Consider the following 72089-nt stretch of genomic DNA (forward strand, 5'->3'; position numbering starts at 1 on the left):
AGATACAAATCCTGCATTACATCACAGACTGTGTTTAGAACACAGAGTTATTTTGGGTTAATTGTCTTTCTTGAGAACAGTTGAACACATAGAAAGGAACCTGCTGTAACACCTTAGCTTCCAAAAAATGTAAATGATGGGATTTTTTTCCCATTTAAAACAGAATTACTGTCTAAGGTCAATCAGGTACTTTATATTCTAAGATATTCTTTGAATAATGTGAATGTTAAAAAAATCTAATCAGTTTACCCCCCACTAGCAGACTTTCTTTTACTGTTTCAGAGTGAAAATATTTTTTGAGCAAGATGTTTTGTTTCTGTCATATTGTAGAAACAAAGTCTGAACCTGAAATATTCCTACATTCATGAAGGTTATAATGTTCTGTTGTGTTCACACGGTTTAACAAGGAGGATCTTGGAGGATGTAGTTTTTCATGCTGTTGAACTGTATTGTGTTATAATGAGGTGTTTCGTGTTTAGTCTACCCTCATTGATGTAAATCAATGATGATTGATGTTAATTATCTGTACAACTTATCCTGTTCAGGGTCCGGGGTGGGGCTGGAGTCTATCCCAGCTGTCACTGGACGAGAGGCGGGGTACACCCTGGACTGATTGCCAGTCAATCACAGGGCTGACACATAGAGACAGACAACCTTTCACGCTTATGGGAAATTTAGAGTCACCAATTAACCTCATCAGCATGTCTTTGGACTGTGGGAGGAAGCCGGAGGGAACTCTAGCATGCACAGGGAGAACATGCAAACTCCACACAGAAAGGCCCACTTCATCCGAATCGGGGTTCGAACTTAGAGTCTTCCAGTTGTGAGGCAACAGCGCTAACCACTGCCTCACCGTACAGCCCTGATGTGAACATATGGGACAAAATATAAGTCTTCACACAGCTCACAACACAATTCTTCAACAACTATACAGCTCGTACGGCTGAGTGATCGCCTCTCTAAAACAGATGTTGGTAGGATTGATTACAGGACTGTAGGTATGACCTTAAGCTCTGTCCAATATCATACAACATAGTAACTGTAAACAGCATGTAGGTCAAATCTTTAGGGTATAATGTTTTTGCATTTAAAGCACAAGGAATCGGTATACTGATTTATACCGACAATAATGTTTAGCTTGGAGGAGCTCCTCTACTTTTGTGCAGTGCATTGTGGGGAATAAATCAACAGCTCACTAGGTCAAACCCTCGTATGTGGCTGACCGCATCAGGTCAATGTGCGCTTACAAGGACCGTCACTTATGAGGTCGATGACAACGTGTATAAAAGCAGGTGCGCGCTGCGGACATAGGTGAGGACAGCAGACGAGCAGCGGAGGAGCAGCCCCGCCTACTCACCGAACAAAGTATCCAGAGCCGTATAGACAGAGAGTCGCGTCAGTGAAGGTCCAATATGCTCCATGATCCGCCATTGCGATGTCTCAACTCTCTCTCTCTACGGCTCTGAAAGCACCGTCACTCAGTCAGACAGTCAGTCAGTCAGTTACTCAGTCAGTCTGTGTTTGACCGCTGGGGTCAGCCCTACAGCCCAAAAAATAAAGGATTTTAATAAAGGCAGTACATCCAACCGCAGACCACGTGTAACCACACCAGCCCAGGACCTCCACATCCAGCATCTTCACCTCCAAGATCGTCTGAGACCAGCCACCCAGACAGCTGCTGCAACAATCGGTTTGCATAACCAAAGAATTTCTGCACAAACTGTCAGAAACCGTCTCAGGGAAGCTCATCTGCATGCTCGTCGTCCTCATCGGCGTCTTGACCTGACTGCAGTTCAACTTGAGGTCACCCATTGAGCATGTTTGGGATGCTCTGGATCGGTGTATACAACAGCGTGTTCCAGTTCCTGCCAATATCCAGCAGCTTGGCACAGCCATTGAAGAGGAGTGGACCAACATTCCACAGGCCACAATCAACAACCTGATCAAGTAAATGGCGGTCACACCAGATACTGACTGGTTTTCTGACCCCCCCGGACCCCCCCATTACAGTAAAACTGCACCTTTTAGAGTGGCCTTTTATTGTGGCCAGCCTAAGGCACACCTGTGCAATAATCATGCTGTCTAATCAGCATCTTGATATGCCACACCTGTGAGGTGGATGGATTATCTCGGCAAAGGAGTAGTGCTCACTAACACAGATTTAGACAAATTTGTGAACAATATTTGAGAGAAATAGGCCTTTTGTGTACATAGAAAAAGTCTTAGATCTTTGAGTCCAGCTCATGAAAAATGGGAGCAAAAACAAAAGTTATATTACATTTATATTTTTGTTCAGTGTATGCCACTTTTTCAGTGTAAACACACATACTGTAATCTGCTGTGAGGCCGAGTACTGAGGCTACCACAGTACCCTCGGTTCTACACAGGGTGGCAGTAGAGTTTCAGGTTTGCTGAGAGCTCATGAACTCAGCTTTGGTTTGTGGTGAAAGTCATGAAAAAAAAGGAAAATGCTGGAACCTGACTGCACAGACCGTTTAAAACTGCAGAATATCAATTCCTGCCAGGAAGAAGCTCTAAGTTTTGTTCAAAGTGAGGCATTGATCCGTCCCTGCATCAGGGTGTCAAAAGGTTAAACAGACTGACTCTCCAGAGGTCTGAGTCAGCACAGAAAGATTTACATTCAGGAGCAGAGCAAGTGAGAATTAACGACCTCTTTGGAAGAAATCAAGCATAAAATACTGTGAACCTGTTTGTTTGTGTACAAGGAGCCTATTCAATTAGAGTGTGTCTAGTTAATAATGAAAGAAGCAGACTTTAATGCCATTATAAACATTTGTTAACTTCAACTAAACTCAATGTTTACATTACAAACAAAACTTCTCGGCCTTCGTGACAACATAAACATGGTCGAAACACAAGCTGCAGCGTGCAGAATCTTGGCAGCTGATTACAGGGACTTCATAATCCTCGTCTCCTGTGGCTTTATGCTAATGCTATTACTAAAGATAAACTTAAAATCAATGTCTCATCACTGAAAAATCAAAACGCAATTAACCTAAAGGCACGAGCGTCTACGGCTCAGCATGCGTCTTTTTTAACACCGAACACGAGCCGCTCCGACACAAACAAAGGATGAGGTCAGACTGCAATAAAACAAAGCAGAGGCCTCGAGTCACGCTGCTCCCTTAAACACATTAATTGTAGAGGTACTGGGAGATGAAGCGCTGCAGTTTCTGCCTGTTTTCCGACAACTGGAACAAAGGACTGATACCCAGGAAGACGCCTCCTTCCTGACGCTCCTCGGAAAGGACCTGAAGTGAACGTAAACACAGCGCTGTCAGGACGCCCGCTGCCACAATGCTTTTTATTCAGTAACCTTCATTTAAACATTGTGAGCGCGGAGCCTTTCTTATCTTTAGAGCTGTACTTTTTGCACAAGGGCAAAAAACCCCCACTGAAGTAATAAAAGAGATAAAAACACAACCTTTCAAAACAAGAACCCTTCAGAAATGAAAAAACAAAGCGTTAGATGCAACACAGAGAGGGCTACATAATGAGGCGCTTAACTTCAGGCTGTGCTTTCCTTCTTTTTTTTACAGTTACATAAACACTGGCAGCTCATTTCCTCTTTGTTTTGAACTGTAAATCTTAAATCAAGCTGCCTTGATTCCAGTTTAATTATCCGTCAAATTCCTCAGACAAGCTCGATAATGACCGTTCCTGCCTGATACCCTTGATAAGAAAGCTAATAATTGCCTCGTGAGATCTTTGCAGATAAATAGGTCAACGATGCTCTATTTTTAAGAGGCAGTGATTCCCAACCCACAGGCTGATGAGGAGACTGATGGGTGCCGACACTGTCTACTTTACTGAGTCCAAAAGGATGGTAATAAACTGAGAGCAGGAAATTTGTTCCCAAACACTGATTTATAGTATTACAGATTTAATAGACTTAATCCGAGTTAAGAACAAACCACCATTTCCTCCATTTTTCAGACCAGAACAGACTTGTTTTTCTCCCGTTCTTTGACTTGAGGTAAAAAAAACCAACAGCTTTTCTTATTCCTGCTTTTGTTTGCAGTTTAATAATCTGTCAGAATAAACATTTATTTGTTCCTATCAAAGTTCCTGTTTAATTCTGGGTTCATTAAGCCTGTAGGAAGATCACCCAAACATTTTCTCTGCCATAAAAATTTAAATCTATGCACTAAAATTTTATAAGCAAGATATATATATTTATATATATATCGTGTACTCTAGACCCCTGGTTCTCAACTGGTGGGTTGGAACCCAAAAGGGGGTCGCAGAGCTGTTTTCAGTGGGTCGCAGATATGAGCTTGAAAAAAAGTATTTGTAGCAAAAAGTCGATGCTGTGCTTTTATTTTGAAGAACATGGGTATCCTTTGACGTGCGTGCACTAGTAGTGTAGTTTATTCATACTCCATGTATGCACTGATAATCAAGCTACATGATTGAAACTTGATAAGCCCTAATGTAGTTACATTTATGATGCACTTTTGCAGTTTGTTTCAGGTGAAAAAAGGCTGTTAATTGAATGAATTGTAGACGCAATATGTTCTTATGCACTGACACCTGCTTGTCAATTTGGCTAACTATTGTACTGTTGTGTTTTGTGATGTTGACATACTGGGATGTTTTGTTCTGTCTCAGCTCCACATATTTTAATTTAATTAATTTGACTTGTTAAAAAACTTTGCGTCGTGATTCGTCACTAAGGAGGTGGTGGTGGGTCCTGAGGCTAGACCAGTTGAAAACCACTGCTCTAGACTACACCACACTATACTGTGCCTGAATGCGTCCTATGTAGAGAGAGGGAGCACTGAAGCTGCTGCTCTGCTGTGTACACTTGGTTAAAAGTAGTAGAAAATGAAGGTACCAAAGTAAAGTACATGGGTCATCATACATCACTGATCCCAACTATGTTTTAGCGATGCCTCTGTGATGCTGCACAGCAAATAAGCTTCAATAATTCAAAGAGGATATGAACACTAGTAGGATTAAAGGTCTGTGGGACAGCAGTTTTTGTCTCTTTAAGGGCCAAAATGTGAAATGTAAATGACTCTGGCATGGTTAATAAGACTTAGACTGTGTGTTGCTTGTGCCACATTTTCCCAAATTTGTAATTTAAAATCACCGGTGTCCTTGCTCCAGTGAATTCCCTTTAAAGATTGACATTTCTGCCTCAATCATGATTGGATATGGCTGGCTCAGTTTCTGTTGTTGCATCTAAATCAGGTTGGATCCCTGCTCATGCTGAGCCCGGGGCTCTAAGTAATTGTTGAAAAACGCTGCCAGCAGGTTTCAGTTTATGAGTGACTCTGGGATTTCGGTTGAATTCAGGCTGACCTGAGAACAGATTTATGTTAACACTGAACTTTTTGGGAGTTGGACCTCATCAAACTTTTGGTCCTGAGCTGTAATTCTCCGATGACAGACAGATTTAGAAACACACACACACACACACACACACACACACACACACACACACACACACACACACACACATACACACACTCACATACAGGCTGTCACTCACCCCCAGGTCTATTAGTGTTCTAACTGCCGTGTGTGCAGCCTCTTCTGAGCAGCTCTCTGTGAGATACGGCACAAAGGCACACATGAATCAAAAGAACAGACAGATATCCAATATAGAAAACCAGGTCGGGATAACAGAACAAAGCCAGTACTGGTGGGATTAATGGAAATTTCATACTGTGTAGTATTGAAGTTTGTCATTCGGGTAGTTTTTGATTGTCTTATGTGTTTTTTAAGAAGAGACGAGCAGGTGATGCGAGTGTGGAGCTGCTCTGTGTCTCTGCTGACTTGTTACAACATGAGCCGAATCAGTGGGAAAAGGCAAAGTGACAAGCTTTTCAAGTTTTTAACTAAAAGAAATGAAAAACCTTTGTGAGATGTGTGTGTTTTCAGGAGGGTTCATGTCAGGTTGAGCTCACCGTAGTTCTGTCTCTTCTTCTTTGCTGTGTCACACAGATAGGCGTGTACCTGAGCCACAAACTCTGCCTCTGCAGCAGGAAGGACGTGAAAATACAGTCAATTATTGCAACCAAAGCAAAGGGAGGACAGTCTGCTGAGATAGTATATGGAGGTTTCATGGTTCACTGACATGCTAGGATAGTGTGTATTTATGACTGGATGTTGGCAGCTCAGTGGGTCACCACAAATCGCTTACAGTGAAACATAAATATCAAAGAAATGTAGAATATCACCAGCATTCATTTTGACTTACTGTGGCACGCATGTCTGAGCTGTTCTGGTTCTTAACTTTAAAAAAGGGCATGTTTTGTGTATGCTTTTACTTAACTATCAAATAAAAAGGTTAATACATGTAAAGCAAGTTTAAAATGAGGCCTATTATGCACATTTCAACTCTATATTCTTATTCTAGGACTCCCTTTAAGTAGCTTTGCATGAATCCTCTTTTATCGTATGCCGACCCTAAAGGCAGCCCTTTAGCTCATCCTCTGTTTCAAATAAGCCCTCTACTATTAAAGAACACCTTTTTCTGATTGGCCAGCCTACACCGTTGAGCAACGCTTCATCCTCTTGCCCGTTACAAAACCAAAATGCAAAGTGACACCCACTAACAATATAGTTTCTGGAAATGGCAACTAGTTGGAGCCATTGGTAAATGTTAAAGCCAAAATCCAATTAGGGATCTGAGAGTGGACAGCACAGCACGAAGACAAACAGCAACAAATACTCCAGCAGGACCTCTCTGTTTGGTAGATATCGCTCTCATATCCTGCGTATTGTGTGTCATAATGATGGCTTTCTTCTTTCAATCACAAGCTGGGTACAGAAGAACAAGACCTTGGTTTGACAGGCTTTTGGTTTTGATCTAACATTTGAAAGGCGTATAATCAGAGTAGTCTGAAACCTGATATGTTAACCTCATTATTAAAGCTTTAACCACCTTTAAAGAGTAACTGCACACTTAAACATGTTTTTTGAGCTGTAATCTAAGTTATATTGCTGTACTGTGATGAAACGCATCAATGCTGGTGTTCATATTGACAATTCTAACCAAATGTATAAAAAACACGCCATCTACTGTTTTAAATCAGCCCTGAACCTTGCCAGCCGATGGTGACCGTTTAGGACAAAGCTACGTCATGAAATGTATATAAAAAAAGAATGTTAACGCATGTCAATCACAAACTCCCACTGCTGTGGCGTGCGAGCCGCCCGATTGGCTGCTGTCCTCTTCCTTGCTGCTTCCCCAGGCCAGCCCCGCCCTGACTGCCTGCGCAGTGCTGCTGAGCACGGGACAAGAGGAGAGAGGACAGAGAGCAACTCGGAGCTGTAGGCAGAGGAGCCGTGAACTGCGATTACTCTGTGCATTATACATGGGAATTAATTACAATACGATATGTTTCACTGGTCTGAAAAAGTCACAAAATTTGTCGCTAGTCTTTATTTAGAAATAAACTCGCCAAGAGGGTCTGAAAAGTTCTAATGTACTAATCTAAAAAATCGCTTAATTGGCAACACTGGGGGAGGGGATGTCACCGAGCTGCCAGACACACCCACCCCCCCTCTCAGCCCCTTGCCCACTTTGAGCCTTTTTCAAAGTTGTGCAGTGGATGGAGTTATGGTCAGACCTGGTGGTGAAGTTACTCTTTAATATGAACATTGTCACATATACAGTAGATACATTACTGAAAGTAAGGAGAAGTAATTAAATAGTCCCCTTTAAGTAACTAGAAGCTGCTCTTGCCAATAAGCACAGACCCGAGATGAACACGGTCTCTTAAACATACAGAAAACATACCTGGTAGAGGGGTCTGTAGATAGTCCAGCCCGGTGGTGGTCCAGCACAGCGCCCTCAGGTGACCAGCGAGCATACTGCACAGGAAGAAGAGCATCTCTGGACACCGACTTGGCTGGCTTATCTAAAAGCAGACGGAGACCAAAGAGGTCAGACAGGACTAAATGATGAGAGAAGGAGGAAGACAAAGCATTACAAGCTACAATGAGAGAAAAGTGGCTTCAGATGGTCTTCCATTTCCCAGAAAGTAATACGGCTGCAGAGTACAGAGGTAAAAATAAAAAAGGTTAAATTGTCCCAGGTTCAAATCCCAGTGTTGGCAAAGTTTTTTCATTTATTTCCTGCATAAAAGTACTCATGTGAACCTGTAAGTAAAAGACACACCTAAACACACACATAATCTGCCATCATGTACAGTCGTACCAAGAGCGTTCTCTCTTCGTTGTTAATGTTTTTCTTGAAGATTATATGGTTTTATAATGTTCTTATCAATGCATTTATTTTATGCTTATATTATATATACTTTTGTACTTACTTATTTTTGCTATTTCCTGAAATCAGTGGTGGTTGAAGAGGACGGGCGCTCTGACGAATGAATTTAATCTTGCACACTGTGGCAACTGCAAATTCCTCCATAAAGAAATCCTTCATCAGTTTTGAAACATACTTTTTCTTCAACATTTTCTGTTGCATATAATCCTCAAACTTGGTTAAAGAGCAGCCAGAACTCCCACTTTGAGAATGACTTCATGCTTGCCTTGTCTGTTCTTATTTGCTTGACTTTTCCTCTGTTTGTCAGACTGTGTCCCTTCTTGTTCTCCCCTTCGTCTCCTGTTATGTAATGTGTTTTATGTTGACGTGATTTAACTGCCTGTGCTGTTTATCTGAGTAACATTGTTTCCTATTAATTGCCTGCATTGTGCATGTCCTACTTTGCATGATGCTGCATGAGCTTTTTAATCCTCTACAGCTGCTCCATGTTTTTCTTTCTCCTGTTCTAATTATACATAATGTGGTTTTTAATGGCTAATTTCACATGTCCAAGGGACAGCAGTGGAAATGAGCTCTAGTAGCATTAACACTGGTACTTTTACAGTAATGTTGATCAATGAGTTCTGTTCCTGAGAATAAGTGTCGTATCAAAATGTTATTATAATAGTTTAACGCATGGGGCCATTATAATCATGTATTATGTATGGGACTGAGTTTATACATTAGAATGCAGCTGTTCCTCTAAAATTGCCTTGTATTTCTCAGTCATAACCCAGCCATACAAAAACATGATGAAACATAAAGTCTCTCCAGGGATAGATGCTCACACCAGCTCAGCAGACAGGACAGGCTGCAGCAGATGAAGTGTTTGGAGTTTGTTCTGCAGCTGAGCTCATGTTTAAAACCAGTCCACAAAATGTAGATATGAATTCATGCCAACAATTAAGTGATATTTCAGTCAGTGTGACATTTTAAAAAGAGCTCATCCTTTTGTCAATGACTGGCAGCCATTTGGTCCATTAGGCTAATTCAATCCATGTTTTAACAGTCATTACATGAATGAGCAGCACCTCATTACACAGCAGAACTTGAAATAAAAAATACAGTGGATGAAAAGCAAAGTTAAGTACGTACGCTGATTACAATTTTTAAAACGACAGTTTGGTTTGTGGCAACGGTTAGAATAATTAACAGTGTGAGGACGGCTCACGTCGAATCCTTTGTTTCAACACTCTCTCACAAGAAAAAGGGTACACCAATGGTTAACCATGTTCGTCGTGCTGTCGATCACTCTCCTTTTTTTGTGTTTTAAACCTTCCTTCGAACGTCAGGTTTCTTTTTAATCCGAAACTTTTCATGGAAACTTTTTGGTTTTTCCCCCTAATTACGAGTTGCTGTATCCTAGGGGTGGGAATCGCAGGGTAACTCATGATGTGATACGTGACCCATGATAACGATAATATCACGGCACAGCGATTATATTGCAAGAAAATACTTTTAATGATACATCTGATAAAGGTGAAGTGCAGAATTAATGTATATATTTATTGCAATTTGGTGCCAGTTTCACAGAATTTGACACAAATTCAGATGAAACAAGGATGTGGTGATGCTGTGGGTCAAATGTGCAGGGAAATCTGTTGAGAGCGCTCTTTTTTTTTTTTTTTTTAATTAAAACATCGATATTTCGCACAGCCTATCGATAATTGTATTACACCAGTCAGGACGACGATATATTGCTGTATTGCTATTTTGTACCACCCCTACCGCATCCTCCTGCCTTCAGCTCTGGCAAACCAATCATTGCTGTGGACGTAGAAGACATCACGACTGGTGCACCAGCGCAGTAATGTTGCTGCACACACCAGATTAAATTCTAGCACACTGAAACATAATGAGAGATTCCCCTGGAAGTGATTGGCTTTCTGTGAACTCATTAGCAAAGAGCATAAATTAAACAGACAATCAATTATATGTAAAAGTGTTCCACTCCACCATAAAACATTAGGGTTAATCATCCTCAACATCCTTGCTATCTTAAGCAATTTACCTTGCAAAGGATCAATATCAATAAATAATTCAAATACTGATAAACAAGTAAAAAAATGTAAGTGCCTTTGGAAAAACAAAGTTCTACATGTCAGCGAAAAAACTCAAGCTTTCTAAACTTCAAACCTCACAAGAGCAGGATCCTTTCTGAGGATTAGCACCTACAGCAAATTAACTTGGACTCCTGCCAGACCTTTTTTGTGAGACCACCTGAAGTGAGCTTAGTCAGGCTAACTGAAAACAAGCAGTGGAGGAGGAGGTATGGGAATATTTTCTAGTGTTTGGTACGGAGGTGTTTGCTGTCCCCATTCGGCACCAGAGTTGAGGGTGTCGGAGCAGAAGCACCGGGAGAAAAGGAGTGAGTACAATGGATGAAGAGCATTAAAAGAGAAGAGTTTAAAAAGGTGTAAAAACAATGCTGAGGCTCTTTGGACAAAGCTGATGCCTGCGAGAGGATTTTATACCAGTGCGGAGGTTGCTGTGGTTTTATTGGACTGGTAAGTCAACTTGCTTGTGGCATAGACTATCATAATAAGGTTCTTGTAAGTATTCTGTACAGTGTACTGAAGCTTTTTAAGTATTCCTTGAATTTCCTGATGGAAATGGGTGTAAGATGAAGGCTGTAGCCAAGGTGAGTTGTTGTTTAAGGGCAAAGAACAAGAGCGGCATTTAAAAGAAAAACAAAAGTAGTCCTTACACTTCATTTTTTGAAGTGAGGTGCCCACTTGATAACCATGTTGACATGCTGGCTCTCGCTGCTAATCTAACTAAGTTTGAGTTGTGGGGGCCGTTCAAAGCCATGTGGAAGGGTAGGGCTTTCTAACACACCTCTCTCTAAAAACGCCTCTCTATTTGTCTCTTTTGTGTTTAATTCAAAAACACTATATCGGCGTATCTGCATTGTCAATACCTGAAGCTTGCATGACAGAGCCTGGGTCTTTTGAAGTTGGCACTGCTGCTTTGGTCATGGTGACCACTAAGGGTCATGTGGTAGGTTAAGTATAAGTATTGGGATGAGGGCACATGGAGAGGGGTTTCTTCACTGAGTGCTTATCCTTATCATTAGGGCACAAGTATCTTGTGTTTAATTCAAAATGGACATAAAAACACCAAATACACAAGATGTCAGAGAAACTGCACATATCTAACGTTGGTTCAATTCAAATAGAATTTAATATAAATGTCTGCTTATCCTTCAACAAACTTCAAGACAACTACATGCTTCTATTTCACGCAGTACATCATTTTGGGATGATGGGAGTATCATGTGATCTCCTGATTTTAGGTGCAGCAGTTTCGGTTTTGTCAGTATATGTATCCTGCTTTGGATGTTTGCCCTGAAAGACCTTTTTTCATCATTAAAGCCCATGTTTACAAAAGCAGTTCTCCGTCATGAAGAGCAAACATACGGGACACGCTGCACGCCTGAGAATAATGATCGTAATGTGCTGCTCTTTGTGTTTATTTGTCAACTTCAGTCACAACACTCATGTTTAGGGAGCATGTGACTATAAAATGACATCTGTGTTTGGAGCAGGCTCCATTAACAGCCTCAAAGTGATAGAAAATAAAAAGTGATAAACAAATAAAAATAGATATCTAATACATTCAGGGCTTTGTTTTCTGATGCAACAGCTTGCCAACACACATGCAGCTCTCAACATGTCTGTTAAACCTCAAGGACACGCAGTGTTTGAGTGAGAAACATTTAGTATCAGCACTGCTGTTTGTTTTAAGCAAATCCTCCTCAGATAAACTGTAAATGTAACATTTTTTTTATTGCATTCTGAGACATTGACGCTGGTGATGGTGATTGACTTTGAGCTGTGTTTGTCTATCCCTCTCTCTTGATGCAGTTTAAGTTTAACATGTATTGTCAGGACTCTGGAGGCCTCAAAGTCACTTTGCAGTGTTTGTGACTGATAGACTTTGAGCCCTGGCTGTCTGGTCCCTTTGGAAGTATGTAAGCTGCCTTTTGTTGCCTTGACAAATCACATATAACATTCATGACAGTGAGGGCTTCTTTTAAAGCCGACACTTGCTGCTAATTGGCATTCGAGTAACGTGACTCAACTGTGTAGGTGCTTTTGTAATGGAGATTTAGTTACTTCAAAGATCTTTTTCATGTGGTGTTTCTGGTATTTATGTACGTGCCCTGTAGGCAAGCATCTAGGGCGCCATGTTTTGGAGGTCAGACAGCATGGAACATTGTGCCCTTCACATAACCTCTGACGCCTCTGGTGGTGAGGAAGTTAGAGAGGTGCAGCAGTGCTCTACTGTACCTTGTAGGAGCGCAGGTCCTGCTCCTCACAGTCAGAGTCGCTGTGATAAGGGTCGTCAGTGGTGGTCCAGGCCAGAGCACCCTCCTTCTTCCAGAAATCACAGACGGGGACGTCCCGGGGAATCTGCACCAGAGGGAGGGTAGAGCATGCAGCAGAATGTCAGACTACATCACACTTGAAGTTATACACATGAAACTTAAATGTCATAACACCAACATAATTTCGGTCATCAAGCAGAGACATTAAACATTCACTTTTTAGGCTTCTGAAAATGTGAGAATTTCCCTCTTTTATACACCTTTAAATTGCATATCCGGGTTTGGGACTGTTAGTCGGAAAGAAAAAGAATATGAAGATCTCAATGTTACTATGAAATCAAAACAAATATAAATCTTCTATATGAAGAGATGAAGGTTTGTGCAGATAAAAGGCAGATCAGATGCTTTAGATTCTTAAATAATGATATGTACCGGAGGCAAAACAGTTTTCAAAACAGCGTGGTGTTAAATAATGCAACGTCTCAGAGAAGAGCCTTTAAAAAAATGTGTAAACTTCTCTCACTTCTTCCATGATCAGGATTCCACAGTGCACCAGGCTGTCAACTGCATCCAGAGCGAAGCTTTGGGATGACTGACAGGGCTGGAGAGAGGGAGACAGAGCACGGAGGGGAGAGAGAGAAAGAATGCAAGAAAGAGAGAGCATTGACAAGATAGACAGAGAGAAAGAAAGAGCAAGAGAGAATGAATACCAGAATGAGAGCAAAGAAATGGGACCATTAGAGAGACAGGGAGATAGTGAGATAGTGAGAGAGAGAGAGAGAGAGAGAGAGAGAGCATGAATGCAAGAAAGAAAGCAAAGAGAGGAACATTTATAAGAGATAGAGAGAAGGACCAATAAAGAAAGAAAGAGAGAGAGAGAGAGAGAGAGAGAGAGAGAGAGAGAGAGAGAGAGAAGTCAGGGTGCATTATTAGCTGCTAAATATGTTAGCTGCTGTCACACGCTCACAGACTCAGGTTCTGTAAATGAGTAATTACATCTGTAGTATTACAGCTCCCCGCATAATTGATTGCTATTTATTGCCTTCATTATATTGTATCTGCTAATATATTGCTTCAATGTAATCTGCTAAGCATTAGGTCAATGTTAAATCATTTCTGCACTGCTGTCAACATGGGTTTCTGATCCGTCATGCCAAGAAAGGATTTGAACTTGAAAGAAAGAGAGTAAGAAATGAAGACAGAAAGAAAGAGCATTAAATAAACAGAGGCTTACATAACACACAGGTGCATAAATACTTTATACACCACACTATATAAGAAGGACAGCAGGTACATCCACATTAATACACACATGCCTATACACCTAGCACCTACACATATGGCAGTTACTGGGTTGTCTTGTTGAGTGATGCTATTGCAGAGGGGACTTAAACTGCCATAGAGGAGCCGTTTCCAGACCAGGATCTGTATCTACGACCAGAGTAAGGAAAGGCTCAGGGGGCGTCTGAGGTCATGTGCTATCTATGGTGTGTGCTCTGTGGTGTGGCTCTGCTGTTGAGGTCTGAGAGGAAGGGCGTACAGTATGTGCAGAGTACCAGCTTGTTCCTACTGTAGATGTTAAAATGGGGAAGAGACAGGGGGAACAATAGAGGAGAATTGGTTGGATTCGACTTTTGTAGAGCAGCAACAGAAAGTGGTTTGAGTCTGAGGATGAGAGAGAAACAAAGAAAGGAAGAGAGAGGAAGAGAGCTGAATGATGAAGCAAGGTTAGAGGCACAAACTGCTCCGGCCCATCACATATCTGAGAAGACAGCTGACAGAGAACATAAGGTGTGTAGTAGAGATGTGGCGGAGATCAGAGGAGGAGAAAGAGAGATGGCTGGCAGGAGGGTGAGAAACTAATGCAAACAGAGGAGACAAGAAAGAGCAGCTGCCGAAATGAAAGGTGGGCAAACAGAGAAAGGAATAGTATTTCTGGCTCTGATACGGACCCCTTAAAGTCAGCCTGATGGAGCACGTTCACAAACACACACACAGACACACAAATACACACACACAATTTGAAACCGCTTTCTGCCAGAGATAGAGGCAGCAGAGCAGGATGAATGGCTGTTCAGCTCCATTAAACATCCATTGAACGAGACACTGTGTGTGTGTGTGTGTGTGTGTGTGTGATATGAATTCAGACTCACTGGCATGAAGCCCGGAGGCAGGAGATGGCAGAGCTGCAGGGCTCTCTCCGTCAGCTCGGACTGGCAGAGCGCCACATCAAACTCCATGTCACCTTTTACCTCCTCTCCGTCCACGCCGCTGCTCCTCACCCTGCTGCTGACGCCACTGTGGGCCACCTCGCACAGCATGGCTGACACAGCACATGCTAGGGACAACAACACACACATGAAGGTGTTTTCTCTCGTTCGTCATGCACGTGCACGTGGTGTTTGGTTTTATATTTCAAAATGGACACAGTCTTTGCTCAAGGATAAGCTCAAATCTTATCTCTTTATTTATCCTTTTTTTCCCGATCATCCTGCTTTCATGTGGTGGTGGGAAGGTCCTGACTTCCGGGTTGTTTGTGTCCTTAAACAGCCTTGCCTTCACACTCCATTTAATCACTAAATCAAACCCGGGGGACAAACACTTAACTCAGGTTTAAGTGTCCTTAAATTCTGTTATATAATTGTGTCCAAAGATTTGCTGCAATATTTGGCATCACATGTCAGTCAGATCGGTATACACAGTATCTATTGTGTGTCCTTGGACAGGGATCCTTTCTCTGTTGCTCTTCCTGAGGCTTCTCCAATTTCTCGCCCGGTTAAAGGTTTCGTTTGGGTCGTTTTTACTTACCGGAATCACGGGTCTAAGTATAGACGTTGTTTAATGCTGTTAAACAGACAGTAAAGCGCTCTGCAGCAAATGTTTGATTTGTGATTGTGGACTTTACAAAAAAATACAGCTGTTTGAATCCATCTTCACCACTTGAGGCTCGCAGGCCTGTATGAATCTATTACCCAGAGGCTGTACACAGCCCACTGGTCTCCAGCTTTACTTCCTATACAACCAAAACAAGTCATGATGCAATAATGAATCATGCAGGCAAAGTAGCTTCCTGTACTTCAAAAGGCCAACATTATTTTTACCTCCACAAGAGAAGCTATTATTGGGCTACAGTATCCATGGTGTTACCCCAGTCTGCCTGTTAGCATGACATCCAGAAACAACACAGCACACATCAATTCATTTTTTTAGGGGATAAAGAATTGGGGAATACTTTGGTGAGGGTTTTAAATCAAGGCTTTTTGTCATTAGATGGTTACCATATATCAACACCATGATAATTGCATTGGGTAGCTGGTTTTCAGTTTGTCTATGCTGTATCTGTCCCTACCAAAAAAGCAGAATAAATAAATAAGCAACCTATTTTAAATTAAAGCATCACAACATAATTAAGACACAAAGCAGCCGTCTCTCTTGCACACAGACACTTTAAATAAAACAAACAAATTAAATTAAGATATCAGCAAGTAGAACTTTAAAGTCCCTCAGAGGGAAAAGTGTCTCTAAGATTAATTGGTTTTGCATCTCATTCCAGCAGTGTGTTGCATAGTGTTGGAAACCAGCCTTCCCCAGTCCAGAATTGGCATAAGGAAGTTTTAAGACCTTTTTCCCTGCTCGGGATGTTATATGTCTTGGCAACTTAGAAAGCATGGCTTTGTATATTAAAACGCGGGTATGCTGCTTGTCAGTGATTACTGAATGACCTTTTCATCTGACTCTCAGTGGTGACTGCAATTAGTTGTTGAATCAAATGGCAATGTGGCAAACTGCAGCATGCAGCATGGACCGGAGTAGGAATATCAGAGGTTTTGTGCCATAGACTGTATAAAAAGATGGACGACATGACAGCTCCCTAAAAGTGAAGCCAAAACATTTTGAGCGCCCCCTGCTGACTGGCTACCGTATAGGTCATAGTTTATTTTTAATTAGTTATTTGATGCTGTCAAAAGGATGATTGACAGCTCTGTTGACCAATTCGGCTCCTGCAGCCAATCAGTTCCGGATTAGCAGAGTGGAGGAGAAACGATGAGAGGAGACGTAACTAAAACAATTACTACAGTCATTAAAGTTTACATATCTGTGAACGTTAAACTCAGACCAACACAAAGAAGCTGTTCTGCTGTTAAACATGCCGGCGAGCTGGATCCTTGCTGTTACGTGTGTGTTTTGGTTAGCAGAAGTGGCTACGGCTGCTTCACCCGCAGATCTCTACTGCGCAGACTCTGGCTCCGAATGACGTCACCATCGCAAGATGGCAGCGCCTATCACAGGGGGCCTCTGGGGACAGCAGTGACCATGTCGGGCATAAAGCCAACGGTTAGCAATAAAAGACTTCCAGTCAAGACTTCCTTTTCTGCGTGCTGCATTGTTTACAGAAAAAGAAACCGTTTTTCTTGTGATTGACTTTAATTAACAGGTCTTACCTTTGTCAAAATTTAAACATCATGATGCAGATTAGTAAAAAGTCAAAATGAAGCTTCGTCAGGTCTTTCCTCGAGAGGAGAAGAAAACTACTTTTAGGGTTAGGGTTAATGATCGTTTGTTGAACGGAGGTCGGATCGATCTGATGCATTCGTGGAAGTCGGGGAATCTAAATGCTGAACGGCTTTTACAACACAGCGTCAAGGGAATTTATCTCAATTGAATTGAATTGAATTTTAGATCTAGAACGGATTGTTAGCAGAACTTGCTGCAGGTGTCTTATTACAGAGATTAATAAGAAGCTTAATCATCGTCAGATAGCCGCTGATGGGAGCCGGGATGTCATTACGGCAGATTACGTCCCATCTGCTTTTTCTCTCCACACGGACTGTTTTTCCTGCATATGCCGCAGCCTGCTGATAGGTGATTGGTCAATATTACTAGGACTACGAGCACACTGCGAATGGAAAGCACCCTTAAAATCCACGTCCCTGCCTACAGATTCTACATAGAAATGTAAATACAGATTACAGCTCTTCTATCTGTACTAATAATAATAATACCAATCACCTAGCTTGGAAGGGCTGTTTAGGGTATATCTGAGTGACTGATTTCTGTGGATTAATCTCGTTTTTCAGGGGCAGCACTTGATTTATCATCTCTACACCTCACAACTGCGAACACATTAGAACTCAAGGGACAATAACATACAATAGGTGACAGGAGAAACAGTTGAAACCAGCTGAATGGCTGCTCTGCCACCGATGACCTTTCATCACATCATTTCTTTTTTGTGTTTAGGGGAGAAAATCTGCTGCTGCCTGTACAGACCCTAACACTGCTCAAAGCTTTGCATGACTGAAACACTTAAAATGTCACGTCTCAAACTGATTTTCTAAACTGACATGCCAACAGCCGGAGCTCCAGCCAAGGCCTCCTACGGAAAATGAGGTCTCTCTAGAACACAGGGTCTCAAAATGATATTTAAGCTTAAATGTTACAGGGAAGATTCTGTCAGCTTCACAAAATACAAGCTTTCAAAGTCACTCACCACCAACAGCTTCCAAAACAAAGGTGTGTGTGACAATCTGGGCCTGGACGGTGAGGTGAAGTGTGGCAGCAAGAGAAGGACGGGGCACAATGAAAGGGTCTGTCCTAAAATGAGAGGAGGGAGACATGGACCAAAGGAAGGAAAGGGCAGTAATGGAAGTTTCACTGAAAGGGAAATTGGATTTTTGATAAGGAGCACAGTTTTGCTGCATAGAGCTTATCAGTGTACTTTGTTTTTCTTTTGACAGACAGAAAACAAACCTAGACGGCACCGCAGCAATGATGATATGAGGGGAGAGCAGAGAGAGGGAGTAGTGGACAACCTCGACTAAACTCCCCCCGAAACCGACGTCTTTGTTCCTGAACAACAGTTCCTCTGTGAGCCAGGCCACGTCACGACACAGCAGAGATAAACTCACGCCCTGCGGAGGAGCAGGATGGAGAAGTTCTGTTCCCAATTCAGACGTGAGCATTAACCATCTGGTGACGTTAGTTAGAGACTGGTGGGTATGACTCAGGAAATCACTGTCAGGCTCTAATAACCTAGCACGAAAAACAATTCTGTTTATGAGCTTGTTGGAGAATCAATGGATCTTTAAAGGGGCTGGGACGGATTTTAACACTGAGGGGGGAAATGTCTGAGCCAACACACAAATGCCAGGATGATGCATGTACCTCGCGGTGTCTGTACAGCAGAAGACTGGACACAAGGCTGGTGGACATCACGGCCATGCAGGAGGTTGTGGCTACAAATAGAGACAACATCGCACACATGTATATTGTACAGAGATGATGCAGAACAATTTGCAAACAAGAACCACAACAACTTAAAGAGACTGCTTCCACAGGGGCACATAACCCTGGACCTACAGAAGATGAGGTGGAGGATGATGGCGATGCTGAGGTCTCTCTCTGGATGAGCTGGCCCTTTGTGTTCAGAAGGCAGGAGCCATGACATCCTCCTACGCCCAAACATAATGTTCGTCCTAAAGGGAAAGAATGACATGGAGAAAGAAGATTGTCAGGTTGTATCTATAGAACCTTTATTTTAAGTCCTTTCTACTGAATCGAGCTTGTTAAAGTTGTATTCTTTAGGATTTTCAGGAAATTAGATCATGTTTAACAAACAGATGATTTGATTTGATGATTAATGGTCGGAATTCTTTTCTGCTGAGTCATTTTTTACTTTACTGGATATTGAAAGCTGTAGAAAGAGAGAGAGAGAGAGAGATGTGGGGAAGAAGAGAGGTGAGGACATGATGATCACATTCTTTGATTATTTCTCTATTGGCTCCAGCCCCCAACGACCCCCCAGGACAAGCAGGTATAGCAAATGGATGGATGGATTGATGTATGACCTCGTCTTTATGAAGCCGATCCGAAGCCCCTGCTAGATTGAAGTTGCCTCCACATGCATGAGGGATTCAAAGTAAATGCTGATTGAATGTAATCCAGCAGAACTATTTGTCATTGTGAGCAGCCTCACTGTTTACCTTTAGCTCCTTTAATATAACATCAGAGCTCTGTAGGTTAATACTGATCAGAGACAATGAAAGATGCTTTGTGCAAAGAGTCTACTGCATGAGTCTAAATGAGTCTGTATAAGGTTTTAAACTGTATGAGTCTGTCTGACACTGACTGAACTACATTTACTCTTTAAACATTTATCCCAGACCTCATCTTTTAGCCCTACATTCGGCTTGGCTGTCTCCCCTGTTTAAATTCTGATGTGTTCAACAGAGCTCTGTATAAAGGATCTAATAAATAAAAACAGACCGTCCTTTGAGGAAAATTTTTACAGGATGTTTTTACAGCATTTTTGGGGGCGACTAGGGCTCAGTGGTAAGAGTCGGTGGTCTCTCAATCGGAAGGTTGGGGGTTCGATCCCTGACTGCAACACTCACATGTTGAAGTGTCCTTGGGCAAGACACTGAAACCCAAATTGCTTAGGGCATAGCCATTGGGTATGAATGGGCATAGACATGTAGTGTAAAGCAACTTTGAGTGGTCGCAAGGCTAGAAAAGCTCTACATAAGTATAGTCCATTTACCATTTAGAGCCTATTTGTTTGAAAGACCAGCTCCAGTCATGTTTTAAGACACATAAAATGCTCTGCTTGAAATAATACATTTTGTCTGATATGTATTTTCTGCAAAATACGTACCTTGTAAAAACCCTCCCAAGGCATCTCCTCCTTCTCCCTCATTAAAAATTCCTCAATCTGCATAGGCCCCGCCCACTATGCACATTTCCAGCCACCCCTCCGTCGCAAAAACAAAACACGTCTCTGCCATCGTTTAGTGGCAACTTGAAACTTAGCTAGCTTGAAATGTAGTAATCAGTAGTAGTAACGTTAACGTTAGTAGTCAGTAGTGAGTTTGCAAAAATTACGATGACGGTTACAGCTGGCTCGCACATCGCTGAAGTGGTTGCCATAGGTTACACAAACTGAAATGCATAGCGTCACCCCGTCCATTAACAGGATTGGCTCCTTAGGTTTGTGACGTCTCAAACCTGCCAATCTGAAAACGTGTTGTTCAGCCTGTCCTTGGTACACTGCAGTTTAAAAGCAGACAGGCCCAGCCATGGAGATGACTGCTGATGTCGTCCCTGATATGTCTTGTAGCACATGAAGAACACCACATGGAGATGTTTACAAGGTTAAACACTTGATTTTCACCAGAGGGGGTCTTTAAATATTGCTTGGAGTATTGGAAGAAGCGGGAGCTGCCACAGTGAGCTGTTAAATGAAGAGTTTCAGGCAATAGATTGCATTCCTTAACTACAACTCATCAGCAAGATAACCAACTCTAATGTATCCTGCAGTTGTGCTGAACACTACGCCTCATGCCAGGCATTAAATTAGAATGTGATTACTGAAAGAATGATGGAAAAGATGCTACTTATTGAATCACAGTATAACTTGCAGTAAAGCTGCACTATAAATAGATATATAGCTGCTCTTCTGTTGGATTTCTGACAAAGTTAATGCTCACTGAGCGTTGCTAATACCAAGGTAATCACAGTTGTTGCTAAATCAACCAGAGCAGAAATCTTAAGGATTACAACCATAAAGACGGATAAGGCAGTCTGTAAAGGAGAATAAAAGGTCTGCTGTTGGTGTTATGTCATCAGAATGTGTTACAGTAGATTGCATTCATTGTCAAAGGAGTTGCATAACAAATCATGTGAATTTCAGTATAAAATAAACATATTTATAAACCCAAGTGGAAAAAAATAGAATGGCTTAATTTGATTAAATTACATGGAATTTTCAATAATAACGACTTCAATCTTATTGTATAATTTGTACAGGAAATTGAGAGAACTGAGAGTAGATAAAAACAACTCTTAATGGCCTTTATGAGAGTAGAATAGTAGAATAGTAGAATAAGTCGGCTCTTAAGGTGCACACAAGGCTAATAAATAGACGCTATCACTCAAATTGAGGTGTGTTGAGGTGCTTATCAGAGGCTACGCTGAAGTGACGATAGTGTTATGTATTTGTCTTGGCTGTGCATGTGTCAGGGAGATATACGCAGAAGTGAATCAGAGAGAGCAGTCATATCTGGCTCTGTTAATACCCCAGAGACATTGTTTATCTCAAAGGAGGCTGACTAAACTGTGAGTATGTGCACTTCTGGAAAATAAGATTTTTGAAAATAACAATTTTTAATTTTCATTACCGGGGCCCTCATATTCGATGTGATCATTACACAGGAAAACAAAGTTTTAAAGTATTGTAACTTCAGCAGGCAGCGACTAACAGAATGACGTAGCATGGCGGGGACACAGTGTTAAGTACTGGAGCATGTAAATAATAGAAATGCACAAAGAAGTAAAACTGCTCACATGCTGACAACAATCCAATCCAACGATCCCCCCCTTTTCTCTTTTATCCATCACTTGCCATCTCTTTCACTCATGCTGGTTTCTTCTGCATCTTTTCTCTCAGAAGAATTAAACACACGGAGGGAGAAACCACTTTGCTCGTCAGAAGCCAAGCAGAGATGGAGCGAGGATGTTATTTTCTTTCTGTTATCTTTTTCACTGGCAGACTGCGTAATGCTGATGGTAATTGGAGCGAGTCTAAGAGGATGAAAACTCTCATCAGAGCTTGCATGGTATCCGTGCCAGATTCTAGGTTTAGAGAGGGAGTTTATCTTCAAAGTTTAAGACAAAGTAACTTTTCAATTTCACAGATGTTAGATGAAACCAAATCCCATTGTGGTTTGTTCAATTACAGTGTAAACACTTACTCGAGCATGCATGTATGCACACAGGTGGTTTTGATTACCTGTTGTTGAGGATAACAGGCAGCAACAGGTCCTGTAGAGGGAGCCATTCATCAACGGTGCACCTCCCCGACTCGCACATCTCCTACACACATACATTTGGAAGGACACAAACACTCCCACTCTTTTAAAAGTGTTCTCAAACTAGGTGAAGAAAATAAGACAACGTGTGCATTAAAACATTCTAATGCATTCCTTTACTTTACTTTTGACGTCATATAAACTTCAGTTACACTAAATTTGTTTGTAGTTTGTAGATCTCTGTCAATAGGAGAAATAACAAATACATAAAGGCAGTAAATATTTAGGTCAAGAAATACAAATGTGTGATTCTTTGGGAAGTTAGGGTCAAACTGATCATGTTCCTGCTGAGAAAATGACAGAACATCTAGAGATTGCTTCAATTTCAGGGTTACAGGACACCTCTGTCAGTGATAAGCAGGACGATGATGATCTGCTCTTTCTGCCGTGTACCTTGAGAGAAAAGGGCTGACCGAAGTGGATCCTCACACTTCCTCCTGGTCTCCTCCAGAGAAGAGCCCACAGCCACTGTAACACAGAGCTCAGGCCAACCTGTGAGGGTATGTCAAACACACACACATGCACGCACACACACACACATAGTAATATGTATGCTACATACAGCAAGATTATATCTTAATAAGGCCTTGCCTTTTGAAAGGACATCACAGCAACAATACCCCTAATGAGCAGGATCTTTCATGCACACAAAGATAAATAGCAAGTCCGAGAGTTTGTGTATGAATAGTAGAACTGCATGCACAGTAATTTATTTGCACTGTGTGAATGACAGAACTAAATGATGAGGCGAGGACCTTATTATGGCAATAACCCCAAAGCAGCTCCCACTCTCTTGTATCGTCCCAAAGTGCAGATAACAGAGAGCGAGACTAATGAAGACTAATAGCAATCACTGTTGCTCCCAGAAAATTAAATGCAAACCTCAACTAATCGAACTACGCAGGCCAGTGAGAAATACAGCAGCAACGTTGTGGAACAAGACTCACATTGTTTTACTCATTTTGTGCCATTGTTTTCCTCTCTGAACTAGAAGTTCAGGCAACCCTTTAGATACAAATTAAAACGACACCCACAAGAGAGTCCTGGGCCTCGATTAATAAAAAAAATATTGACAGTGCAACATTAAATAAGTTAATAATAATGTAGTTACTCCTAATATTATTTAACCATCCTAACCATGCTTTAAGTATTGTAACTACATTTCCCATAATGCTGTTGGGTATGTTAACAGGACGTATGATGTTGCTATGTATTCTTTGAGCTATTAGTTATCTTAGAAGACAGTATAAAGAGACTTCATAATATGTAGGCTCCCAGCACAGGAGCAACCTTGAGTGATGAGCCAAAGCAAGGCAAGCATCCGCATCTTCAGAAACTTGTGTAACAGCTCTTAACAAGAGCCTTAAAAATGGACCGACGTGAAGTCTAAATATACATCATTATGTAACCCATGACTTACAACAAACACACAGCCCCAACAACAGCTTCCTCCATTGTTGCGGTTGAAGTATGTGGCATTGCTAGACCAGCTGAGTAGCGGCTTAAGACACCTCAGCAAATAAGGTAAAAAACAAGGTGAAGGTGCAAAAAACACCTTATTGGTATCATGTCTGGGGGTTCAGATTTGAGTGGGGGTTTGTTACAAAGATTGGGACACTTAAGAACCTTACTTTATTCCATAAACTGTGTGCTATAGCTACTTCTGCATTCACAACTGTGAAACATTTTGATATGCAGGACAAATCAGAGGGTCAAACTAACTAACATCCGGCTGTTTTTAAAACACCTGCATGCATCTGTCCCTTTGACCTCATGCAGTATCTTCGCCTCCCTCTGCGCCCGCCTGAGGAGCTAAACTTCACAGTTTGAAAACCTCTGCTCGACACCAAACCTGTTCAGTAGCTCCTCAGGACATTACAGATGGCTTTTATTAAGTTTGTGTGTGCTTGCAAGTGCGTGTTTACACCCATCCACCTGTACGGTCGTCTTGGGCAAACAGTCGTAGGAAATGCCCACAGGGACCAGACTGACATCGGGGACAGATCCCTCTTTGATGAGCTGTCTGATGCAAGCCAGCCACTGGCCGCCTTGGCCAGACTCCGCTGACACGCCAACACTTAAAGCCTGGCCCTCATGTAGCAGCTCACGTACCAGCTGAGGAGAAAGGAAAGAGACAGAGGCAGAGACAAAGAGCTGAAAAGTCTTGGTAGCAGGTAAACAAGTAACATAAAATACCTGCAAAGCATTTTTAAAATATACATGAGTAATAAACCAGACCTTGGGGTCGAATATACAGAGAAAGGAAAACAAAGTATGGAGGGCAGCGGGGAGGAGAAGTCAAAACACAGAGAGCAGGCAGGATAAAGAGCAGAAATAATACAGGAGTGTGGGGGACACTTCATGACATTCAGCGGCACTTCTCCTGCCCCAAGTGCGTTTTTTGTCTTACAGACAAGGAAAATTCAATTAGTATTGAACAGCTGCTAAGCAGGCCTACACTCAATAAACAATAAAGGTCTATTAACATTGAAATACAACCAATAAACAAGCCGGCTTTCTCATACACAGCCAAAATGCTTACTCACATAAATGGTCATGGAAAAAAAACCCGACTCACTGTGTCGTTCATAAACAACCTGTTAATGTTCCACTGAGGCTGTACTCTTACAGATTAATGTCAGACTCAGCAGTCTTATCGAGCCGTATAGCACAATATTGATCTTAATAAAGCCAGCAACTCCTCAAAATGAGTTATGTCTTAAGGTAAACTGATAAAAAGCATGCAGAGTTTCCCTGGATAGATAGAAAGATGAACATGTGTTGATTACTAATACATATCACAGCATCAGACAAAGGCTTTTTTTTTTAGAAGAAAGTGTTTTATATGCAAAGGAGGAGAGAGGGGAGGATGTCATTAATACGGGCCACATGAATCTCTAAAATAAGCCAAAAACATACATTACCTCCTCATGAAAATAGAAACCTGCCCAGACCTGCCAAGCTCACACAATCACACTAACAACCATTCTTCTCGTTTCTCCTCCCTCTTCTCATTGCTTTGTCACTCCTGCCAACTCAAAAGCAGCAATCTCTGTAGCAAAAACTCAAGCCCGCTGGTAATTTTGACAATGAATAGAGAGTGGGATGAGGCTAGGGAATGAGGGAGAGGGGGAAAAGACAGGTTGTACGCTGATTGAGGAGCTGTCTGTGATAACACTCCACCGTGGAGTGCAATGAAAAATGTGTATGTGAGAGGGTATGAATTGAACCGACAGCACATACACTAAACAGCCCAATTACGAGGACAGGTATCTTCCGCTTACCCTGCAATTTTATATAATTACCGGCTGTCTATGAAGGTTTTTTTTTTTCAGCGAAATGCATTTGCAACATGTTTACTGATTTGTGGGCCAGTGCCTCTTTCCCATCCAGGAGTAAACAGACTGTTTTTGGTTTCACACATGCAGCTAATGAGGACCTGAAATGTCAGGCTGAAATGGTTTGTGCCAAGAGGGTGTTTTCATGGTTGAGGACACTGAGGAAAGGGTACACAAAACCTGAATTAGCTTTTGACAGTTGAACGGGAAGTATGTGAAAGTAGTTTGTAATTTCAGGATTTTTTAACTGTGGGTGGAGAATACAAATTTAAACTGAATGTCCATCTTTAGGTGGCCGTTAGTGGGAATGATCACGATCCATAAGCTATGTTAGCTTCATATATTCGCCGTTTTTGAACAGAAGGCGGTTGCTGACAGGAGGAACTTTACTTTTAAGACCAATGGGAAGACCCTGCCTCGATTATAGTTCTTATAACACTGGTCAGATGGGACTTTTTTAGCTCCTAATTCAGAGAAGGTTTTTTCTGAGAAAAAGAGGAACCTTGAGGGAACGTACGCTGATTGGTCCGGACATGACGCTTGAGGCAATGCCGCATAAGCAAAGGCCATCCTTTTTTTTAAAAATTTTTTTATAAAAATTCTTTTTTTGGCTTTTGCCTTAAGCACAGCTGAAGATAGACGTGGAATGTGGGGAGGAGAGAGTGGGGGATGACATGCACTGAATGATCGGCAGAACGGGAGTCAAGCCTGCGATCAGTGCGTCGAGGACAGTAGCCTCTATACATGGAGCGCCTGCTCTGAGCTAAACCCGAGCCCCAGCAAAGGCCATCCCTAAAAACCTATGTTAAGAGCTAGCAAAGGTAACCTTCCAAAATGAACCAAAACAAATGGAGTGAGAGTGAAGACCTAATTTGCAAATATCCTACTCAACACCTGTGACACAAAAAGCACACAGCATCAGCTGCAGCCCCTTTCATCTTGCTGTTGTTGTTTTACGTGGTGTTACTGTGTCAGCTGCTTGCTGGCTTATGTCTCGGGAGTTTTTCTTAAAACAGTATAAATTCAAACAGGAAAAAAAGCCCTTGAAGGTTTGTAGTTGTCAGGGGGCGTCCCTAGTGGGTAGTTCCTCTCAGAGGGTCCCCAGAGATGTTTGGTCCTAAAACACCTAATGAATTGTCCTCACTCCACTGAAGAGCAAAGCTTTTCATGGCCAAAATCAGAAGTTAACAATAATATCAAAACTCAATAAATTACAACCTCTACAAATACTACCACATCCTACCTCATCTCAAGCCCAAACTGTGAAAACATCAGACTTACAGAGGTCCTGACAGATGAGTACAGACCGTCCGTCTCAGCTTCCTGTTCAGTCAGTACAGAGGAAGGCAGGGGGACGACACCCACCTTCTGCAGGATGGATCTAAAGGATAAACAGATGACACTGCAAATGTAACATATGTAGTTTAATCAAAGAAACTTGCAGGGATTCAAAATAAAGTTGATTGCTGTTAAATATCGTGCTGTGGATAAAGGTGATAAATTCAGCCTCTTATTTCTGGCAAATGGTATTTGTGGGGGAAGAAAACGCATGTTTTGTATTCAAGTATATATAGACTGCATACTTGTTATCTCGTCGAAACTCGTCTGGTAGCTCATATGTGGGTGTGTAGGCATATTATTATACCTCAGGAAGCAGCTGTTAATCTGGAGCGGGCAAACAGTGTAGGGGACTCTCAGGTTGCGGCAGAAGAGCACCAGAGGGATGAGAGCACAGTCCATGATGCTCTGACGCACATGCACATAAACCAGCGGAGATCCCTGAATTACAGAACAAAAGCAGCTTTAGAGAAACAGGATTCTTCACATTGTGAGAGGTGGCAGCGTGTTTCTGTGGGCTTATATTCTATCAGTTTTACAATCATGCCTCACAAGCTTCAGATAGCAGCAGCAGAGCGTTATGTTGAGAAAGTACATTTTTAATTTTGGATGTAAAGTTGTTATTTTATTGTCTTTTTTTACACTCAGTTAAAATGGAGACAGAGATTGAATGACTGTATGTACTATAGACTCTGACAGCATACAGTGAGGGGTTTTTTTTAAGGTCACCAGCTGCTCTATTATTATGTATGGGGCCCTTTGTGTTTTGAGTAGCATTTGATGTGTTTTCATAAGAGACATGGAAATAAAGAGCTACTATCTCAAACTCAAGTACATGTCGAGTGAAGTCAAAGCAGAGACATAGCACATGTTTTTCCTCTGTGGATATGATAGTGTCACCACAGTTATGAGGGTAATGCTGTTTGCAATAAAAGTGCTGCGATACTAAAACAAAATAAGTAGCCAGGTCATGACTAGGTGCTTTGAAGCAGTGGTGAAAACATGTTCATTTCTTCATCTTAAAGCTATCTGGCAAACCTGTCCATAAAATCATAAGAAGTCATGGGTTACATGACTCACAATATATTAAATTACCAGTGACAATGAAGTCATTTGTTGTTAGTGGGCATCAGGAGATGCAGTTCAGGCTCTATGTCGTATGTGTGCATGTCAGTAGTGAAATGAAGAAGAAACAATATACAGGATACACTATCAAGGTTTAACCACAACGGTCTCGTTTTGAATGGGAGCCTCTGCAGATTGAATCCATAAACTACAGGACTTGTTACGACTCATTTTAGGCACAAGATGAATAAATCTTTAGCCCCTATCCTTCTTTTATGTAGAATGCACGGAGGCGGAATGGTGGGGCGAAGTTGTCTCGCCTCTGAGCTGGCATCGGAGGTAGTAATAGAGCTGTAACAGAGGCGAAACGGCGCCCGTGTAAACAGCAGAGCCGGCAGGGTGAAACAGCGCTGTGTGTGTATTTGAAGCAGGCGCTGTTTGTTTACACCTTGCGCACATTTTGCTTCCGCAAGGCCGGAACCCTATGTAAAAACACACACCGGGGCAGCTTTACACACACCTGGTCACCCTTAATAAACATGTCAGCACCAGTGTCTGGTCACACTTGAAGCTGTTTGTTGTTGTATTGGCACTTATTGACTTGGTTCCCTCCTGTCTTGCTCTTGCTTGTGTTGTATTAACTCTCAGATGTACGTCACTTTGGACAAAAACGTCTGCTAAATGGAATTTATGCCGGCGTTGCTTGGTCCAATGTAAAATGGCAAAGGCCGCATGACGGCGGAGTTTTGTTACGGCGCTGAGGCGGAACCGCATTGTAAAAAGGGCTTTTGCCACTGTCATGACTGTGAAGGAGCTGGACCAGCAGTGTATTGAGGTCTGTACTCTGCCCCATATTGGTGCCCTCTGTGGTTTGGGTTAGAGTCTGCCAACACTAATGTGACCACGACGTACCTTTCCATAGCTTTAACAAGATTGCCTGTGGTGACGCAGTTGTTCACTTGTGGCCTCTGATGCCCAGTTAAAAGGAGTGAGGAGTCAGCAGTCAGTGAATGTATAAAACATCTATAGAATGTGAACTTTAATGATTGGCCCAAAGAAGTCTTTGAGCACACAGGCATAAATTTGAACATAAAAGGCCAATGGGTCCAGTAGTAAGCTGGATTAGCAGACACACAGACCACATGGTCCCCTTCAGGCATGGGGGATATAATAAAACAGTAATATAGATTAAGACGTGTGCGTCATGATGAGGGCCACAAGCCTTCAGACGATGAAAAATGTCCTTTGTTATGTTCCAATTTTAGATCAAAGGGAAAAATCATCCCCAACAGACTAAATCAAGTCAATCACCTAACCTATTTTCTTTTTACACAGTTCATGTATTTCCTGGTTTCAAAAACTCACGTGGACACATTATAAGTGAAAAAGAGGAAACTATTCATGAAGTGTAATAAAGCGTGAATAGGCCGTGACAACCAGCTGACAACAATAGAAACATTTCCTGCTGGTCCTGCCTTCCTTTGTGTAATTGAATCCATTTCATTGAGATCTAAGCTGAGGACATAGTTCACTGAATTCCTTCATGCCCATCTCGAACCTCTACAACAGCAGCCTGACTCAGATTTATTTTCTTGTATTTACTTAGTCAAGCATGTAATTAGAGCTGTGTAGTCTTTAGGAAAATAACAGAAAATAATTGAGTGTAAAAGAAAAGAAACCTTTAAGTATTTTGGATTTCTTTCAGAAGTAATCCTTTGATACCCTTCTTCACTGAAAAATGTTTTGTTGTTGTTGTTGTTTACCTTGAAATGTTCTGTAGTGGGTGTGTACAAGCAGGGCTGTAGCTGCGTACCAGCTCATTAGACGGCTGAGCACAGCCTTGTTTCACACCTGAGTGGCTGTTTTGAGCCAAAACATCAAAGTAGCTGTGTTCAAATATAACATAGGCTTTCTATGTTCTGCAGGAAGAGGTGAAACCCTTTGGGGAAGCAGTTATGGGCAAATTTAATGATCTGTTATAAAAAAAGTAATCACATTTTGTCTGTATCTGTATGTATGTGTGTGCATGTGTGTGCATGTGTGTGCATGTGTGTGCGTGTGTGCGTTTATAGATACTTGCACCTCTTGTGAGGCTCTTTGCAAAGCCGACAGATGGTTGAGGTTAACTTGGACACGGTCAAACACAGAGGGAAACACTTTCAGCATCAACCATCCCATGAATCTAGAGAGGAGAGGATAGTAGGTGGAGAGATGTAAAGAAAGAGGGAAGAAAGAAGAGGGTCAAACTTAATGGCAGGAGATAAGGAGGAGAGAAGGACAATATACACAAAGGAATAAAAGACATACGGGTGAAGCGGAAAAGGAAAAGCAGCACAATAACGAGATATCGAGCACAAGGGAGCTTTAGCAAAGAAAGAGAGGATGAAGTTAAGTGTGACAACATGTAAATTAGATGGATGGGGGGTGAGAAAAAGTGGTGAGAAGAGGGATAAGGATAAGAAAGAAACTGATGATATGCAGAAAAGGCGACACCGGAAAGCGATAAAGAGGGGTGTGTAAGGTTGACAGCTGTGGATGGGGACGAAGGCCAGGGCTGTAAATGAGGGAGAAAGAAGGAGAGAAGAAGAAAGACAGAGAAGCGACGATTTTGAAGAGAGATTGAAACGAACCCAGAAAAGTTTCTTTAGCAAAAAAAAAAAGAAAAGAGAAGAAGAAGTTTCCACTTCAATTCACCAGACGTTTACAGAAATCTAATGCTGTCCGTGGCTACAGGAACAGGCTCTTAAGACCTGCCAGAGTCATAACACCCAACTTCAATTTAAAATACAACACGCATCTTTTCGCCGGGAGCGATCGAAGTGTGTTACATTTCCTCCACTGCCCATGGACAAGTTTATAACTCATCAACTGTCAGTCATCTTGATGACTGCCTCAAGCACCAGCAGGCAGTTACATATAAACCATTTTCAATCTGACTAACAACATACATGTACACTGTATAAAAAGTTGTCTTTCTTTCTTTCTTCCTTTATGTCATTCTTGTTTTTTTTCTGTTCTGTCATAGAAAAGCCAAAAGGAAGTATTTAATTCTGGCATCTAGGGTCCAAATCAAAATGTCATCTCTCACACAGTGTTAGATTAGTGCCATTTGGAGCACGTCGGTAGGCATTAAAACTTCCATCAGTGTAATCTTCAGTAAAAATCATGAGCAACTGTGTTGGAAAACATTTTGTTTTTGATAAAAAAATTCAAAGATACAATCCCATGCACACAGAACTGGAACATTTTCTACAGAAGGAAAATCTAATTACTGCGCCTCGTATTCGGTTGTTCAGCAGCAGTAAGCAGCAGCCAAAGATTGCACTTTCAGAAAACTTATGACAAATATATTAAGTGCTATTCATATTCTCAGTCTATTTTGGATGAATCTGGGAACTATAATGCACTCTTGTGTTTCTAATTTCACTATGAATAATTTCAGGATTTGCTATGGCTATTATTCCCGCTCATCCAAAGCAGTGGCATCTGAAGCTATGGCAGTACTTAAAAGATAAGGCTGGCAGTATTCTCTACATTTTGTTGTTATGGTCAACAAATCCCCTGAAAAGATAAAGGCCATGATTCTGTTGCTTCCAGCCCCAAGCCCATTTGTTATTACTGAGAAGGTCAGTGTTTAAAAGTATGTCATCAACATTAACTTCGATGGATAAAAGGATGAATCATTTTCTAAAAGGGGCACACACATTAATCAAACAGGCCCTTTATGGACGGAGTTCTGAGCTGCAGATTTTGTCTTGAATAAACTCAGAATAAAGTACGATGAATGTAACACTGTGGCTTATTGATGCCTTTTAACAGTTTTTGGACAAACCATGGAGGTGTATGCCACAGGTGAAAGAACTCTTTCAGGCTTTGGCTACACAGTCGATACATTTAAGTTGGATCAATTAGTAATTTCGGATTAGGGGAAAAAAACACAACAAGTTGCAATACTCTAAACTGCTACTAATGTTTTTATTTTGAGGACGATGGAAGAAAATCATTTAATGGAAGCTTTCAAAACTAGTAGCTTGTTGCACTTCACAACTCTGATTTCTTCATTTTCACAAGCTGAGGTTACATCGTTTTGATTAAAATCATTCAGATTGAAGATTTAATCAGTGTGGTGTTAACATGCACCACAGCATTTAATTGGAACATCTGTGTGATATGCACAAAAAAGGGATGAATACATCTTGCATTCCTCTTCCTCAGGCGGATATTTATTCATGTTTACAACCGCATATTTGTCCAATAATGTTAACTTCTATAAGAGTTCAAGTTGGTAGCTGACATTTTTTGGTAATGGAGAAACATAGGGAGTGTGCATAAAGAACAGAGCCAGAAAATAGTCTTAGGTTAAATCTTTAAATGGTAAATTTGCTGTTGAATGGTTTATGAAAGGTTTTAAGCTCCCGCTCTGCAACCTTTTTATTCAAGCATTTCTTTTCTGTTTGGCCTTTAAACTGATAACAAATGGAATAAAAGCTTCCATATAAACGGAGCTATTAAAACTGTACCATATATCCCTTTTCAATTCTTGCTACTTCTAAGTGAAAAGGTTAATTTTTATAAATAAAAGATGAACAATCTTTGAACCTCACCCTTTGCCCATTTGCCCACACACAGAAACAAACACGCACCGTAAGACGCCAGGGGAGATGCAGGTGTTAATGAGAGGGAAGAATGGGGAGAGGAGGCTGCTCTGCCCTTGGCTGTCTGCCCCCTCAGGTGCTTTATGCTCTGCTGTGAGCGTCTCCTTCACCCTGAAACACATGGTCACAGGACAGCAGGGTTAGCACAGCACAAAGCCTTTTCTGTGCTACACGCAGACAAACACCCTCCTTCCAGTAAGACAACAACTACATCCTTGAGTAAAGAGGTTACATAAAGGTTGAATTCAATTACAGCGAAGGAGAGACAACAACAACTACAAACTGAAGTCTCTGGCAGAGATAGGGATAGTGTGATGTCGTTTCAAAGTTATCCTCTTTCATTCACTCTGCACAGACCAAATGATAGCGTTCATTTTCTCTATCTTTGTTTTTGCCTCTTATCTGCTCCCCTCCTTTCTCTGTTTTTCACCCTGAATAGAACCGGTTTCATTTTCGATATCTCTGCCTATCTTTTCTTTACTCTCCTCCGGCATCACTTGTCTTCTCCCGCCTCCTCCTTGTTCCCCTCTGGTACCTGTTGCTCTGACAGACTCTCTCCAGTCTGTTGCTAACTGGGCTGGTGTAAACCTTGCACCCACTCACAAACAGCACGCAGCACACCCTCCGCACCAGCCAGCCTCGATACCTAGGAAAGAAAACACCCATGGAAGAGGCAGAAAGTGTTTATGAGTGAGTGTGTTGGGACTGAAGTTTCTAAAACCTTGAAAACTGCAGATATTTTCAATACCTGGTGTGTGTCTCATTGACACTCAGCAGGTTGTGGAAGCCAAGTGAAGAGTTTTGTCCAAGTTTCTTGCTCTAAAACGTGACAGAGAAGCAGACACAGACAGATGACTTGGGTGGTAACAGAATGAGCTCTATTGGACACAATCAAGTTAATTACACAGTACACTGAACAACAATCAATACTTTTGTTTATGCTCTCATTCCTCATGAGTTAAAATAAAAAGATCTCAGACTTTCTCTGTGCAAACAAAAGGCTCATTTCCCCCTAATTTTGTTCACAAATGTTCCTAAATCTGTGTTTATGAGCACTTATTTGCTTAGATCATCCATCCACCTGTCCTGTGTGCCATATTAAGAAGCTGATTACACAGCATGATAATTACACAGGTGTGCCCTGGGCTGGTCATAATGAAAGGCTCCTTATAATGTGCAATTGTATCACAGCTGTTGGGGTTGTTGGTCTCAGATGATCTTACAGGGGAAGATGCTGGATGTGGAGGTCATGGGCTGGTGGTTTAAATCTCAGTCAACAGACATTCCTGTGGTAACGCAGGCTAAAAAACTTGGGACATCTGTGGCGTCGTGCGATAAAGCTGCACATTGTATGAGTCATGCATGTGTCAGGCAAGGTCAGTATGGAATACTCGGTTTCCTGGAAGCAAACCTCCAGCACAAATTAGATTTGTTTACAGCTATCAACATACAGCCGTCCCCTCTCATTTCATTAGTCTCATTTCAACCTTAACTCTCCTCTGCTTCCTCTCCTTTAACCTTCTCCTCCCATTCCTGCAGCACACTCACCAGACTGTCTGGGGTGCACTGGTGGCAGCACTGGCCTACAGTGGGTCTGAACTTTCCCAGACAGGGAGGCACCGTCCTCACTTTTTTCTTGATCTTCGATCCCCATGACAACTAAAAGGAAAGGAAAAACATTTAAACAAGGTGTCACATCTGCATGTTTTTGTAACCAAATTGACTCAGTTGCCAGTTTATGAGGTAAACCTAGCTAAAATAACTTTAAGTTAGTCTTGTTTCTGTAATTGCCGTAGAAAATAAGAGAAACACAATTTCCCAGAATTCCTCCTGGAGAAAGCTGGTTTCTTGGACACATCAATCTCAGGGTTTCTATTAGGCATGCACGATATTATCGGCACGTTATCGGTATCGGCCGATATTGGCTTAAAAATGAACTATCGGATATCTACCAACACGCCGATAATTAACCGATAAAATAATGGGCTGCTGCATACTTGATTAAATGCCCGACCTCGGCGCAATGTCCCCGGCGCGAAGAAGACCTGCGCAGCGCAGCGTGATGACGTCACTTGTGTCTACCTGCAGCATGAGAGAGTTAGAAGCCAAAATGTCAGTTTTTTCAAAGTGTCCGCAATAGATCGCAAAAGTGCTATTTGCAATGACTGCTCAGCTTCGGTGATGCGAGGAGGAGCCAAGGCAAAGTCTTTCAACACTACAAACTTGATTAACCATCTCAAGACCCGTCACCCCGACCGTTGTAACAAATGTGATAAGAGTATCACCATTATACTGTACGCTAATTCCAATACAGAAGAGAGTTGATGATCTCTGCAATTAGGTGTGCGGGAAAAAAATATCGGTATCGGTAATCGGCTAAATGAGTTGTAAAATATCGGCATATCAGATATCGGCAAAAAATCCAATATCGTGCATCTCTAATTTCTATTTTTACATGTAAACATGAGCCTGAGAAGGACTAAGACACGCAGAGAACTGATTTGACAGCAGAGCGTTAGGATCAAAGACACCATTACACAAAGCAATGCATCCTCAAAACAAAATACATTATTCCACCTACTTTAACAAAGTAGCTTCTAAAGCGTATTTGAGTAAGCTGTTTTCACAGCAGAACAGTTTAAATCAAGAGCTCCAAAAAGCCTCCACCCATGCTTACGTATTTGAGCTACATTTGAATTCACCATCGTCTTCAGAAGTATACCAGAACATGACAATAAAAGTTTAAAAAAAAACGGTTTAAATGCTTTGATTCTTTGCTCTTGATCTCATTTGCTTTTGTTATGAACCCTCTGTTGCTGTAATTGGGTTAACTCTGAATCCACGGGAGCATGCAATAACTTGCGGTGCAGTAAATATTAATACAGGGCCCATATGAGACCCAGTATCAGGCAATCAGTGCACATCAGGTATACACAGCTCCTGCACTGAACCACAGGCCACAATGTGTACTGTATACTAATCAAGCAGACCTAAGGTCTCCTGCAGCAGGTCGACTGGTGGTCACTTTTACAAATATTTGTGTTAAGAAAACAAACAGCAAAGATACTCATTAATTAACATGCACTGTGTGCTTGTGTGGGCCGTTATTGTGCCTGACAAGTGTTAAGTAGGATTTAGACCGATCACACAGTTCATCCAAAGCGAGCTAATGAATCTTGTTGAATCAATGAAACTTTCCTTTATCTGAATGATGATGATGGATTGCAGAAAACAGAGCAGCTGACTAAATCAGTTCCTTGCCAAGAAAAGGTCGATTTAGAGACAAAACATTAGTGAGATGACAAAACATCGAAACAAACTATCAATTATTTAAATGAGACGACTAGTTCAAGGAAATGAATCAAGGAAGAAAGTGAAGCAGAACCAATTCATGATACACATAGGAAACAAACTTTAAGTGTTATAAGGCTAAAACCACACTCCAGCCTACGTGTTGAAGAAGGGTCAATATTTTGGGACATAAGCGTTCCCACTTTGTTGACCAGACTCAGAGAAGATGATTAACACCTCTCATGTCTGTGTGCAAAATAAGTCGTCTTTTTCTGCCACAAACTAACTATGACAAAATGGGTCTCTTGATTGGACGATCCCTTCATTAATGACCGAGTAGTCTGCGAGTCCTTTCTGGTGTTTTTGGACAACAGAGCCATTCGCTGCCACAAAGCATCGCATTAATACGTATCAAAGGAAATACGAATAATTATCAGACATGAACGTCATAAAGACTTGCCATAAGTTTGACAGTTGACGATCATTAATGTTTGGAGACAGAGTGGGGAAGTGGTAAAGCAGGGGGAAATGGTATCTCATTTTTTTTAATCTTCACACATATACACTAGTGCATATACACAAAATATAAAGAGAATCTATTTGTGGTTAAAGAGGAGAAATGTACTTCAGAAAAACCAAAGTGTGTCAACCATCTTACAATGACAAAAAGACTCCAGGACTGCATGCATGACTGACCTACTTAATTATCATAATTGTGCTTATTTTACAATAAATGTAGAGTTTCAGGTTTATTCCCTGTGTGATTTCCTTTTTTTCACTGACTTTGAGCCACTTTGTGTCACACCAAACTCCACGTAAAACCAGAAAACGTTTATGGATTAAACAAAAAAGATATAGCATGGTGATTCTCGAGGTCCAGAGATGCTGGTATGCTTCTGGACTCGTGACAGAACCAGGTTAGCTGCTTCCCTCTGCATCCAGTCCTTATCCAAAGCTAAGCTAATTGGCCCCAGGATCCAGTTCCATTTTTAACACACAGACATGAGACTGCTATCAGTTTTTACATTTAACTGCAAACAAGCAAATTGGTATATCTCTTGAAATGTTAAAGTGCTCCTAAAAATGTTGTGTTAGAACGACCCACAGATAAATCCCATCCTGTGATTTGGTAAACATCAAACAGAAGTAATCACATGGGGTGGCGCATGTTCTCTCGTGATTGTGAAGAACAAAGTGTCTGACATTATTTCACATTGAGAAAATGGGAGATGACAGCTGGAAAGAGTCATGCAGACAGTGTTCTTACAGCGGGTCTATTTTGCTGCATTGGTGGAAGGACCATGTCTTTGTTTATCCCATCATTCTTCTCCTGCACCATGGTGAGCTGCCTGAAGACTTCCACGCGGAGACCTGCCAAAGAACAGATTGGGTGAATAGAGTACATTATGCAGCATCGCGTTAAAGCTGTGCGTTCTCACATTGTGTTGGATATTGAGAATTGTTAGTGAGCACATGTGAATGTGAAAGGGTCAAACGTCAACGCTTTGAAAAACCGCTCCATGTCTCCAAACTAAAAAATAAACACACAATTTCAGCGGCACAGAATTCATTTTGTTGTCTGGTCCTTGGCAGGGGAGTGTTGGCAGCTCTCACTGATCTATCACTCTGGGCCCAGAGCTACACTTTCACCAATCTAACCAGCTCTTCTTCCCCCCTCCATCACAAATTCCCTCTACAGTAAATGTTTAACTTTCCCTTTATTATTTCCAGTTAAGGGAGAGTAGCTTCTTGCCAGCGGTTCCCTCATGTCGGTCTCCCATTGTTTCCTCTTAGTGGGCTTGTGGCAAACTTTACTTTAAAAGTTTTGTGCTCACTCCTGTATGCAGTTAGGAATAGAACAAGGATAGGACTGCCATTATGGGGTTAGAGATTGAAAGGAACTCGAGGCTGCCTTTGCTCTGCAACGCTCAGGTGCAGCAGGGCTGATACTCACTAGTGGGTTATAAATCATTAAAAGCAGGGTACATAGCCATCAGCTGAAAACAGCGCTTATGTAACCGATGCTGGTCCCACGGCTGCCCACTTAGAAGAGAGAGAGATTGGCAAGATAAGTCACATCTAATACGATCTACCTTAACTAGGTTACCTAAGTGATAACATTGACTGTCTAAACTCAGATGAGTAATCATCTGAGATTAAGGTAGATTAATGCAGATCAAGAGCCAGGGCTCATTCTCCAAAGAGACAGATATCCCCAAATGAAAGCCACCATCCTGAGAGAGCCTCACATTAGTTTTATGTAAGGCTTTGTTTCCACTACAAAAGGATGAAGACGTGGCTGGCTGTCATCCTGTGGCACAACCACTCCTCTAATAAATCTTTCTGTGGTTACACACATCAGATTCAGCAGTCTCATTAGCTTCTATGGGAGACTTTTTTTCCTTTGCATCGCTGTCTCCCACTCTGTTGATCCCACTCTGGCCCATTAACTTTGCTAATTAAAACTTAAGCCTTTCCCATGGGGAGATGCTCCATTTCAACCAGCTCAAATTCCCACATTCATTACCAGCTCTGCTGGGAACAAAGGCATTGATAAGAGAATCCCTGAGCTTGGTAATGCTTCACAGGTGCAGAGGGTGATGAAGGACACAAAGTAGCACAACAGGGAGTAAAACTGTAAATTACACAGCCCAAGAATCAGCAAAGGCTCTAATGGGGTTATATAAGCCACTCCAGAGGGAATACAAGACCACAGGGAAACAGCTAGAGACAGCAATAAGCCAAGGACAGACCTGTGCAACACCATTAACATAGAGTTTCATTTTCCTCACGCACACTCTTTCTGGTCTTTTCTGTCAACATACAACATATGAATTCCCAGTATAATACAGTGAAACATGAAAGGTATTCAATTTAAGCCACATGTTCTTCCTCACATTTACGCTTGCTTGCTTTATCCTCCACGCAGCAGCTAATTGATCAATTATAGTCTTAATTAATATGCCGTAGTTCTCTAATGTGATAGCCCAGACTGAGGTGCCCGCTGTGAGAAAGGATTATAAATCAGAAGCTATTAAGAGCTGCCAGGTCAGATTAGATAATTTCAGAGCAGCAGTTGAAAAGATGTTGGTTGGTACGTTCAAGCCAATTCCCCAAACGGCTCAGTGATTAGTCAGGGCTTTAAATACTCTTAGGCTCAATTAGAAAAGGAGCCAGACATGGAAATTTAAGACTCTCAATCAGGTCGGACATCTCTATCAATATATATTTATATATCGAAAAACATGCAGCATTAAGTGTGAAGGAAACTTCTGTTTGCTTGTTTGAATCTGCATGCATGTAGGTGTACATGTGTGGCCCTGCTGGATTGATTTCCATCAGCTGCAAAGAACACGGAGACCGTGGAGAGACCTCAAGGCCCTACATGACAACAAAAGTCACGTGGTAAAGCATCAACAACAACCACAGCCAGGCAAAATGGCAAACCAAGGTCTGTATTTCACTCTGTATTTATTTCATAACAGAAGAACATGGCCATGTTAGCTACATGTTACCTTACTCCAGCTTTAACGGGATACATTTTCAAAATGCCAAGCACTGCCAATTCCCAGTTTATTTCCAGTGTATTTGGTAAAACCCACCTGCAGCTGAGCCCCACCAAAATCCCACAATGGAGCCGCTGAAACACCTCCTGCACTCATAACTTGTTTACCAATCCAGTTTGTTTTGTATGCAGTCCTGGCTGAAATTCATACTGCATACAAATCAGCTTTTTTTTTCTCCTCACTTGGAAAAAGTTCCTTGGAATATTTCGATCATGCAGAATCAGCCAAATCCACAAGTCTTTCTCTCAAATATTCTTTGCAGAGCTGAAGACTTCAAAGTCTGCCAGTTGGTCGTCCTCAGCTGCAACTAGCTCATTAACCTAATGACCTGTCAATCAAGCTTCAAAGGCAACACCCAGGCACAAGCAGGAATACATATTTAGACATTTTGGACAAACCAGAATCAAAAGGTACCTTTACCTTTTAAACATAAAAATGAATTCATCGCATGGGAGCAATTAAGAGGGTGTAACGGACGACTTCTTCATAAGGTGAAGGCAAGATCAAAACACCATTAAAAGCCATTCAATAAGAAACTATTATGATGTATTCATCTTTACACAGGACTCTGACAGGAGCTGGGGTGTGTGATATAAATTAGATTCAATTAATCTCCGTCTCAAGTGTTTGTGAAGAACAGCAGAGTGTAAATCAGGACACAGACTAATAAATCAGTGTCATTAAGATCACTAACAGGTCTGTAAGGGTATTGCAATAAAATGATTAACATCACTATCAGCCTAATATTCATGGAAAAGATCATTTATCGGATAATCTGTGAAATCGTTATATTGTGCAGCCCGAAACAGAACAAATACAGCTTCATCGTTTGCCTGAATCATAACAGTTTATCACCACAGTTCACCTCTATGAGTGGTTGACCTTTTCTCATAATAACCATTCACTAAGTTACATTATGTGATGTAAACATCCACATCCAATCTGTCCTGACAATAGCAGCAACAGTGTTTGCTGTTGGCAGAGAATTCTCCTCCAGCTGGAAGGAAAACTTGAATCTGAGCATCTCTTTAGCAAGGAAGGGATAAATAAAAAAAATCCAGCAGTAAACAGCATACCAGGTGACAGAGGTAACAGTGCGTCTTTGACATGCTTATGAGCCTTCCTTAACAAACCAATGGGGAGTGAGGATTCTGCTGAGCAGGAAGATAGATATCGCCACAGGGAGATCAACGTGATGGGCTTTTATTCTCAGCCTGTGAGTAAACCAGGCTATTTGAAAGGAATGTTAATACAGTAAACACACACAGCTCTGCACCTGGATGCATCAATGTGTCTCTGTTTGAATGCACACACACATGGAAAATCAATCGGTGAATCAGTGGCTATGCATCATGGAGAGAAGACTATCATTGATTTCCTAGAACAAAAGGAATTCTTTACCATCAGTCTCTGCCTCCGCTTTGGCGTCACACTGATGTCACTGTACTGTCCATGGTGTAGTGCTTGTAGAAAATCCTTACATACACTCTCAATGAGAACTGTTCCAGATCTCTGAGTAGTCGCACTGCTATCTGATTGACTTTAGCACATGTATTTTATATTTACTTTTCTAATTTATTGTCATGGCAATTTTAACTCATGACATGGTTTAAAAATTATTAGGTTCCTCAGAACATTTACTACAAGGGAGCCGGAGCTGATTTCTATTACCTTTACTTATTCTCTCCTTTGCATCTGTATGTTTGTGTTATGGTGACTACACATCCCTGGACACCACCACGGCTGTTTTCATCTGATAAATTATAGAGCCCACCCACAAAATCAATCTGCTGATATACCAGCCCATATTGGCTACAACAGATGTATCCTATCAGCTCATATGTTTCCAAAACGATGATCTGCCCAGGAGAAAGGAGCTCCGACTACATAGTTTAAAATACTCCCGACGTCTGCAGTACATGTAGCAGAGCGTCATAGCTGAGCAGACGGCGGTCAGCACTAGAACTGGTTGATAATGTATAATGATGTAAAATAATCTTTCATGAGGGTGGCCCAGTTAGGCCGGTGGGGATTTTTCTGTGTGGAGTTTGCAGGTTCTCCCCGTGCATGCGTGGGTTCTCTGCAGATATACATGCTTCCTCCCACAGTCCACAGACACGCTCATTAGGTTAATTGATGACTCTAAAATGCCCGTGTGAGTGTTATGGTTGTCTGTCCCTATATGTCAGCCCTGTGATTGACAGGCGACCCGTCAAAGGTGTACCCTACCTCCTGCCAATGACAGCTTAGATGCAACCATTTAGAGAATAAGCTAACGGGATGGATGGATGAATGGATCTGGGTAGCCTTCTCCGGAAACACCTGCTAAAATGTCCACTTAATGATATCAGTACTATCTGTGGTTCTCCTATGAAAAATGTGTACTGTGTAAAGGCCTATAAAGGCTGATCAATGCTTTTATTGCTTTTACAATAACTAATCATTACAGTTAGTTTTCAGAGATGGTTCATTGTTATTGTAATATCAGATGTAGTTGGATATGTTCTTCCTCTGCCTCTTGGGTGACCCAATTAAAACCCAGACAGAATAATAACGAGATTCAATAATTATTAAAGATAAAGAGAATCAGATCGGGGGGAAAAGACTGAACTGCTGTGACTTTTGATGTTCTTTCATGAAAACAAGATTAAGGCATGCATAAAAACTGTACAGGCTATGACTGAGGGAACGAGGAGGGGTACAGAGGAAGACAGGCTTAAAAAAGAGAGATCAAATTGTTTTCGTCTAACAGGATCTGATGATAATTACACTGATCATCGTGTTTCTGACTAACAGGATCTGATGATAATTACACTGATCGCTGAGCCGTTTCTGTCTAATACCGGGAGATAAAAAGGTTTCTACCTCTCATTGGATTCACTGAAAAAGACTAAGTGCTAATTACACGTCAGACAGACATCATCTCTCCCTTCACACCTCCATACTTCTTCCTCTCTCCTACCTTTAGACAGGTTCTCTCTCCCTGACAGACATGATGTTTTATTAAGTACAGAGGGATACAAGACAGCGGTGCTAACCTGGGACTGGCTGAGGTAAGGGTGAGATACCTGCAGCTACGCTCCTGTTAAATTCCACATGAACAAACGTGGAAGCACCTTTGTTCACGCAGCCCAGATGCATCAGATGTGTGTAAATATGTGATCACAGACCTGAGAGGCCCCTCAAAATGCAATCCACAAACACTATGACGCAACAACGTCTTACGTAACTGGCCTATTTTGTAATTGATTCATGAGCAAAAGTATTCAGGAAGGGTCGGCAGCTTTTATGCAACACTTGAGAATAAATTGTGTAAGCATATGTTAATGAATCTGTGCGTGTGTCTGGTCAAAGTCAAACATCAGACTTCTTCAATAGCCGTATTGATAATACACAGTGACACCCTGTAACATCTTATCACTATGTTAACTCTGCAGTTACTTTAAACAAACATGTATTTCATCTTTGACCAAGAGCTGTCCTCCTCCTGCGGCAACAGACACATGCCTAACACCAGCTGTGCAGCAGAGAAGGCTGAGGATACATTGATCCAACTGAAAGCGTTTCTCAGTTTCAAGCTTGACATTCATGCAGATTCCTTTATACCCTACAGTAAGTTAAATTCCTCAGCAGCTGAAAATAACTCACACGATTTTGCCATGGAGGGAGGCACAGTGAATGGTTGTGTTCCACAGAGGAGACAGAGAGCAAAAGGACAGAGTGTGAAGAGCTTTTGGGGGAAAGAATCATTATGTGTGGATGCACTGAAATAATGTTTTCAATTTCCCCTACAGAATGGAGTCGGGTTTTTTTTTGCAGAGATTTCCTGGAAGACGGGCGTCTCTCATTACAGATGGATAAGCAGCATGGCAGGATTAAGATGGTGACAAGTGGCACACTACTTTAAGCTCTTTCAAAACTTATCACATTTGTGAATCTTTTGTTGTGCTGAGTTTTAGGACAGCCAAGAAAGAATTGAGCTACACGAGAAAGAAAGGCTGCATGTAACAATCTCTTTAACTACCATTTAATCTGCATATTAGCATCAATTAGTCTCTTTTTTCTTTCTATAAAATGACCCAAAAAATCCCAACACAGTTTATGCTATTTTTGTTTCTGTTTTCTTTTGTTGTGTTTTTGTTTCTGTTGACTCTGTTCCTGCTATTGCTTTCCTACTTTTTCTACTTGGCTGTTATAGAGGTGTTCCTGTAAAAGAGCAGGGGAAATATCCTGTCAAATAAGTCCAATCTTACTTCACATACAGGGTAAATTCATAAACTTTAACAAAGATGGATCCAGGGAATTTACGTCTTACATGATTAATAGATATATTAATATTTTTTTCTTTAAAAAATGATTCAATTGTGTCATTAAATTTCTTTGTGCATGCTTTTAAGCATTTCTGAATTTAAAGTGGTAATCTCGAAGATCTCAGATTCGTTCTCTTTGGCGCCACCTTTGGCGATAAACGTTAATTACGGGAGCACACTTTCCAGATATCCAGACAGTGTTGCATGTGTGACGTCCACGGTTGGCTCCGGTTGTAACTCCTGATTTTCCTCGCTGACGGTCGCTTTCCTTTTTAGACTGTTTGTCTTCATCTGAGCGTCGAATTAGTTTCTTTTTCTTTGGATTTTCACTTATTTTTGAAGTTGTATCTGTAGTCATCCATCTTTTCTTTGTTTGTTCAGCCATAGTAGATTACTGTTTACTCGCCACACTTGCAGAGACCGGAGAAGCAGCCGCTTTACGATGTTTTAGCTCCGCCTACCCTCTCTGACAGACCAACCACTGCTGGCTGATGGAAAACACGTCACTAACTGAGCGCTGCTTGTGATTTTTCCCACGAAAGTCACCACCGACACCCAGTCTGTAATACTGCAAATGCAAAGGCTTTCATCAGTGGGCCATAGGCTCAATCACCATTGTGTTAAATCATTTGGCAATAGATTAACAGACATTTATTTACACGAAAATCTTTGAGATTATTACTTTAAACGGCTATTTATTACTTTACTCGATTGATTGATTTGTAATCATGTAGCATAAAAGGTATATAAGAGCACATCATAATGTCCCTGAATGTCTTATATCGTGTTTGTTAAAACCCAAAGACTTTCAATTTACAATCACAGAAGACAAAACCAGCAAATATTTACAGTTAAGCTCTGAGTTTCTGCTATTTTTGACTTGTTTTCTAGAAGTTTATATGTATTAGCAAAGCTATTAATAGACTGATTATTTCAGGTCTCGGGAGTAAACCAGGGTGTCCGTGATGCTCCTGTGCCCAGTAACATATCTGCTCAGTTCATGCAGAAACAGTGCATTGACTATGTCCATAATTCAATAACAGACTAATTAGTCACTCAACAAGGTTTGTATAAAGCTTAACTTTGAGAAGCGCATTAAAGCCTCGGCTTATCACTACCGCACCCATAGTGTCTGAATACATGAGGACATAAATCACACACACTGACAATTACATTAACATTAAATACACACACACACACACACACAATCTCAAGTTCAAGTAATGTATGATCTATGTGACAGATGTACAATTAAATGAATGCACATTAGAAGAAGTTCATTTGGAGAAGGGACGGGGGCTCAGGGCCAAGTGTGTTTGTGTGTATTATGTTTTTCAATGATGTCTGACCTACAGGTGAATAATGGAGGCAGGTGGTTGAATAGTTCTCTCTCTGTATTCATGGTCACAGGAGTTATAGTGATGTTAACAGCAACTTAAAATGGGACCAGAAACACAGAGCTGCTTCATACAAATAAACCCACACACCTGCACAAGTCTTAGGACTTGGTCTTAGATTTCGCCTGAAGAAGTAGCAACTACTTTAAAAAAGAGCGAGGTAAAGAAGTTGAAGTTGTGAGTGGTATGAGGTGTTCAGAGTTAAAGGAGAACAAGGCCACTGAAGAAGTACTCTGAAAGATATATGGGCTGAAGGGTGGTGCAGTAAGGACACTACCCAGATGATATGTGGGTTCAAATCCTTGGGAGGCATCTGACTGCTTTAGGGTCCTTGAGCAGCATTCCTACCAAAGATCCATAAAACATAATCTAATTTAAAAGTATATGGACACACACACACACACACACACACACACACACACACACACACATTCATTCATGTATTAGCAACTGCTTATCCCAGAGGGTCACAGTGCAGGAGTCAAACCCAGCTGTCAGTTATCCACAGTTCATTGTTTCTTAATGTACAGCTGTTCAGCTTCAAAACATCTCCAGCTGGATTAGACATACTAAGTGTATTGAGGTATTCTACTTTAGTTTTTACAAAGTATTCCCATCTGCATAAATAAAACCACTAAATCCATTTCCATTACAACTGTGAACCGCTGTTGTCAAGGTCAAGTATTAACTTTTAATCTCGACTTTTAAATGAGTTAAAGTGCTCTAAAATACTGGAAACTGGAACATTTTCATGACCTCAAAAAGACCCTGCTATTCACTCCAGTACAGCTACTGAGTGGAATTCATTTTAGCCAAACACTACTAATGTTTACACTGCTTTGTTGTTCATACTGCTTTGTTACTAAGTTTTTCTCAAGCTCGATATGATGGATGTGTCTTTCCTCATTGTTTCTGTGACCTACAGCAACTTCCTTTTGTCTTCACTGCCACACATTCACTGTCAGTCATGTTCATGTTATTATAACATGACATTTTATGTAAGCACAAGAGCCCTTTCAGAGTGAGGACCTAGTGGTACATAATGCTGATACATCTCATATATGCAACATTGAACTTGGCTCCCTTTGTAAGAGTCCAACCAATAATTGTGTAATGTGAATGCAATACTGCCACATGGTTTCCAAGCCTTCGGAGAAAAGGGAAAATGAAGGCAATTTATTAAAGTCTCATGATCACAACAACACAATCAAGGCTCTGGGATTATATGTCAGAGTAAGAGAGGGAGACATGTGAGGGTCATTATGTGGGCTCAATGAGGAGCCTGTGGGCTGACATGAGTGAATATTATATGTGAATCCGTCCCTCCACTCCCTCTCTTTCGCTTTCAATATGGTAAGAGGAATACAGTGGTCGCACTGTTTACCTTTTTGCCAAGCTCTTTCAGTGCTCTGGAGGTTTATTAGGGCTGAATGGTGGTGCAGCGGTAAGCGCTGTCGGGAATCGAATCGGGACCTTGTGAATCGGAATCGAATTGAGAAATCCTTATCAAAACCCAGCCCTACTTATGTGTCAGCCCTGTGATTGACTAGTGATCAGTCCAGGTGTAACCCTGCCTCTCGTCCAATGACAGCTGGGATAGGCTCCAGAAGTCAACACGAGTCAGTCATGGGAACATTAGCAGCTAATGCTACTTCGCACTTGTCTCCACTCCTCCCAGTTACTGAAGCCATGTACTGTTTAATTCACAGCACCATTACAGCATTATTGAAACATATTAAGAGTGGTGCCAACTGACACTAAGGTAAACATTGTCAGATCAGCAGCATTTTTGTGAAATATTCCTTTTCCCTGGACTCATGCATCTGACCTTGGCTTAATGCAAATCAGGAAGCTTCAGCGTGAAATCATGTACATGGAATTTACAAAAACTAGGGAATACTCTTGGATTACCATATCCACATATATATCAAGCCTTTATTTATAGGTAGTATAACTATATTACATATTATGGCTACCGGGGGAAAATGGCTAAGGCCCCTGTCACACACTGGACGGCAGTGTAGAACCTAACATGGTTCTGTACGTACCACGCCAGGTGTTAAAGCAACTTCCACTTGTGTTGTCTGTGATCTTGTAGGCGAGTGTAATCTGCACTGTAATAACAGATCTGAGCGGGGGATGCTCCTTGACATTCACAGCCAAATTTACAGGGACTCTTGCAGAACCACTCAGATTATGTAAGAATAGATTTGCCCTGGGACAGTGCGTTTCCTTTCACCGTGAATGGGCGAATGTTAAACACAGGTTAAATGTTTGCTCTCCTGCCTCATTCATGTGATTCTTCTTCAACACTATGAGTGCTTGTATTTCAAGGACACCATTCTCTGTTTCAATTATAGCCGGATCTCTTGTATTTCATACAAAAAAAAAAAGAAAACTGAAACTGACAAGCAGCTTTGTCTGAATGCATTCTGTTAGAGCACATGCTCCTGCTCCCAGCGATGAACTATATATCAGATCAACGTTTAGCTAAAGGAATGTTAAAGCTCAGCACTAAACTTCATCTTATTTAACGTGTTCACCTTCATTGACAGAAAGACGTCCTCTTGGAAAGCTAATTTGAAACAAACTCCACAGTTCATAATCAATAACCAAAAACACCCCCTTAAAATGTCTTAATATAGACAGCTGAGATACATGACAGAGATAAAACCGTAATATTAATAGCCACAACCACAGGGGGTAGAAAAATGATGAATAAGGAGAGACTTGGAGGATGAATAACTGATGAAAAGCACTAATGAAAAGCAGAGTCGGATTAGGTAACAAATCAATCAGCCCCAAATAAACTGCACACGTCTCTCTTGATGTATTTTAGTAGCTCATAAGAAAAATATACCTGCACATTTTGCACAGGTAAAGTCAGGGGGTCTGAGCCATGATGCTTTGGAAATACACATAAATTCTACACCTCTTAAATATCTTTGTCTATTAAATATGACCCATTTGTGCATCCATGGTTTTAATTGTGACTACCTCAGCATTTTCTCCATATATTATTATCTGTCCTCCTGTGTGTACAAGTCTGGTAAAAAGTCTAAGACTCATCATTCCCAACACAGCTCACTTCATTCCTCAGTGGAATCTGCCTGAAATCTTTCTCTCTCCAATCTAACCTGACGGGCCTCCAGCCAAAGCCATGCTGTATTTGTGAACTTGTCAGGTAGATACACAGCTGGAGTAAGGCAAAGCACCGTGTTCAGCAGGGCTTTGTCAAAACACAGGAAATCAATATCCCTCTTGCTGGGGATTTTTTGTGGAGATCATAATGCTGGATGTAAGAACAGCCTGGAGTAATACACTGCAGAGAACAGTGGTGTGGTGCATTATGGGGCTCTGAGGTGGAAGTAATGGCCGCCCATATTAATGTCTCTTCGTATTTTAACAGGCCTTGTAGTATACTGAACAAACGGCTTTGTTTTGGCGAACAAAGCCTTGTCTTTGGGGTTTGCGTGTTTTCGTATGGAAATCCCTCTGACCAATGAGAAGTCTGCAGCAGTCCTAAGATATCAGTCCTTGCCTGTTTCAAGGAAAGTAAAGCAAAAGGGAGTTCAAAGCTTCTTAACCCTTCTTATAGCTCAACACATTATAACCTTACCTGCAGCACTGTTTAATTAGCGTTTCTCAGGTCAGAGGCCAAGCAATGTGCAAGAAGATGCTCTGCTATTTATCAGCGTTGCATTAGAAATGATGATAATTGTTTGGAGGGGATTTGCTTCCTAGAAAATAAACTGTGTTTTCATAATTAAAGGTAATTTGAACATGGATCAGGGGGCTTAGAATTAGTCTAGAGATTGGTTAATTCCAAGGATTTCTAGTATTTATAAGCTGCTGCATAATAAAGGATTGCTTTATTGTACAAGATGGATTTGGGATACGCAACAAGATAATAATCATTTATAAAACTTAAAGAGAGTACTTTTCAATGAATGAATTGCCTTTTCTTTCCAAACTTGCTGTGTGGTTTTATTTTCTGTAGCCCTATTTGTTTTCTGGTCTCTCGGTGAGGAGAAGGCGGGTAATGTAGGTGTAAGCAGGACACCAACATTTTGTCTGTATAAGAAACAGACGCTTGTATAACATCAAATCTTTTTTCCTTTGACCTTTCTCGTTGTGCGCCCCCGGAAGGTACTGATGTAGAATCAGAAAAAAAACCAAACAGCACCATTCCTTTTCAGCACAACTTTTATTTATAGCCACACACACTGTGAGAGGCAGGAGAGACTTTACAGTCTGTGTCCAGGCCTGAAATAATACTGTGTAAAAGGTATGGCTCTGGACTGGGTGCATTTTACTTCAATATATATTCAGTCTTGATTTACAGCATCTCTTCCTCTTGTGGCCTCCGGTGTTATTAAGATTTGTATCGGATGTATAGGGTTTGAAATCAGAGCTCTTAGCTCCCCATCTTGAAGCTTTGGGAAATAGTGACAAGACTTTTAGTACACTCCGTGTATGTTTTAACTGGATTAATTAAAAATTAATTATTTAATTAAGTAAGAAAAGTGGTGTTTTGAAGAACGAGGACGAGGTAGGAAATTGGCGCCAGCAATCAGCCAAATGGTGGTGAAACATCAAAGTGGCGGGAAGATTTTTAGACTCCATTCATGAATTTATATTGGCTGGTGAATTTCAAGATTCATCCATCAGCAGCTGGTAATGTTGACATTTTAAAAAGTTAATTTACAACCTTATGGTGATGACTACCCTTTTACTGCGGGGTTACTTCTTTTCTTGAAGTAATCTTGTAGTAAATGATGTTCAGTCTCAGATTCATTTATCTCCACTTGCAGCAGAAAGAAAATCAGTGACAAGAGGAAAAGAAAAAAAGGAGAGACCGAATAAGATGTGATTCTGCAGCTTCACTTTCCCTGTGCAGTAGTACACTCCACATCTGAACAACCTGACACTTACTTTATCACACCCTTCTGCTGGTCTGTCCGGCTCACTAAGATTTAAGATCCTTTTTTGTTCATTCTCACTGAAAATGTGAAGCACAAAGCTGTCAGCTATGATAGAGAGAGCTTTGAGCACACTAACTCTTTGGTTTTATGTTCAGTATAACAAAAGTCCAATCCTTTGTATTGACAATCAGTGAATGCTCAAATCAACTTGCTGCAGTTTATGTTCTACATATTTTAAGGTTCACACCAATGACTGTATATAAAGATGGAAGATGCGTCTCCATCTGCTCTTATTGTACAAGATTGATGCCAAAATTGCCCCGGGGCGGAGCCAGAGTTGCGCAGTAGAGATCAGCGGGTGGAGCTGCTATAGTCACTTTCGATAACTAAAACACAAACTTAACCCACCGGAAAAAACGGCAAAGATCCTGCACTTCAGCATATTTAACAACAGAACAGCTTCTTTGTGTTGGTCTGAGGTTAACGTTCACAGATATGGAAACTTCAACGACTGTAGTGATTGTTTTAGTTACGTCTCCTCTCACTGTTCCTCCTCTACTCTGCTAATCCAGAACAGATCGGCTGCAGGAGCCGTATTTGTCAACAGAGCTGTCAATCATCACTTTTTACAGCATCAAGTAACTAATTAAAAATAAACTTCAGAAAATCAGCATGACAAGAACTGACTATAATGACAGAAACCATGTTTGAGAAAAATTTATTTGGCATGTATTGTGATTTTATAGTTTGACTCATGTCCCATCTGTTAACATGGAGGAGGCGGGCTTTATGAGCTATACTGCAGCCAGTCAGCAGGGGGCGATAGAGAGGTTTTTGCTTCACTTTAAGGGAGCTGTCATGTCGCCCATCTTTTTATATGGTCTATGGTTCACACCGAGAGGAAACAAAAAACAATGTAGAGTTAACTCACAAGTGTCCTATGTACTTTCTGAATTCACAGTGCTGAGTGAAGACACCTTTATTACAGAGGATCACTTTCATTTCCCAAACAAGCAATTTGATGCATGGGCAAGCACAGAGGAAACCATTAGCACACCATAACCTGCTATTTACCATCTTCCCAGCTTATCAAGCTCTTCAGCGTATGCACAAGCAATACAGTTGTCATTAGTACATGGCAAATATTACACTATTATAATAATAATTTCACCGGAGTTACAAAACAATTTTTGCCCAGCCTCAAGGACACTATTGAGGATGCATTTTAATACATGCATCTCTGTTTAAAAATAGTGGTTGTAAAAACAACTGTTATACTTATGTAAGCCTCCTTGTGCAACTTTTGCTCTTGCATAATGCGGATGTGGATATAACCATGCGGTAACTTGGTCAGCTAAAATGAAAGAGGGGGCAGGAACACAAAGCGGCTCACCTGGTCCTTCAGCTACACAAAAATATCTGCTAAGCTAATGTGATGGCTCCAGTGAGGCATGAAGGGCTCTACATACAGATAAGTAGAAACATAATGTAGCTAGAGAGGGCTGCATACAGCACATATGCATTCTCAAATCTAATGTATGTGCACATAACAGATGATGAGTATTGGCAGAACACAGCAGGGATAGAGAGAGCTCCACAGGTGTGTGCGGATTTCCTTCAAAAACATGATACCCTGAAGCCTCACTCCTCTGTCTTCAACCTGCACGCTTTGACTTTTTTCCCCTCCTGTTCCGATTCGTCTTTCAAACAGCTGTGCGGATAAACAACAAGGTACTCAAGTGGAGAACAGAAACATCCCCAGTGGCGGCCCAGGGGTGAGAGCTCTTCTAATTACACTACAAAATACTGCCATGGCTTTTTCTGTCATACTGCCATCCCTCTCCTCCTCTCCTCTGCTCCTCCTCAAATCTGTCTCTTTAGCTCTCCAGTCTGTGCACCACTCCTCGCTCCTAATTTATGAATTTTTAACCACCATGACAAACAGCTAGAGAATCATTTTTTTCATCTACTTTCAAGATGTTAAACTGATTCACACAACTCTTCTTTGACATCACCACCTGTCTTCTCTTTTCCACAGTCCTCCGTCTTTGCTTCTTCCATCACCTGCCATCTTTCCTCTCAAACTTTTCCCTTCTGCATCTGTCCTTCTTGTTCATCACCTCCAGCTTTCTTCTCATATCACACCTACAAGGCGAGGTGATTGTTAGAGTATCTGGAATGATGCTCCAATCAGGCCCATTGTGCTGATATCAATGGCTATTTTTACATCATTAGGAACCAATTTCTGATCTATTTTTCGGAAAGATAACGCACAAAAGATCTTGCAAATAAAACGCCTCTTTCCCTTACATTAGTGTATCCTGAGATATTTTAAGAGTTAAGAGTCACACACTCCTGAAATGTCACATTATTAAACTAGTTTATTACATGATTTTATATTATGTACTCAACAACCATCTGCTTGACAGGTCCCCCGCTACGGGTTACAGCTCCCTGAGTGATCACAGATCAGCTCTTTAAATCCTGCTCTCACACACCTGCTGAAAACTGTCAAACAGCAGCTGATATCACTTTTTCTATTATCATTATTCCTTGTTTCCTTCCAACACTAACATCAGCCTCACTTCTGCATTACATGTTCAACTGTGGTCTGACGTCTAACAGAAAGGGGCGACAGAAAGTGATGGTTGCACAAAACAAGCTTCTGACAAGCCGGTCTTCACTGGGGAAACACAAAGCACAAATATATGCAAAACAAACTCCACATGGCTCGTTGTCACGTAAACACAGTGAAATGTTAGCTCTGTTAGTTTCAGTAGCTTGTAGCTTGTTGGCAAAGGGCCCCCAGCACTCATAGCCTTAGGCAGTAGAAATGGACAGTTTACTTGTTTTGCAGTTGTGTTATCTATTGTGAAAATCCAGCCATTTTTCATTGTCAGCAGGTTGAAATTACGGTCTATTGAAGAATCCTTACTTTCTACGTTGAATAACACCTTTATCAGTATGAAACGTACACAGCAATAATTCATCCCTTATGTTGAGACTATTAAAATCTCAACTTTGTGCTTTTCCAATCCATATGTGAAGAAAGTTAAAGAAAAATGATTTGTTTAGTCGCGAGGGCGGTTCCACTGAAATAATGCAGTTATAAAGCAATAAAAAAACAACAACACTGCCACTCCAAAACAATCCCTCCTACATCCAAAATGATGAACTGGGCTGCAGCAACAAAGCATCAAAGAAAACAAAAGCCGACTCATCTTGTCCTCTGCCCAGGTTTCCATCAGGGAAACAAATAGGGTACAGCAGGACAAATACAGTAGTTTGTATAAGTATGAGAACATCTCCTGGTAGTGCTGGTATTACTTTAGTGCACAGCACAATGAAAAGAAAAGCTCTCATTTCATTTCTTGCCACAGTCTTTCCATTATTCTCATCTTGGTACGGCTCACACCGAACAAAAGCTCACCCTTTCACACTGAAGAAGAAAAAAAAAGACTCTTCCTTATCCTTGTTGATTTTGTTCTTAAATTTAATTCACTTTTATGCCCACAGAGGACACACAATCCAAGGCCGCCCATTTATTTCCCCTCCTCACTCACTTCGTCTCCCTTGACTTATAACTCATCTCTGCCCGTTTGTTTGTTCAATTATTTTGTTCATTCTTTTATATCTCCTTCCTTTTCTTCTTTGCTTTTCATCTCTCTCTCTCTCTGCCCGTCTCTCTCTCTCTCTCTCCGCCTGATGCAGGTTATTTCTCCTCCAGGAGCCAATCTGGCTGTGATTGATCAACTCATCTCTTCTGCATTAGAGCGCCAGAGGAACAAACCATAGCATTAACAACACCAATAAAACTGATGACGGTAATAAAGAAGCACACACTAGCATTATCTGCGCTGTTGATATAAGTAATGGTGAGCGAGTTATCTTGGATGGATCTCGCTTTCTGACTCATTCCCTCTCTTTCAGACACACAAATAATACACGTATACACACTGCTGAGAAGTAGAATCTAAATAACGAGGCAATTTATGTGATAATCGGGCCATAAGTTTCTAATTCATGAAGTTTCTTTGTGGAAACTAGCAATCAAATGCTTCTGAATCATTGCTCCAGCCTCAGCAAGATTCCCAGGATCCCCCCCGCTGCCTGCAAAGAGCTGACAGGTAGGAAAGCAGTTGGTCAGAACGAATGTTATTGAAATGTGGTGCAATCCTCTTGTGTCAGCAAGTTTCACCCATCTTAATCAATAAGGTCCGGGTCACGGTCGGGCTTACCCCCAACATCAATTTGTTGACTGACAAATTAATCCTTTCACTATTGCCCGTAATACCTAAGACTGTATATACCTAAGACAAATAACTGCATACTGTAAGTCTGCGGGGATGTTTCAATCAAACAGCCACAGACCTCTTTATGTGAGCACAGAGAGACAGTTTGGCATGTGTATTGACAGTTTCAATCCACTAATGCCCATGTCTCACATTCAAAGTATATCTCTACTTTGTGCTATACAATGAAAAAAAATGATAGTAAGCTGGAAGGCGATGTATAAGAATGCTTAAAGCTGAATCAACCAGCTGATCGACCACAAAATCCCTTTGATAATTAGCAGAAACATCAAAAGCTTTAGAGCATGCTTCCAAACATGGATATCTGCTAGCAGTCTCACGGAATGTGCTTTATCTGCAGTCCTTACGGATATTGGAGATTGGATCTGTATCCACGTATAGATCTGAAAATCTTAGGTAAACATCACAATTGTGAACAAACTTGATTTTCAAAGAAGGAGTGCAGTGGTGAGGGCTGCGCGGTGGTGCAGTGGATAGCGACGTGGTCCCTACTTCGAACCCTGGGTTGGACGAAGTGGGCCTTTCTGTGTGGAGTTTGCATGTTTTCCCTGTGCATCCGTGGGTTCTCTCTGGGTACTCCAGGTTCCTCCCACAGTCCAAAGACATGCTCGTCAGGTTCACTGGTGACTCTATATTGCCCGTAGGTGTGAGTGTGAGCGTTAAAGGTTATCTGTCTCTGTGTGTCAGCCCTGTGATTGACTGCCGATCAGTCCAGGGTGCACCGCGCCTCTTGCCCAATGACAGTTGGGATAGGCTCCAGCCCTCCCGCGACCCTGAACAGGATAAGCTGTATACATAATGGATGGATGGATGGATGGATGGATGGAGTGCAGTGGTGCACAACAAACACAAGGCTGGACTTGTGCTTTAGCTAGGTATGTTCTTATTGTGAAACCGTGCTCAGGAAACCTTTCATTTATACTGAGTGACAAATACAAACACCTTAACAATGTTGAGCAACACGGCAGCCCTGCACCTCAGACCACCTTAAAACCTTTGGAGCTGATTCAGCTCTATTGTCAATGTAGCGGTTGTAATTTGTAGCAGTGTTGTACAGCATAAGACAGCTTTATACTGAAGGCTGTTTTTTTTGTCAGGGTCATTTACATTTAATTTCAACATGATATAATCCAATACAACACTAAACCACAAATTACAGCTTCAAACATTACCATAAAGCTGAATCAACACCTATTCACAAATTGAATTGATTTACAATGTTCATAGTTTCTGTGTTTGTGGTCACTCCATTCACTAAACAATCACTATACAATGCACTCTTTTGTGAAGCACCTGTAGGCAACAATAACTTAGATTGAATGACAGATTGTCTTCCCAACATGTAAATTAGAAATATTGAAGGAGAAAGTACATCCCAGTCTGAGGCTTTAACATTGTTAATCATACACTTCTGAATATGACCACAGGCCTAAAAGCCTATGCAGTTTCAGTCTGTGTGTGTGTGTGTGTGTGTGTGTGTGTGTGTGTGTGTGTGTGTGTGTGTGTGTGTATGTGGGTGCATGTGTGTGTGGGTGCGTGTCTAAAGGAGAGGGAGATAGGGAAAGAGAGAGAGAGAGAGAGTCCCATTCTAGGAGGCTGATATCATAAAACTCCTCCTCCCTGCCCTGCAGGTAGACAGCCGCAGCATCACTGGATTGATTTGTCCAATAATTCTAGCAACAACTCATTTAGCTGAGACCAGAGTCTCTGCCTCCCATCTGTCGCCCACTCCCTAACCTTCAGTCTCTTATTCCTCCGAGTCCTTAAACCCTTATTTGTTAGCAACTCTGAGAAGTGGTAAAATTAAAACATGGCATCAATCATCAATCAAACCACCTTTGTTTCAAAAGCAGTTATAAATCATGGCAGTTTAATGCTGATGGCTGTGATGAGAAGAGAAGTAGATGTACTGAAGGCCTAGATTTCTACTCGTCTCTCTTCTGCAACATGTCAATCAAGAACTTGGACTTGTGTTCAAAGCTTTGCCTACTTTATGCAGTATGACTGCATTGATTACTGGATTATTAATGAAAGTCTTTAGATAACTTGGTTTGAATTGAGGGGGAGCAATTCAAGCATATTAAATAAATCTGCCTTTCCAACAGCTCAGAATTATTGGGATTATGTCACATAACGTCCAAAGTCATCTAATATTACAACAAAATAAGAGCTCCTCAAATTGAGACATCCATTCTCTCCATTGAACAAACTGGTATTTTACTTCCTGTTTGAATCTCCCAAAGTATTGTGGTTATTATGGGTGCCCTGTTGTTTTGTTGCTGTCTGATTGAAGTCAAAAGTTTCAGACAAATGAGAATGTGCAGCCTTAAAAACCTAGGTAACAATAGATGATGGTCAATGCTTGTCTATTGACCATAGTCTTTGCCTGAACCCGTGCACTCCTGTTGCATCATTTTTAGATAATACTTCCATTTTAGAGCAGATTACTGCAGTATTCAACTGGCCGCAGGGTGGGGTAGTAAAATGCCGGAGAAGATGCACCAAATATTGTTTAAATATGGGGACACATTTTCAAACAAACAGTCTCTCCTGTTTATATTCTTGCAAACAAGTCCAAACCGTGGCTCTTTCCTGTTACCATCATCATAGGTGATTTCAGCAACATTTTGCATGTCATCCTCCCAGTCACTGATGGCTGATGGCGGTGGTACCACAAAACCGATTATTCACTTTAACAGCTGAATGTTCCAAAATTTCAGAGACGCAAATAGTCTGCAAACTTCCAAAGCGCTTATTTGGAAGAAAGAGATGACAGTTTCTTGAGTTGAAATGGGTGGGGCTGCAAGGGGTGAAAACTGTTCCGTTACTACACCTGCCTGGGAAAATGCACCACTTTCTGAGCTGTCACAGATTTATCAGTCAGATTTTAAAATTGTGAAAATTGTGATTTTTTTTATTTATTTTTTTACTTTTTGGAGATATTATATTCCTCTTGGGAAATAGCTTGTAGAAACAATCTTTATCAACTATGCTTACTCTTATTAGATTTTAAGCTGCTGGGGTTTTGAGTGGAGGTGAGTCCAACAATGATCTACACACTCCTCATAGTTCACAGAATGGTCCTGTACATATCTGACCAGGCGAAATAAAGACCAAAATAGAGGCTTTGTGAGGTCTGTCACCCATCCAACTACTCCAAGAAGAAACTGTGGGGGGGGGGGGGGGGATGACAGCACGAACTGCACAATATCAGTGTTCCTAATTATGGCACTTGAGGTTCTAGGCCAACAGAACCAGGAGACAGTCGAGAGTCTTCTCCTCATGGTGAAAATAGTGAAAAGTGACAGTGAGTTAGAGGGTATAACATCAAACAGCAGCCTGTGGTCTATTGATTTGGTCTGTGCTTCTTCGTGGCCAAGATGTATCCATTATTAATATGTTGCTTTCAGCATCAGAACTCCACTTTCCCCAAAGGGCCACAGGCCATCGACCTTGATATGAGCACATACATTCAGACACACGTCCACATGCTGCAAGTAATAATAAATGCACACTACTTCATGCTTCTGTGTGACTAACTAAGAAGACTTCCAAGTTAGAGTAGAAAATAGTTTTGAGAGTGTATTTCTGCCTGACATCCCCCAGTGTGGAGGACGCTCATCTCACATTCTTGGCATAGCACCACCTGTCCTGATCGGCTGTCAGGTTAGTAAGGACCCTTGCCTCAATAAGAAGGTGTGCTGAGTGTGGCTGAGAGGAAGAGGGCTGAGAGCAGGAAGTGTTAGGATGCCATCCCTCAATGACAGTGTCTGTCACAGTAAAAAGTCCTTCTCACCCACACTGGAACAACTTGTGCTTAAATCACCCCACTGTTCCATGTTAGGTGTGTACATATGAAGATGCGTCACTGTCCAAATGTTGGTTTGTTGGTCATTAAAACATTTTTATAGTTAATATGTCAACAGTAACTTACTTGTGAACCAGTGACAGAAAATGCCTGCAAGCTAACAATAGATGTATTGGTGCCTTTAACTGTTAAAAAACGCTCCCTTTTTATGGAGCCGTTTACTGCAGCAGCGCAATGTTATATTGTATGAAGGTAGATAAAGCTATTAAACAATAGCTCCATCCATTTTGGACTCTGCAGCTCTTCATTCCCTCAAAGGTCAGCAATGTCTGGACGGGTTTAATGTTGTTCAACGGCACAAATTTGCTTTTTACAGTTTACCAAGCTGTCCTCGGCACCAACAGGAGCCCCAGGAGTTCAATTTGTGCACGAAATGCGAGACATCGGAGTCCACCGGGTGGCACAGACGAAATTGCACACACCCACCACGGCAGAAAGTCAGACTCCGTCTCCAGCAGCTGCCTCTGACTTGGCTGGGTGTCCAATGGAACAACAGTGTTTACAGGCGTGGGAAGCACATAATTGTTGTCACTGCAGCAGTAACTCTTATAAGGAGCATGGCGCATGGGGAAATGACGAAGAAGAAAACTTTGGAATAACATACAGGACTTACAGCCAGAAGGGTCTTAAGCAAATCAAAAAGCACTGTCTGAAACTTTGTTTGAGCTCCGAAGTATTACCAAAACAAATACGCACACAAACACAGATGGCTGCTGGTCCCACAGCACCTACAGATGTCAGGTGTGCAGCAGTATCTGCTCTGCTGAACGTACTGTAGACTTGTAATAATCAGAGCACACACTGGTAGAGTAGTCGTCTTTCAGTGCCATACATGTCCTTTGGCAGCCCGATATCTCTGCTGGTTCAATTCTAAATACACACAGGAAACATATTTGTCACATAGACCATAAACAAGAGCTCTGAAGTGCTATTTACCCAGGATAGAAAGCAGGAATGCCCCCCCACACACACACACACAAACAGTTATAAACAATACAATACATGTGAGGGATACACATCGACGGCAGGCACAGCTCTCCCAAGGCATTTCGATTAATGAGAATAAAACCAGACGACAAAGAGTATCAGTAAAACATCTATTTGGCCTTTCTGACGTGTGTAATGCTACGGTGGAAATTATTTTGTTGTTTTGTTGTGACTAAGTATTAAAAAACGACCAATAGATAAAATAAAGTGACACACAGTCTAAATAAAAAACTGTTTCCTTGGAGAAAAAAAATCTGAAAAATGGTCTTTGTGTTTTGTAATTGTGTAGTCGATAGCTTGACCAAGACGAACGATTTGCTGTTTTTCTGCTCGGCTGGTTCAGTAAATTAACTGCACTCTGTGGCTCTGACAAGGTCTAACATGGATTATCTCTGTGCAGTGATATGCACTCTTGATTAACAAATAAAGCTTGAATGACCTGCTCTTTGGCAGGACCCAATATCATCCCCACAAAACAGTCTGAGCGATTGTATCTGTGTTTAATGAATATCAAGGTGGCCTTAAATTTAACAATCAAGGCTTTAAAAAGTGAAGTGTTCTGCAAAGTAAAGTCACTTCATTACACGGCTGCAGAATATTAAAGGTGAATTCTAATGCTATACTTCAGTTATTATGGGCCATTGTAATGAATTCATGGTGGCTTGCAATCTCAAAAGACTCAGTAATAAAGCATTTTCCATATATTTGGAAACAGTATAATAATTTAATTCTACTTTATTATCTGCATTACGTAATACCCCTTCTCACCGAAATTAGCGCATTGACGCAGGTTTTTCAAACCTGGAAGAGCTGCTTATAGATGCCGATTGGCTGTTTTCCCATTGCCAGTGGAGTATACTCCTGTCAGTCTCTTTTCTGCTGCGTCAACGTCTGACGTTACAAACACGCTGGAAACAGGGTTAGTAAACAGTGAAGATGTTACGGTGGTTAGGTCTTTATTGTATCCATTACTCATTCAGTCTGTATATTAAACTCGACGGCGACAAATTTGGAACGATGTTCGAGCGCTGCTCGGACAGAGACAGATGGAATTTGTAGCTGAGATGACAAGGAGTCGCAGAATTTATCGACGGAGCATAGCATCGCGCCAGAAAGGGGTAGGAGATTAGCGTGTCGATACAGGTTTTGTGTTGCCATCAATGCCGATCGGAGCTGAGGCGATAATTACCCAGGTCTACTGCAAGTCACAAAAGTTCAATATTTTCTCTTACAATGAGTTTGCACTAACGTCTATGTGTGGGAAACACTGAATGATTGTTTAGCTTTTCAGTGTGTTTCTATCAATAAGAACAGACCTGTATTTGAATTTAATCAATCTCATCTAAAATCAATTTTCTTAAAATGTCAATCAATCAATTTCTCAAAAAATAACCAAACATGCAAATTTTCTTTTTCTTTGTTTCTAAGAACTCACTACGTTACTCAGTCACTAACTCTGACCTGCTCTCACACAAATACAAATACAACTGTAGCTGTGTCTGAAGAAGTCACGGCCAGTCCAGTAAACTGACAGCCGGGATAGAAGCTACTGGATATGTATCCATGACAGGATATAATACCGCTCAGTCCCAAACTCTCCTCACATCTTTACACCTCCTGCCTTTTATAGGTCTTTTAAGATCCCTTTTTTCTCTTAAACACACAACCTCACCTGTGTACCCCATGGCATATCAAGGAGTCACATTTATGAGTAAACCCTCACCCCTTGAGACATCCCAGGAACCACAGACTTTGAATTGTGGCCCCAGCTGTGTTTTAGAAAATATTTCAGACGTCACACAGAGAAAATACAAAGGTGTGAGTTTACTTCAGGACCCCGACGATTTGTTTTCAACACGTCCCAGCAACACCTCACCCTTATGTTTGAGCTTCACAGCCAGCCAATCACTAAGTAACAGTTTGTGGATGGATGACTAATCATGTTAATATGGTGACACTGATACTTCCTGTTTCTTCTGTCTTCCAAATTGCTGGGTTTAGTTCCCAGGCCTTGCCTTTGTACTGTAACACAGACAAAGACACAAACACTCATCTGGAAGCTGTCTCCGGGGTTTAAGGACCAACTGGGCTTTAAAGTCAAAGACAGTCGTCTGAGGATATAAAGGAAGGAAACAACTGCTGATAAGAGATAAAGAGAGATAGAAGATAAGATGAGAAGTCTTTTGAGAGACTGAACTTGGGTCTGTAAGGCTGACATCGAAGGCATGTCCTGGGAAAGTTTTAAATGGTTTTTGACAACTTGTGACCTTAAATCAGATGACTCACTCTTGTCAAGATCTTTTGCAGGCAGGCCAAACTTTATAATGACTCAACAAAAAGAATGTCATAGTTGTTTGCTTGTTTGTAGTAGCATACTTAAGGTTAATTTATTGCCTCAAATCTTTAGGCTGACGTATCCTGTACTTGACATACCAGGCACTAATTGCAAAGCTTAAGCCCTTCATTTATCCGTGACACAAAGCCTCCAACTGCCTATTACGCCTTTCACTTTTCAATCCAAGTTCTAAATATCATTTGAATCTGGTGAAATATTAATAGTTCAAACTGTGATGAAGCGATCGAATTCAAATTGAAGCACAGCAGAAAACAGCCACGAACAAATTAGCCATCTGCTTTCCAGAGTCCCAGAATGCTGCCACATTTAAAGTAGTGTGCCTTGTATTCCAATTGATTCTAACATATGGTGATAATATGCTGCCTGCTACAAACCAATGGAGGAAACTAACGAACCAAGCCGTTGTTAAACTTTCCTGCTCTAGGGCCGAAGCTGTAGCTAGCTTCGGGGCTAACTCCGTCACTTTAATAAACCAGCAGCATGCAGCAAGCAAGACAAGGGAGCGCGGCTTGAGTCTTGAGGAGTCGTATGCTTTATTATGCACAAAGACAGCAAGACAGACAAACTGTACATTTGGTCTGTTGTTTATACAGCTACCGAACACTCTTTTCTCTGCTTATCCGCTGCTGCCGACACTTCACCTTACTCGTGCACACACACTTACGTTCTCTCTCACTCGCTCGACCATCCCGCTCTCACTCACTTGGCTCTTCCCAAAACAGAGCTATACTTCTAGTATAAGACTGTGCTACAGAACTGATCATTTCAACACCAATGCACCTCAGAAGCGCTGTATGTACCAAACTAAGTACCCAATATGTAGGGTATCACTACGTATCCCCCCTTAGTTTCCGATACAATTCAAACGAATTTCATATCACGCTGAAATCGTTCGAACTTGATTTTGGGGAAAAGTGACAGCCCTATTGCCTATACAGTATAAACTAGACAAAATAAGTAGCCCCCCCGGTCTTCTGGCAATAAACATTAATATTATTGGTCCTTGTGTTAGTAAATGAGCATATTATATTGTGAACCTTAATCTGAGACATGTCATAAAGACAAATAAAGCCCTTTTGCAGTTTCAATCTTGTTGCATGGGAAACCACTCACAGTGTGTCTACAACAGGCACTGCTATTACGGGAAACAATCTTACAGGTGGAACTAACGTCCCACAGATGCGAAGATTGTCTTGCCCCAGCTGTAGACACTTTTATGTTTGAGTCAGCATCTCTTGTAATGAGCAATTTAATGTGGGATCAGGATCAGGCACTCCTCCAAAAGTGAGAGATAAACGTCCATTGATGCGTGCCACTGTCGCTCCCATCAGGTGGGGATGATTAATGATTGATTCTTGGACACATCACCATTCTCTCTTAAAATATTCAATTTTGATGTTAAAATCTCTTCATTGGAATTCAGAGGACTGAACAGACCAAGCACTCACTGCCAGCTAAATATCAGCTAAATAATTCTTCCCTCTGCCAGGCAGCTACATGTTCAAATTCAATCATATCCTATATTAAAGTCACATATTTCAGCAGCAGAGGACGGCCTATTAATGTTGATTATGTCAGTTTAACCCAGTTTTAATATTGGGCAGATCTCTCTTAAGAGTCGCTGTCATTTTACCTCGCCTTAAACTAGGCTAATGTTTTGGTTGCCCTCCTGTATACTTTATACTCAAGGGCGTACTTAATAAAAATGACAGGGCAAGGTTGATCCTGCTGCTTTACCAACAACATAATGCTGCATGAATGAGCTAACTTACTCTGAGATCCTCTTGATAGGACCAGTCTGCACTTTTGAAATCATCATACAATATGCACTCATACAAAAAGAATCCCTCTTAATCATCACTTATGCCCCACTAGAAGTGTGTGGTGGTGTATGTTTGTGCAGAGACCCAATCCTCTGTCTGTGTATTCTTATTTTCTCATTTTGCTGTGTTTGGGACTTTTCTGGGGGTCAATCATCGTCAACCAGCAGTGGTCTGCAGCCTCCAGCCAACAGTTCACCAGTTCAGACTAAAAGAAAAGGTAGCGCCCAGGTGACATCGCTGTCTCACTCCTCTGCCTGCAACAGGCTCTAAAGGATACCTCGTGCATCTTTATGAGATGCCAAAGGGGCCGAGACACAGCGTTGGTATTTGCCGACCCGTGCAGGAGAACACTCCGCTGTGACATGGCTGTATCAGAGCAGCAGGTGTGACGGAGGGCAGAGCAGAGAGGACACACACAGCGGACAAGATGAAGTGTTGCTTCGGCTGCATACGAAAATCTGTCACCTTTCTGCAGGGTTGTGAATAAGTGCAGCTGAAACAATCAGAAAAAAGTGTTAGATTTCTCTGATTCACCACTTCATCCACCAGCGCGATCTCTCTCTTCACTTCCTCTGTAGGTCGCTCGACCACTGCTGCTCTCTCTGTCTTGCTTGCAGCAGCATTTGGTTGAAAAATCGGAGCCTCAGTGCTTCAGAATGTAAAATTAACAAAGACTGTAATGTTTAAAACTGTTGGTATTGAAATTTTAGAAGTGTAATTACGGTTGACAACCTTACAGCTTACAGGGACAGCCACAGGCCCCTACCAAGTGACATGGGACATGATGCCTTTTAAAGATCAACCTCCGATACTGCAGGCTACAGGATTCATGGGTTCAGCTTGGACACTAAAAAACAATGTCAAGAGTCTGACACTGTAGCTTTCATCAACCACCACAAGTAAATTGAGGTGGGTATTTATTCTTGGCGACACACACCTCTGTTTCTTCGTTGGTACATATCAGGATGAGCACTTGATAGAGCAGTCCAGAAGTTGGTAAATAACTGCTAAAAGCAAATCATTTCAACTGATGATAGATCCATTATTTGCCGTCCCTTATTACCACCAGGGAGAGGCTACGCTTAGTCTCCAGTGTTATGTTAATACAGCTCAAATCCTGTACTTTATAGCTTTCATAAGAAGGCTTCCTGAAAGCTGTTTCCATACAGGCACAAAATTGGAGGATTCCCCGAGGCAGACTGGTAATGCATATAAGATGGGTTATACTCGACTAGATGAGGAAACCCCTCAGGATGCACAAGTAAGACCTTATAGACATGGTTTTGGACAAGTACATCTGACCTTGCTTAGCCTTCTGCAACTGCAAGCCTGACCTGGATAAGCAGAGATAAATTGAAAGATGGATGAGGATGAAGAGCAAAGACTACAGAGCCCATCTACCAGGGTTTCACCTGTCAGATCAGTTAACTGCAGCTATAAAACACAACCATCCCTGTGTGATACCTTTTGAAACTACAGTGCTTGCTTGCCCCACAGTAAATTGATTTATATAGGGGCTATAAGGTGCTGAAAATGGGTTTTATTTACATAAGAAAGACTTCCTCTGCATTGAGGGGCGAGGAGCACTAGAGTGTGAGATGGTGGGCTGCCTCTGCATTATTTACATAAAAAACCAATCCACTTTAAACCTCTGACATTTTAGTGCATTTTTATGCAAAAGCTAAAATGTTTACAGTGACAATATTCCATCAGGCACTTTTAAAGAGACTGAACTATGGCATAAACGCCATGTTAAAATGTTTCTTCGGCTCTAGCTAATTACCCGAGCGTAGTTATGAGTCACATTTCCTCTACAGTAAAGATGTAATTCAAACTCATTAGTGTAATATTCAGACTTTAATGCTGCTCATTCCACACAAGTCGCCTCTACCCACTGTTCAGTTCTCAGTCATGCTGTAAAGCACAAACACACAGTTCAATTGCTGTCTACTAATGCCTCTATAGATTCAATAACCAGAGGAGCAGCGACTGGCTGTGAACACATCTAGATGCATCTAGATGTGCTCCCTGTAGATATTGACAGGGAGCACAGCTTATATAAAATGATTACATACACAGATACCACGGGGACGCAAGTTATGACCCCCCAGGCAATATTGACTAACTTTTTATAGAGCATGCACAAGGTCTTAAGGTCTCACTCGTGCTTTCTCTTTATTCCTCTCTCACTAACACTCTCTCTCTCTCCCTTTCTCTCTCTCTCTTGGGCTTCTCAGGCAAAGAGTGTTTACTTTGATAATAGCAGTGCTTCACTCTCTCGACACACGCTGACTGCTACTGGCAGGGTTCCAGCTTTGCTCTGTGCTATCTTTGATAGACTGTGGAGGTTCTTTAATTGTACGGCTGTGACATATTTGAGAATTAAAAACTGCTGGCTGTTTAGTTTGCATAATCAATCAAGTGGCTGGAGACATAAGTCTGTTCAACCAGGCTACAAGTTAATTGTAGGGGAAGAGATTTGTTTATGACACGACATTTAAATTCTGTTGCTTCTTGTTTGGCAACAATGAGACTGGATGTATGGACTTAGACATCAACTTTGGCATCCCAAGTGTTCAGCACAATAGATGATTCATAAATCCAGCAGTTAATTTATGCGCTGCACTCTAAAGAGCAGCCGCCAATACTGCTGTGGCACAGTTGAAGTGAATAGCAGGCCGCTCAGAAGAACAGGACATGTTGATTCAACATCAATGGAAATGCATGAAAGCAAAGCTGCAAAGCTGAGGTTTATTGTTGGTGCAGCCGATAAGAGCACAGCCCTGGAATATATATTTGTGTTTGGCAAACAAACTGGACTTAATTAATGCGAGTATAAGTTTTTGCGCCTGTGAAATGAATTTAATCAGCAAAAGAAAAGAATGGCGTTTAAGGTTGAATGCTTTAGGGGAGAATAACTTAGACTAGTCTTCAGGAAACCTGGCGGTGAACAGCACTATAAAAAGTTGTATTAATGATCCTCACACCTTTTTAAATACTGTATTACAATCACTATTCTTTGATCCGTGCTTTCTTATTCTCAACAACTTTGGGGAAGGTTTTCTATGCCTGGGTTTAAATAAAAAACTTTTACTCTTGCACTTTTAAATTGGACACCATTAAATAAAAACAGAGATTCTCACATTTTATGATTACAACCTGCACTTCAAGAAACTTTATCTTTGCACCCACAAAGACACACATTCACTTTCTCTCTTGCTTTCTCTACAAAATCCAAACCGCCGTGCATGCGAGGCTGGTTTCTGGTGCAAGTCAAATGTCAAACACCTAAAAAAAAGAACAATAGGGGTTTATCTGGTAAACACTGGCTAAAATTAAAGTAACACCCCTAATCCAACGCTCTATATTAAAAAAGCTTTTCTGTCCTGATGACCATAGCACAACAGATTTGTTGATTAACTTGTTACTATTGTGCATATTCAACCAAGCACTCTAAATGCATTCACTCACATGTTCTAACAACAAAGGGCCATATGTGGTCCGTATCCAGCACTTCTCCTTAAAATGTATAGGGACTGTCAATATTTCATGTCTTGTCATTATTATTTAGTAGACACAGAGCCCAGTCCTATCCCAGACATATGCTCCATATCAGAGATGCTCCACATCCCAGCATCCTTTTCTTCAATGCCCAAGAGAATAGGAAGTGAAACAGTAGCGTCATAAATACTGAATGAATCTATAGCCCTTCACACCTGACTATCTCTTACACCAGGGCCAGTTTGGGAAGGATTTTTTATGCTGACAACTTATAATAGTTGTGTGAAGCCAACAAAGAGTCTGGTATCAAGGGGCCTTGGAAACCTATGAACAGCAAACAACAACTTGTAAACACGTGTTGCTTTGAAAGCAATTGACACAGGAGTTGTGGAGTCTGAGAAATCTAGAAGAATCTTTTCTAAAGACAGAACAAACATACTCCCTCTCTGAGACACGCAATGAGGCTCTTCACACATGCTGTGTGCAGGAGACTAGTGTCATTTTGGTGCAAGCAGGAACATTTGGAGTCATAAGTACCATTAAAATACTTAAATATATTCAGTGGATGCACATGCTTTTATAAAGCACTACAAAGCAACAGGGAAACATGAAAGAAAATAATGAGTGGCTTTAAAAGCATCACAGTATCCATACTATCAAATCTAACCAATGATGTAGTCTCCCCCTCACAAATGCAGGTCTGTATACAAGCTGCACCACCCTCACCGGTGGATTCTGCATATTCATTTACATTCTGGCACTTATCATTCAGCACTGTCTGACAGCAGGCGACGCTGAGCTCAGCAGAGCTGGCAGTGCTTGGAGACTTGGCTCTGTTGGGGTTCTAGCATGCATGGACTATTTGCTGGATGCTGGCAACAAGCAGCCCTGAGGGCTTTATCAGCAAGGGACACTCGCTCTCTCAGTCCATATAACCGTTCTATTGAATCCACTAAGGCGCGTTGACTTGCAAATCGATCTAGACAACAATATAAAAGTAAAAATCTGTAACCGTGACAGGAGTCTAGAGCCAAGCTGAGGTGAAGCTTGTCCATATTCAGCTCTGAGTAAAAATAAAAGAAGGGACAAGAAGCAAAGTGTAGCGAAGAGTACAGAGCGTATGCTCTCTTTAGTAACACTGACATAAACTATGCTGGCTCTGTATTCAGCAGCCTTCTCACAGTGTAACACCTAAGGTGTGACCTGACAAGACAGATACGCTCACTAACACTTCAGTAGAGCGTCTCCAACCACATAAATATGCTGATTTGGATTTTTTGCTGTTCGACACCTCACAAATTGGCAAAAATTAATGAATAATAATGGCAACAACATTACAGAGACTGACTTCACAAGAAAACAAGCCAAGCAAGAAGAAACACAAAAATGATTGTTTCATTGTTCTGTAAAAAGAGAGTCGGGACTTTCTCAGTCGAGTTCACACACAATATTTGGGGAAACATAGAATTGGTTGTAATAAAATATTGTCTCTTTTAATGTAAATTTTTCTGCTGTTTGTGTCATGGAAAACATCCTCTGGTACTTTTAATCAGCTTGTATTAATTGGTGTAGGTTCAGTTTTTTAAACACTTGCTGCTTCCCTTTGTATAGCAGAAACTACGACAAAACATTGCCCACATACAACAGAAAACACTTTCATCATGCCGGTGGGTACTTTGCTATCTCCAGCACGGCAAGGCGGCAGAAATCAAATAATTATAAGTGCATATTCCATGTAGATTACTAAATGTGAACATCACATTGTACTGTTTGCTTCACTGTTGTCACAACTAACTTTTTAGAGTTCTACATTTACATTTCATGGTATTACAAACATCTGTGAAGTGTTTCCATGTGTGATGTACCCACAAATTCATGGATCAGTAACTGAAATCAACCTTCACATCTTAAAGTTACCTAAAGCAAGAGGTAGGGGCTGTGGTTTAGCTCAGCCTGTAGAGCAGCCCCATATACAGAGGCTACAGTCTGCGACACAGACGCTTGGCCCTTTGCTGCATGTCGTTCCCCACTGTCTTCTCCCCATATTTCCTGTCTCTCTGCAGCTGTCCTTTCTAATAAAGGCAAAATGTAGAAAAATATCCCATATCACAAAAATGCTTTTCTATTGTGTTTTGTGTTTTTATAAACTCGGAGATGTAAAATTAAAGATGTGAAAATACAAAATCATTTACTGCCAATTCTACCCCAAAACAATATGGCCTCCAAGCTTTACAGACCAGTTGTGATTTGCTCTGGGTACAATATTAAAAACAATGTCGCAAAATGGTACAATTGTAACTTACTTTGAATTATATTCCAGGAAAAGCATTTGAATCACACTTTTTAATAAACTATGCAGCCCTCCCAGGAATCAGCTGTGACAGGAAATACCGTAGATCCCACAGAAGCACTAAACCAGCACAGACAAAAACAATATTTGCATCGTGACTAATCAACTTTACAGCAACACACATTAGAGAACTTCTTTTTAACTCATATACAGCAATTCAGTGCTTCAAACTACATTCTATCAAATAGTCACGAATCACAAAATGTTAGTCACAGAATAAAAACACAGAGTGGGCACACGCTGTCACTGAACTCAAAGGGTGGGCATCATTGCTCGCCTTCCTACTGAAGAGGGACCCCCTCCCTGCAATTTGCTAAATGGAATTTCCCATGCATTTGTGCCCCCAGAAGCTTGACCCAGTTCACTGTTTTATTTTACTCCATTTAATGCATTAAAGGGCAAATGCATACAATTTACTCATGATGGAAAACATGAGCTGTCAGAGCAGTGACAGCCAATAGGACTGCAGAGGTGGAGTGGGTTTTACCAAAAACATCATTTAACTCTGTTTGAACAAGCATCGGGCTCCCTGAACTTCCGTTCCATTTGTTCACAGCCCTCCTCTGACCCTCCCTGCTCCAGTGAAAAGAAAACAATGAATGCAAATGAATAACTGTTGTTTACGCTTCCTATACACAAAGCTTTTTGTTACACAATAATGCATCGTGAAGTGTTCTGCCCTTCAAAATGAAATGTATCCAGCCACAGGTTGAGAACACATTTTGTTCGGAATGACTGTATTAAGAGCCCTCTTCAAAACCAAACACGATGTTCTTGTTCTTGTATGTGGTGGGAGTGGAAAAATGCATATGTCTGATGGATGTTAGTTTTTGCCCCATCGCCTGTAAACAGCGACTCGTACAGTCTTGTCATTTAAAAAAACGGAAAACTTGGTCCAAGTCAAAAATCCTCCCTGCTAATTATGATGCTACAAAAATGGACAAGTAAAAATGGGATTGCTTTAAGTCACGCTTTTTAATAAATGATGCAGCCCTTGTAAACTTCAGCAGTGACAGGAAACACAGTCGAATCATTGTCAATTTAAAGAGAAGTTTTTATTGATTTCGGTGTCGAAATGACTCATAGGAACAAAAACTTTTGGAACCGGTCCAGTAGATGTCTTCTGATGTAGCCGTGATACTGCCGCAATGGATACAACATAATCCCCTGGGGCAAATGTGCCCGATCAAAGTACGTCCACTAAAAGTGCTTGTTTTTGCCACTTACAGGCTCCCATTGTTACTCCAGGTGTCCGACAACATTACGGAAATGCTCCCTACAAAGATCGTCCTTTTTTTAAAGAGTAAGATCCTTTTTGTGTAACCAGAAACAGAAGTCTCGCTCAAGGAGAAGTCTCGCTCTGAAATCTCGCCAAATTTGTAAAAAATAGGGCCGAGGTTTAAAAATAGTGAACTTCTCCTTTAAAGACTTCAGGGCACTAATTTGTCATTTATCTGTGTGTCTGTTCCAGTTAAATAACCACAGTCACTTCCCTGCACTAAAGCACCATGACACTGACACATTCAAAGTTGATGCATATTTAAATCAAAAGTGTATGAATCAAATAGCGCATGAACCTGACGCGTTCACAGCTGTGATGTAAGCACAACATCCCTGTTTAACCTCAGCAGCTGAAAATACGTGATAAACAAGTCAGAAAGTGTGCGATGCTTTGGGTTGTTTACTAAGGGAAAGTCACCACATAATTCAGGCTCTTAAGTGGAGGCTGCCAGAAACTGTTTTAGCCGTGTCAGCTTATGGCTTTTTATTAAGCTGTCATTTTGTTGTTTGGCTGCAACATCTGAGTAAATTCTACCGAGCATGAACTATTTTAAGACCTCCTGTTGTAAGCCTGGCATCTTACTGACTGGGTGCCTCCGCGGCCTAAAGCATCCTGACAGTCGTCAACACTTGTGTTCTCTGCAATTTTAATATGCAACAAAATCAATGTCATTCCCTTTCACAGTCCATTTAAGGGAAGCCCATCAAGGCTGGAGGCACATGTTGCACTGTATTATAGAAAATGTAAAATAGAAATTGTACTTACTATTTGTACTTATGAATGCAAAGTATGAAAACTGTTTTTAATTGAAACTTGGCAGGGATTTAATGCTCAATTTAGGTTTGTTTTCTGCTTCTTTACATAATTTTTTTCACCTTTAAACCTAATTAAATCCACGTCCTTGTCACTGCTATCCCTGCCTTTGGCCCGGCTGCGTTCTGACAGGTGTTACCTCCGAGACACGAGTCTCCAGCTGCATTTTTGAACCTGCGAAAAGTGATTAGATTCACAAGGAGGATGTGATGCGTGCAAGGCTAACAATATCCAGCTTCCTGTTTGTGAACCCTTGACAGTCCGTGCTAAGGGAGCTGTCCTAGATACTTAAGATAAGTTCCTGTCAACATTGGTTGTAATGGTGCATTAATTAAAGTGCAGGTGACAACCACGTCTAATCATAAACTTCACCTGTGTTCAGCTTTATTTCCACTGTTCTACTTTCTGCTCAC

At 41.3% G+C, this 72089-nt stretch overlaps 1 protein-coding gene across 1 annotated transcript; it reads right to left on the minus strand.

Annotated features, from left to right (window-relative positions):
• Positions 1–3077: 3077 nt before the first annotated feature.
• gpat2 (glycerol-3-phosphate acyltransferase 2, mitochondrial) lies at positions 3078–37524 on the minus strand. Its single transcript, XM_069683650.1, has 22 exons — positions 37453–37524; positions 34443–34553; positions 33643–33713; positions 33430–33540; positions 32883–33005; positions 30322–30421; positions 27482–27615; positions 27118–27217; positions 24434–24613; positions 22892–22990; positions 22420–22502; positions 18993–19108; positions 18798–18868; positions 18384–18544; positions 18124–18227; positions 14786–14970; positions 13156–13233; positions 12595–12717; positions 7775–7895; positions 5937–6005; positions 5519–5574; positions 3078–3272 (listed from the first exon to the last, which is right to left on the minus strand). The coding sequence occupies exons 1-22, from the start codon at positions 37522–37524 to the stop codon at positions 3156–3158; spliced, it is 2385 nt and encodes a 794-aa protein (XP_069539751.1). The 3' UTR covers positions 3078–3155.
• Positions 37525–72089: the final 34565 nt, after the last annotated feature.

This window comes from Semicossyphus pulcher, unplaced genomic scaffold (genome assembly GCF_022749685.1).
Source record: "Semicossyphus pulcher isolate SPU_LCO1_2020_fin unplaced genomic scaffold, fSemPul1.0.p SCAF_6, whole genome shotgun sequence".
Lineage (NCBI taxonomy): Eukaryota > Metazoa > Chordata > Actinopteri > Labriformes > Labridae > Semicossyphus > Semicossyphus pulcher.

Bases quoted from the DNA above. Each gene is read 5' to 3' on its own strand.
- gpat2 (XM_069683650.1), bottom strand. From the start codon at position 37,524: ATGGTGCAGGAGAAGAATGATGGGATAAACAAAGACATGGTCCTTCCA. The intron at 33,006-33,429 runs GTACCAGAGGGG...CATGTGTTTCAG, and splicing joins AGAGTCTGTCAGAGCAACAG to GGTGAAGGAGACGCTCACAG. The intron at 27,218-27,481 runs GTATAATAATAT...TTTATCCTTTAG, and splicing joins ATTAACAGCTGCTTCCTGAG to ATCCATCCTGCAGAAGGTGG.